Source organism: Siniperca chuatsi, linkage group LG18, assembly GCF_020085105.1.
Source record: "Siniperca chuatsi isolate FFG_IHB_CAS linkage group LG18, ASM2008510v1, whole genome shotgun sequence".
Lineage (NCBI taxonomy): Eukaryota > Metazoa > Chordata > Actinopteri > Centrarchiformes > Sinipercidae > Siniperca > Siniperca chuatsi.
The window spans coordinates 24,222,678-24,276,541 of record NC_058059.1 but is presented as its reverse complement, the minus strand read 5'-3'; the positions used below and the strand labels follow the sequence as shown (position 1 = coordinate 24,276,541).

At 38.0% G+C, this 53,864-nt stretch overlaps 1 protein-coding gene across 4 annotated transcripts; it reads right to left on the bottom strand.

Moving 5' to 3' along the window:
- Nucleotides 1-5,389: 5,389 nt before the first annotated feature.
- Nucleotides 5,390-49,562, bottom strand: syk (spleen tyrosine kinase). 4 transcript variants are annotated; one of them, XM_044173358.1, is made up of 15 exons: nucleotides 46,392-49,562; nucleotides 39,962-40,083; nucleotides 33,091-33,562; nucleotides 30,112-30,272; nucleotides 22,915-23,053; nucleotides 20,922-21,003; nucleotides 20,779-20,834; nucleotides 17,242-17,304; nucleotides 13,360-13,441; nucleotides 11,634-11,793; nucleotides 9,028-9,237; nucleotides 7,686-7,875; nucleotides 6,533-6,673; nucleotides 6,145-6,257; nucleotides 5,390-6,015 (listed from the first exon to the last, which is right to left on the bottom strand). In XM_044173358.1, exons 3-15 carry the CDS (start codon nucleotides 33,490-33,492, stop codon nucleotides 5,943-5,945), a joined length of 1,872 nt encoding a protein of 623 aa, XP_044029293.1. In that variant the 5' UTR covers nucleotides 33,493-33,562; nucleotides 39,962-40,083; nucleotides 46,392-49,562; the 3' UTR covers nucleotides 5,390-5,942. The 4 variants fall into 4 exon arrangements, with proteins under 4 accessions (XP_044029293.1, XP_044029290.1, XP_044029292.1 ...); XM_044173355.1 differs by lacking the exon at nucleotides 46,392-49,562 and adding an exon at nucleotides 40,636-40,744; XM_044173357.1 differs by lacking the exon at nucleotides 46,392-49,562 and adding an exon at nucleotides 40,138-40,288 and having other exon boundaries at nucleotides 39,962-40,041.
- Between the last annotated feature and the right edge of the window lie 4,302 nt (nucleotides 49,563-53,864).

Genomic DNA, 53,864 nt, shown 5'->3' with positions numbered 1-53,864 from the left:
ATCTCCGCAGTTGACAGGAAATCACTTGACCTCAGCAGCGGAAGTTGGTCTCCTTTAATTAATTTACTGTTTATCAGACCACAAATGAGACAAGAATTAGCTTGGAAAAACCATATACGCCAGAGCAGAGTGTTTCTGGGGGACGGGCCTCACACATTATTGTACAAAAACACCGGCTGGTCTGCCTCAATTCTCAGTGATTTACAGAGTTTCCTGATGGACAGATACCATCACCATACAGCAAACATGGCCGTCCTATTAGCTGACTCTGCCCGGACTGGGAATGAGGTGCACTGTGGTAGTGAGGAGGTTTTCTCATTTGCTGTCTGATAAACAGTAAAATCATCAAATTAAGTATCCCATGTCACTATTTTAACCAAAACCAGTGAATAAAGTTATAAAGTTATGTTACTTATTTTGTCTTACTGAAACCTGGCTGGGTTATGAATAATATGTTAACCTAAATGAATCCACTCCGCCCAGTCATATTAATACTCACATTCCTCGAGGCACCGGCCAAGGAGGTGGAGTTGCAGCCATCTTTGACTTAAGCCTATTAATCAACCCTAAACCTAAACTAAATTATAACTATACTATAAATTCTATGTGTCACAGTGTAACACGCTCCTGGTCCTTATTCTGAATTTTTAACTGAATTCTCCATTTTTATCAAGTTTAGTCTTTAAAACAGATAAAGTAATTATTGCAGGTGATTTCAATATTCATGTGGACATTGAAAATGATACTGTACTGCATTTATCTCATTAGAGTCGATTGGCTTCTGTCAGAGTGTACATAAACCCACTCACTGTTTTAACCACACTCTCGACCTTGTTCTGGTGTATGGCATTGAAATTGAACATTTAATAGTCTTTCCACTGAATCCTTCATTATCGGACCATTATTTAATAACTTTTGAACTCCTATTACTGGACTACACGCCATTAGGCAAAAACTTCCACACCAGAGGTCTATCTGATAGTGCTGTAGCTAAATTTAAGGAAGCGATCCCATCTGCATTTAATTCAATGCCTTGTCTCAATATAATAGAGGACTCCTATGCTAATTTCAGCCCTTCCCAAATTGACCATCTTGTTCATAGTACTGCAGGCTCACTGCGAACAACACTCGATTCTATCGCCCCTCTAAAAAAGAAGATAATAAAACAAAGAAGGTTAGTTCCACGGTATAACACCCAAACCCGCAAATTAAAGCAAACATCACAAAAACTTGAAAGAAAATGGCGTTCCAACAACCTGGAAGAATCTCGTTTTGTCTGGCAAGATTATTTTAAAACATGAAGGAAACCCTTCTGTAATGCCAGAGCAGCCTACTACTCATCATTAATAGAGGAAAATAAAAACAACCCCAGGTTTCTTTTCAGCACTGTAGCCAGGCTGACAGAGAGTCAGTTCTATGGAGCCATGTATTCCTATAGCCCTCAGTAGTAACGACTTCATGAGCTTCTTTAATAATAAAATTGTAACTATTTGAGAAAAAATTCATCATGTCCTGCCCTCAACCAGTACCAATTAATCTTCAAACACAGGAACCTTAGAAACAGCTGTAAAATCTGATATACTGTATATTTAGACTGCTTTTCTCCTATCGACCTTCTTCAACTAACTTCAACAATCTCTTCATCTAAGCCATCAACCTGGCTCTTAGACCCCATTCCAACTAGGCTGCTTAAAGAAGTTTTACCCTTAGCACTTCTTAGTGGATATGATCAATATGTCTTTATTAACAGGTTATGTCCCACAATCTTTTAAAGTAGCTGTAATTAAAACTGTTCTTAAAAAGCCCACTCTTTATCCAGGGGTTTACTATAGACCTATATCTAACCTTCCCTTTCTCTCTAAGATCCTTGAGAAAGCAGTCGCCAATCAGTTGTGTGACTTTATAAATAACAATAGTTTGAGGATTTTCAGTCAGGATTTAGAGTGCATCATAGCACAGAGACAGCACTAGTGAAAATTACAAATAACCTTTTAATTGCATCGGACAATGGACTTGTCTCTGTACTTGTCTTGTTAGATCTTAGTGCTGCATTCGACACCATTGACCACCACACCCTTTTACAGAGACTAGAACATGTAATTGGCATTAAAGGAACCGCGCTAAGCTGGTTTAAATCCTATCTATCAGGTTGATCTCAGTTTTTACATGTTAACAGTGAACCCTCCGTGCATGCCAAAGTTAGTTACGGAGTTCCACAAGGTTCTGTGCTTGAACTGATTCTATTCACCTTATATATGCTTCCTCTAGGCAATATTATTAGGAAACACTCCATAAACTTTCATTGTTATGTGGATGATACCCAATTATGTCTATCGATCAAGCCGGATGAAACTAATCAGTTAGCTAAACTTCAAGCATGCCTTAAGGACATAAAGAACACTAGAACACTGTGCTCCCAGAATGCAGGGTTACTTGTGGTTCCTAGAGTCTCCAAAAGTAGAATGGGAGCCAGAGCCTTCAGTTATCAAGCTCCACTCCTGTGGAATCAGGTCCCAGTTTGGGTTTGGGAGGCAGACACCATCTCCACATTTATGAGTAGGTTTAAGTCTTTCCTCTTTGATAAAGCTTATAGTTAGGACTGACTTGGGTGAGTCCCAAACCATCCTTTTTATGTGGATGATTAGAACTAGAATATAATATCTCATAATAAACTTTCCCTTAATTTTGGGAAATCTGTGGCCATTCTTTTTGATATATCGCATCAAGCTGAGAAAATATCCAGAACTGAGGCCATTGCACTGAAAGCACTCAGAAAAAATGTAAAACGACTAAACTCTTGGCTTGGAAAGCAACCCAGCTGTTAGTGCATCAATAAAAATTATTTCTGTGGCTTCAGTGTAACATCACTTTGACTCTGCTGCCACCTGCTGGTATAGCAGTTTTCCACAATTCATCAAAAACAAACTTCTGACTGCTCAAAATAAGCTTAATAGGGTTGTATGTAAATTACTTCCTCGTACACATCTGGACTCAGTACATTTTTAATAAAACATTTTTTTTTTTTACAGTTGAATGAAGAATTATTGCAATAAATGCAGTTCTTAGCCCAGTGATTCCCAAACAGGGGTACTTCTGCAGTAACCAGGGGGTACAAGGAAAAATTGCAGAACGACTAGTTATAAAAAAGTCAACAAACAGCTAAAAGTGCTGCTCTGGAGGCTGAAATACCTGCTGAAAGTGACAGAAGGAGAGAGGTGAGAAATGAGAAAGCACAAACTACGGGAGAGGGAAGATGTCGAGTTAGTAACATGCAGTATTGGGATAAAAATGCATACAGATGGGGAGGGAGAGAAGGAGAGAGGAAAGAGGTGCATCATGGGAAGTCTCCCAGCAGTCTAGGTCTATAGCAGCATAACTAAGGGATGGTTCAGGACTCACCCAAGCCAGCCCTAACTATAAGCTTTATCAAACAGGAACGTCTTAAGCCTACTCTTAAATGTGGAGATGGTGTCTGCCTCCTGAACGCAAATTGGGATCTGATTCCACAGGAGAGGAGCTTGATAACTGAAGGCTCTGGCTCCCATTCTACTTTTGGAGACTCTAGGAACCACAAGTAACCCTGCATTCTGGGAGCGCAGTGTTCTAGTCGGGTAACATGGCATTATGAGATCTTTAAGAGCTTTGTAGGTGAGGAGAAGGATTTTAAATTCTATTCTGGATTTTACAGGGAGCCAGTGCAGAGAAGCTAATATTGGAGAAATATGATCTCTTTTTCTAATTCTTGTCGGTACATGTGCCGCAGCATTCTGGATCATTTGGAGAGTCTTACAGAACTTTCGGGCAACGTGATAATAAGGAACTGTAATAGTCCAACCTAGAAGTAACAAATGCATGGACTAGTTTCTCGGCATTTTGAGACAGGATGTGCCTGATTTTTGCAATGTTGCGTAGTTGAAAGAAGGCAGTCCTTGAAGTCTGTTTCATGTGGGAGTTAAAGGATAAATCCTGATCAAAGATAACTCCGAGGTTTCTTACGGTGCTACTGGAGGCCAGGGCAATGCCATCTAGATTAACTATATCTTTAGATAATGTGTCTCAGAGGTGAATGGGGCCAAGTACAATAACTTTAGTTCTGTCTGAGTTTAACATCAGAAAGTTGCAGGTCATCCAGGTCTTTTTGTCCTTAAGGCATGCTTGAAGTTTAGCTAACTGGTTAGTTTCATCTGGCTTGATCGATATATATAATTGGGTATCATCTGTATAACAATGAAAGTTTATGGAGTGTTTCCTAATAATATTGCCTAGAGGAAGCATATATAAGGTGAATAGAATCAGTTCAAGCACAGAACCTTGTGGAACTCTGTGACTAACTTTGGCATGCACGGAGGACTCACCGTTAACATGTACAAACTGAGATTGATCTGATAGATAGGATTTAAACCAGTTTAGCACGGTTCCTGTAATGCCAATTACATGTTCCAGTCTCTGTAATAGGATATGATAGTCAATGGTGTCAAAAGCAGCACTAAGATCTAACAAGACAAGTACAGAGACAAGTCCATTGTCTGATCCAATTAAAAGGTCAAAGATACTGTAAATGGTTGAAACAACCAGTTTCTGTCACTCCAAATGACAGTAGTACAAATGCAAACTTGGCCAAAACTACTCTAAAATACCATTGAATGATACCACAAGCCATCCCATCTATTAAAGGGGTATGAAGGGGTACTTAGGCCCCTCTGATAGGGCTGTGGGGGTATGCTGGACAAAAAGGTGGGGAACCACTGACGCCAACTATTTCTGTTTTTTCAGCAGTATGATTTTGCAATACAAAAGGTGGGGAACCACTAATACCAACTATTTCAGTTTTTTCAACAATATGATTTTGCAATAAGAGGCAGGTCAACTAGGACTTCCACTTCAACTAGGTAAAAAGACATTCTTATATCCTGCTGCAGTTCTCTAGAACAGTGTTTGGGATCTTCAAAACAACAAAAGACTGAGGGGGTTTAACTTTTGGTAAATAAATGGTTGTTAAAGGGGTACTCCACTGATTTAATATCAAACAACAGTAAGAGAAATGCATTTCTCTAATAGAAATGTTTGTGTTTTCACTTTTGTATATATTTTACAATTTGTTGCATTTTTTAATATATCCTTAATATTTGTGCTTTTGCGTTTGTATGTGTTTTGTCCTTAGAGGCCACAGTAAAGTGATGTACAACAGAACTTTTGAAGATTATTTTTGAATAAGAATCTTATACTTATTTTAATACTTGACATCTTGAGATTGATGATGATATTTTTCTTAATTTATTACAGAGATAAATGTAAATATGTAATATAATAAATGTTTTAAATATCAGTGGATCTCCTGGACACCACCTTTGTCCATATATTGAATAATACTGACAGGTTTTAGCATTAATTATGAGTCACAGTGATGGAATTTATTCATATGCAAGTACAGAAACACCCACTATTGATAAGCAGTCCTTACTCTCTAAAACACTGAAACAATCAGACCGTCATTCAAGGATTCAAGGATTTTTGGTTTAACTATAATGACATTGCAATTATGCAGCTATAATACATTGCATACACTGCACTTATAGTACTTAATTATACTTAATACACTGCACTTACAGTATGAAACACATCTACCAAATGAATCAGTGTAGTTTGTTAGCTGTAACATGAATGTTTGTTCATAGAATAAGCTGGACTTATATCTGTTTATTAAAACGTTCATATTGTTTACATTAAGGAAGGAACAAGAAAAGTAATAAAATAAATGTAATTTGCATAATTATGCTCTATGTTCAAAAGCTATAATGAGCCCTCCAGCTGAAGTCAATATTTTCCAACAGCATTTATAATTTATAATTCATAACCATCTCAAGTCATTCATACATGATTAAATGCAGTTTTTCTCATCCACCAATAGTTTGCATAGTCGCCTAACATCCATCCATGAAGAATCACTGTGCAATGTCATAATAATACTCTCGTAGTCTTGGCTCAACAACAGAAAATCCAGGCCTTTCATCCACCCTGTAAGACATGAAAACAGCAAGTAGTTATCAAAAATGAGGTCTCCTAACATACACCTTATTATTCCTATCTGGTGTAAGACAGTCTGTTGTTAATCCAACCATTACCTTATGATTACTTGTCACTTACTTGTATGTCCAACAGGTCCTCATGAGGTCATACATCTCTGGTGGACAGTTCGCTGGGGCATCCATACGCTGTCCACTTTCAATCATCTGCATGACATCATTTCCTTTCATTCCCTGTGAACAGTGATACATTCAGATTAGGTCAAAATTTCTCAGTACCTCTGAAAGAAATGCAAAATGGTTGAGTTGATAAAAAAATGTTGCTCTTGAATTTTTCATAGTAGTGAATCATCTTTCAATATAACTTTGAGAAAGTTAATCATGCTGCTCATTGTATAATCTTAAACTTACGCCCTAAGAGGATTGTGATACATACAATCAAGAGGTCAATACAATTTGTAGACCACAGTACAGACAGAAGTAGTAGGTTGGTTAGAAATTGTTCATACCTTGTATGGTTTCTGGCCACAGGAGTAGGCCTCCCACATGAGCACCCCAAAGCTCCACACATCACTTTTGGATGAGAATTTGAAGTAGTTTATACACTCAGGAGCGTACCATTTCACTGGCCATTTCCCATGAGCCTTGGCCTGGAGGAGGAGGCACACACAAAACATCAGTGGATGTGATTTCATGTTATGATGGTCATATTGCAGCCTCAGATTGCAGTCTATCTCATTGCACTGAAGGGATTCTGTCAGTTGTTCTGATGCTCATGATTTTTTATTTTTTTTTTGGTTTACAAGTAAGTACAATTCTCTTTCTCTCTTTTATTTCTGACTATGATCGACTGCTGGGTGATAATGGGGCTGTGCAATAATGTTTACAATATGCTCATGGCAATTCGAGATACAAAATTAAGCAGATAGGCTCTTGTTAATATTGCAGTAGTTTTAATGCTTTCGATGCATTTAATACTTTTATGCATAGATGAAAGGGATTCATTGCAGTGGACCACCAAAACTTTTAGTGTATGAAGGAGTCTGACCTGTCCCAAGATTACAATAAACTAGAGACATACTGAAAAATCAACCATGTGAGGCACACTATTTATTGTTCCACCCTTGTCAACAGTTGTCGTTTACAGGCATGCCAGTAGCCATAATTAATGTCAATGTGTTTTAGGATTGAGAGAACATGAGGGCACATTGGAAAACACCAAGGTTATAGATGAGCTCCATGTTCTGATTATGAACAGCTTTGACTATTTCAGTTTTGGTCACAAAGAGCAGTGCTACACCGACATTCAGCCAGAACTTGGTTATTGTAATACATTTTTATTTTTATTCTATTTTTTTCCAAAACATTATCAAAACAGCTTCATAATGTTGAATGAAAAAATGTTTATACTGTTCTGTGCAACTCTAAAACACTAAAAACTGGTTCATTTAAATTAAATCTAAAAAATAATTTTATAAAACCATTTCATAGAAGCTTATAAAAATTGGTATATTCTTTAGTCATATTGCCCCACTCTACCATTCCGCTGTAATGAGCTGGAAGTAAGCCAGTATGCACCGGTGCACCATGGGCCTGGATGGGCTGATCTATCCATGCTCGATCTACAAAAAATAAGCTGTATCCATCCCTGTCAGCAGTTACCTTGTAGTAGTTTTGCTCCTCAGCGACAGCTTTGGAGAGGCCGAAGTCACTGATCTTGGCGTAGTGCTGCGTGACCAGCAGCACGTTCCTGGCAGCGAGGTCCCTGTGGACGAAATTATGCTCCTCCAGGTACTTCATCCCCATAGACACCTGGTGGACCAGCTCTGTGATGTTCTTTATGGTTGTTTGCCTGTAGATGATCAATTGTAATTTTGACTATAAGAGTAACTGTTATTGTGATTATTTTAACTGTAATGACAGGTTGATCATAAACAATCTTTTGAGATGCCTTTCACAAGGATCAGCTTTTAAACTGGAAAAAAAACCTGGTTTATCAATAAAGTGTGAATAACTTTTAATTATAGTTTAAATGTTTGTGCCTCCACCATCTTAAACTGAACTAAAACTTTGAAACTTTCCATTTTTAAAAAATCTATTTCTGTGATTTTCCGCTGTTCTCTCCCAATTTGGAATGCTTACTGCATTTCTTCTCACTGCTAACTCTACTGTTGACCTTGCGGAGGATTCTAATGGACACGGACAGGTTGTCAGTCTACAGTCACGGGTCTAATACACGTAGAAAGACTCCCACATTCACCAAGTGAACCACTGTACCTCCAGCAGCATTGCTACATAACAAACATTGGAGGAACCATGCAGAAATAAAAAAGGACAGAACAGAAATCTTATCTATCTCAGAACTGCTGCCATTTTTTTAAATGTCAAACCACTAGAGCCATCATTAGAAACTAACAAAGTTTCAGTTCAGTTTAATATGTTGGAGGAACACATTCTATATGGGTTGGGGCCAAGGCTCAGCCAAGCATAAATCTATGGGTAGGACAGTTTTTGAGGACACAATGAAGTCAACAAATTATGATGAAATTGGTTGTTGTGCTTTTCATAACAATGGTAGTATAACAAAACAATAAAAAAATTGGAAATGCTATGTAAATCTTTGCATTAACTCACTAACCCTACTTAAAATAATGTTTAGTTTCCTTGATAGAGACCTGGTACTATATGATAGGTGATGAATTTGAATTTGAAACTTTATTACAAAGAACACTGTCCTTTACTACCTTATCTTTGATTGATGTTCAATTCAGGGGTCAAAAATGAAATTTTGAAAAGTGAGGGGGGCATGTCCAACCCATCCGCAGAGGCAATTGTGTCCTTTGCCACTGGGAACAAAAATACACTGCCACAGGCAGTGATCTTTAAATCAATTTTCAAACCAAACAGGTGTATATCATTATGTTCCTAGTATTAATGTGAAATAAGCAATGTCGGCAGAATGCTTCGTTCCAGAGAATGATCAGGATCCAGTTGGAGTACAAACTTGTTTTTCTGCAGGAACTTGTTGAGCGGTCCCAGCTCGGCCAGCTCCATGACCAGCATGAGGTTTTCTGCCTCACAGATACCGATCATCCGGACAATATAAGGATTGTCCAGCTGCTGCATGACATTGGCTTCTCGCAGCATTTCCTCACGCACTGATGGGTTGTTATCATCATTCTTCAGGATTTTGACTGCAACTGGCTTCTCTGTCCTAATACATAGCGATGGTTAGTGTTAGGATGACTGTGCCACCTGGTTTGTATTGACACTCATCACAAATACCAGACATTTTGGCTCAAGCACAGTAAGCCACATTTTTAGACAAACAAGGATCAGCAACAGATAATCAGTATTACAACACAGGGTTTAGGATAGAATAAGTATAGACTAGTACACAAACAATATATACAGTCTATACATCAATACTATAAATACAGAGTGTACAAGTAAGATAAATGTTGTTTAAGCAGATCGAGCAGATAGATTGTGCATTCTTGTGATTAGCGGGCTATGGATGGTAGCCTTTTCCCATTTAAGTGTTCTGTATCTGCTGTATCTCTTGTTGGAGACAGACAGCATGGTGAGAAAACAGGGGGAGCAGTAGAGTAGTATGGATTGAATTAGCCAATGAGTAACATATACTGTATTTTTGTTCTGTCTTTCCTGTTTAATAGTACAGTCTTCTTTACAATGGTTAGAGCTACAAGCAGAAAAAGTGCACGAGTTGTCTAGGAAAGAGTAGGCTGCAGAGATCTTGTAAAATTTGGCCAATTGAGGAGATTAGAATTATTTTCCATCTTTCCAGCCATGTCATCATTGGCTGTCTAATGTACGATAAAGTTTGAGTTTGTAAAGTTAGTTCAGATTAGCTGAGATATGGATGTATGGGGTACTTTAAGGATAGGTTCACAATTTTTCAAGTCCATCTTAAAAACATAGTCAGGTGCCCATATATATATAACATTGAAACAGGTTTTGCTTCAGTTTTTGTAATCCTTCCTCCTGCTCAAACTGGCCATTAAAATATCCCTTCCTAATGCACTTCCCAATGTAAGGGAAGGGGGACAAAATCCCCAGTCCCCTTTCAGTGCATAAATACATTCCAAGGTTTAGTTGATGCTGATGTGAGGCTTCAGCAGTTGAGTTAAACAAATCGAGTATCCTCCAAAGATACAGTCTTTTAGTACAAAATTCCCTCTTTGTGTTAGTATCCCTCTACTGCAGCTCAGCACAGAAACACTGGGGAAACACAAAGAGGGCATTTCGTGTTAAAAATACTCTGAAAGATCTCCACTTGATTTCATTAACTCAGACTGCTGAAGCCTCATATTAGCTTCAGATAAACCTTTGAATGTATTTTTGCACAAAACAAGGACTGTGGATTTTGTCCCCCATCACTTACTTTGAAAGCATGTTAGGGAGGGATCTCTTAAAGGCCAGTATTAATAGGAGGAATGATTACAACAAGCAAAAACTGCTTCAGTGTACATTTGAGCAAGTGAGTATTGTTTTTAGACTGATTTGAAAAAATGTGAATCTATTCTTCAATGGTTATAATTGCTTTCTTGAGGGGTAGACTTCAGTATCCCAACAGATTTTTGTTAGAGGCAGGATATTGGACAAGGCGTAGCCTGGTGTCTGACTATTCCATCAACTGGTCAAATTGCTTGGAGTGATACTTATGGCTTGGTTATGTACAGTAGTATACCATCAGCATTTTGTGATAATGTGATTGTGTTGTAATAACAGATACATTTGGGTTTTGCCTGATGGAATCTGCAAGAGGTTCAGTGAATTAAAAGGGTTATAATGGACATCCTAGTCTAGTTCCTTGTTTAAAATCCAGCAAAGAGTAATGGCCCTCGCATCCTGTCAGACACCTTTCTGCCTCTATTGAGGCTATGATGCATGGCATTTTGAGATGCTATTGAGTGGTGTCTTTGGATAGCAGTATTAGGTCGTATAGCATTCACATGTTTTCTGAGGAATTTCTGCTTTAACAAATCCGGTTTGATCTATGTGCATCAGTGAAGAGATGACTGATTATGTTTATGTCAGAGAACATAAGTAGGTTGGCAGCTCGAAAACTGTTGGTTCTTTGTTTGGTTCTGATAAAGTATGATATGGATATGAGCTGTGTGTTTAGAAATTTGATAATTGAATAGAATTTGTCTTTAGGGAAAATGGAGAAAGAAGAAACCAAAAGTGTTGTGGGTTTTAAGGTCTATGCTTTCTTAGTTCCTCATGATGTTAATGGCATTTCTAAGCAATATGATTGGTTATCAGTCTAGGAAGGGGTACATTTCTCAGAAAAAAACTGAGATCTCTGGAACAAGGATCTTTTATTTTAGTCCAAGGTTTTTTATCTTGGGAGAGTGTGCCTGTTACATCTGAGTACATTAGTTTGCTAGTATTTGGCCAATTTTATCCTCAAGCTCAAAATACTATGAGTATGAGTTATGATTAGGAGAATAATATCAAGGGGGTAGTAAAGTCTGCAGATGTCTGACAATCCATAATCATGGCATCATGACATACTGGGCGATTGAAATGGAGGAGTGGTGTTGTTTGTATGCAGGTGTAATGTGATGTGAGCACATAGCATACTTTCTCATCTTGTAGATGCCCTTCGTGACTGTACCAAAGTTCCCAGAGCCCAGTTCTCCATCCTCCAGGAAGAGCTGGTTGCGATCCACTGTGGAACTCCTGAGTTCATCTGGGTCTGCGTATGGACTCTCATATACTTCTGTGTCCATTGGCATGGCCTCTGATGGAGAAATTACCATGTCACATTAGAGGAATAGTGATGGAGTGATTAACACATCAGTCTGTCTTGTACAGTATGTGAACTTGTATGTGAAGTTGAGACACAGATATCAGTCAATGTTTTCTTTTTAAAGTTCTTGAATAAGTATTTAAACAAAATGGAACACAATGTTTATAAGGAGGACATGGAGAGAGGGGACATTGCAAAAAAGATTTTAAAAAGAAAATAAATAAATATCAATGATTAAAGTAAATAAGTTAATTTAATTTAATTTAAAAAAGGGGAACATGTAGTTTGTTACAATCTGTCTTTGTTACAGTATGTCTGTATCTAATGTAAATATACAAGCAAACAACACAAATAATAAATTGTTACATAAACTGGTGTGTATATCTGTACAGATGTAAAGATGCACAAAAATGAATTAATTAAATAATCAAAATGAAATAAATGTGATGAAAATCTAACATTAACGTCTACATGTTCTCCTTTTCTAATCCTCCTCTTAAGGATTGCCCTAACTCTAAAGCAAAACAGAGAACATCAAACTCCTATATTCTACCCTGTTATGGGAAAAAAGACATTTCTGAAGCATATATCTATTTGGAAGTTTTGTCCAGATATTAAATCAGTGGCTGCTATATACATTCAAACATTTCAATTTGATCATTCTGTAGCTATCTTACTCTCTATGCTTCTATTGGACTGAGCCAATTTGCAAGCCACATCTTATCAAGTTTATCTAAAGTTAATATGAAGCTTCAGCAGTCTGAGTTAGACAAATAAAGTAGGTATCTTCCAGAGATTTCACTACAAAATTCCCTGTTTTTGCTACTATCCTTCCACTGCAACTCAGCAAGGAAACATTGAGGAAGCAAAATGTAAATTCCACCTAGAATACCATCAACCAGCAGTGATGGGGAGAATAGGAGCAATATTGACAACTGTTATAATTTTTGTTCTTGTGTTAAACTTGCTAGGTTCAAACTCACAAGGACACACAAAGTTTGAACTTTGAACTAATGTTTATTGTTATGTAATATTATCATACCTCATAGAACTGATGGCCAAAGGTACGAAAATAAAACCCAAGTTTTAATAAACTCGATTTTTACTTTAAGTTTAGTCAACTAGAACTACTTGGTTATGGTTAGGGAACAGTCGTGGTTATTGTTAAAAGAAACCAACATTAACCGCATTTGAAGTGTTTGAACAAATGACAAATTTTCCCTTAGTAGTTTCTAGCCATGCACCAGTTTCTTTTTATTTGCTGAGGTATTGAACTGCCTCTGAGACTTCTGTCACCACCACAATACAGTGGATGTAAAAAGAATTTCATTTGTGGTACTCAAAGTAAAAAGTAAAGAAATGAAACTGAAACTATCTGCAAAGCTGGATACTACAAGGAGTAAGAAAAACTATGTGTTCTTTAGAGAACTGTATGACACTCAAAAGAGTGTGCAGGGGAGCTAGTACTAATGTACTAGCAAGTTAGCAACAGCAACTGAACAACAGTATACTCAACTTTCTCTTGAATACAATATTATTCTATTTTAAATAACTTACCTTTGCTGGCTTCTTGATTATTGGGCACCCTCATTTCATAAGGATTGAGATTATCTGTGGTGTTGTGTCGAGGTCCTCTGCTCTGTTATCAGTTTATCAGAAAATACAATGTTGAGAGAGCATATAGAGTAAAAACACATAAAGCATATTTTCACAGGGTGCACTGCTGAAATGTAATCTGCAATAAGTGAATTAATTCAATACTCAGGCAACGATAAAATGTTTCTCTTATGTAGCAGGGTGCCACGCTTTATATGGAACCTGTATTACAGTGATAGACAAGCCCTCTGAATGTTTAGGTTCAATAAAAAGGGATTCTTCCAAACATTAGAATTTGATGTGAAGTTTTTCACATATTCAGAACTCATTCACCCATGACTTAAGTGGAGAAAAAGCACTAAAATGAAAGTAATTTCTGAATCAAAGAATGTGAAAAAATGCTAAGTCTACCCATTGGCAAAAGGTTAGTACATTTGGGTTTCTGGAGTATGTTTTCATTCATCAGCAGTCCTTCAGCCACCAGTCAGTATCACTGTAATACATGGTGTCCATTAAAGGGTTTAGAGGAAGGGAATAAATGCAAAGGGTTAACATCTTTATTCACATGCATTCAAAGAAGGGGTATGGAACAAGTTCAGTAACTGATTTACTATCCAAATGTTCCTCAGAACACATCGTAACAGAGTGATATAAATGAACTGTTAACTTTGAAACATAGCCATTATGTTCCACACCCATAATTCTATTGTACATTTCAGAAATTGCATAAAGTTGTAAATGCTGAACTCAAAAAACAAAGACAGGAACGAGGTGCAAAAGTATGGTGACCCTGAGAGCTCAATGCACTGCAACTTAACAAAACACATAAACAAAACACAAGCTAATTAAGAAAACATGTTCATCAATTTGACAACACACGTGTAGTATTTAGAAAACATGCTGCAAATACATATATATAAATAAGTCTATACCTGGGATATTTTTGGTCTAATAATGCCTATATGATTATTATGCAGGCTACAGGCTGTCCGTCAACACTGATGAACCGGATAGTAAAGGTAATATCTGTCATAAACGCTAAATCTCCTCAGAATTCATTAAAAAGACTTCCTCTCTGCAAGTTCCTGCTAGGTGCGTGTGGCGGTCACTTTCAGCGCATGCGCATGGTGTAGAGAAGCCAGAAATCCATACATAAACATAAACGGATGATACACGGACCGACTTCAATAACTTGAAGTAAGTTGTCACAAACATGGATGTATAATAAGACCTGGATACGGCACCACCGCCCAGCTTTGCTTCCAATTCTGCCAAGTGGCCACTTGCAGTATTGCAGCAAAAAAATTCCCCTGCGGCCCAAAAGGCATTTTCCTTTCCTTTCCTTTCCATTAACCACTATTATAAAAGAGACATCTGTAACACTGTTGACAGGACACCTCGAACTGCATACAAGGTCTCTGTCTATTATGAATTTTTGATCCATGGAGGTTTTATATTATTATTTTCGATGTAGTATGTCCCAATTGCATGCATAGGCCTACTGCTTGAAAACTGTACGTAGTCTACTTTGTAAGGGCAGCTGCAGTACGTACTAAAAGTAAAAAGAAAAAGTATGAGATTTGGAATGCAGCACAGGTCTTATTATATACATCCATGGTCACAAACCATGGCAACAACAAACGTGTCTGTGTTTCTGTATTTGGTTGTGTTTTCTGTATTTGCAGCGCGTTTCTGTATTTACAGCGTGTTTTCTATATGCTGCGCATGTGTTTTTTCAAATTTATGAAGATGTTTTCTTAATCTGCTTGTGTTTTGTCTATTTGCATGTGTTTTATTACGTTGCAGTGCGTTGAGCTCTCAGGGCCACAGTAAAAAAGCTCCAAAGTTAGTAAAACAAGGTAACAAAGTCCCCTAGCCTCACATGGGCCAACTCCGCATTCCATTTCAGGGCCCCCTCCTTTCAATTCCAAATACATTATAACAGGCTGACAAGGCTGTTCAAAACCAAAGGCTTCTCCAAGAAATATCCCCTTCTTTTGCCCTAAAGGACACAACCAATGTATCTTTTGAGACCCTCAATATCCCACAGTCCATTGTTAGCCTTAAGACTCCTGAACATTATACCTTTGTAGTTGTTTGAGGCATTCCCTCAAACTGGGCAAAGCATCAAATGTTAACATTTTATTTTATTGGTCCCAGTGTTTCCTAATAATTTCCTAGAAAGGATCTGATAAATGACAAATGTTCTTAGGAAAGATTCTAGAAATTACTATATGATTCTGTATTAATTAAGGACAGAGACAATGGGCCGCATGCAAGAACTGCTCCTGCAAACACATTTGTGGCACATACAAGGGACTTAATAGAACTTGTGGAATTGACCAATTTTCTCGTATTTAGAATTTTCTGTTTGGTATGAATGAAATTCACGACTCCAGACTTGTAGTATGAGTCACGCACAGATAGCTAATGCCTAGTTGGCTTAAGAATCATAATGCCTCAATCTGAATGAAGTTGCAGTTTAAATATGTTTAAACATGAAAGCTGTCAATCGAACTCTGGTGGGGACATAACAACCGGAGAGAGACCCCCCTTCTCACTAGTTCGTTTGTAGTGTGACAGCAGAACAGACCAACCACAGGACTGTGTGACAGCAGATACATAACTTTAGCATACATTTAAAAGCTAAACTACTATTAAATCTTGTAGTTGAAAAGCTACTTTACTGGATAAGTGAGGAAACGTCAGGGGATCACCAAAGTCATTAGGATTCATCCTCTGTGCACCATGGATATATGTACCAAATTCCATAGCAATCCATCCAATAATTGTTGAGATATGTCAGTCTGGACCAAAGTGGTGGACCGACAGACTGACCGCAGACAGAACAACATTACGATCCTTAAACTGACATCCCTAGCGTGGCTAAAAACTCAACAAATGTTATGCAGATAATACCCAATTATATCTAGCAATCAAGCCAGATGAAACCAATCAGTTAAACTTCAAGCATGCCTTAATGCTGCAGCACGTGTACTGACAAGAACTAGGAAAAAATATCAAATTTTTCCAATATTACTGTCTTTGCACTGGCTCCCTGTAAAATCCAGAATAGAATTGAAAATCCTTCTCCTCACCTACAAAGCTCTTAATGGTCAGGCACCATTGTATCTTAAAGAGCTCATAATACCTTATTAATTAAATGAGTACGGTCTAGACCTGCCCTATAGGAAAAGTGCAATGAGATAACTTCTGTTATGAATTGGCACACTATAAATAAAATTTAATTGAATTGAACAAATAAATGGGTACTTTCTGGGTATACTGGGCATGCATACTGCATACTGTCTCAAAATTCTGTCTCCATTTTCCATATAATTAGTATCAAATTAGATAGTTCATTCCAAAAAATTTCCTAGTGAATCATTAAGAAATATGATGGGATACAGGATGCACCAGTTGTGTCTTCCAAATTTGGTCAAAAGAACATGTTGAGGAGCCTTTGAAAAAGGACAGACATGTTGATCCATTATTAAATCTTGAAATGCACACATAGAAGGAGGGAGCTACTGAATGGGACACAACATACGACTGCTGGCTGTGGTTCAGAATGTAATTGTAGTGAGTATCCTCTGGATGGTGTTAGATTGCAATTACAAGAAGGCCAACTATTATGATGTCACACAAACCATAAATTGACTAAGTTTGTGTGTGCAGTCAGCTCCAGTTCTGAATCTATCTGCTTTTATCTGGGATTTGAAGTGTGTTAGTAAGTAGCTATCCACATTGAAGCAAAATCACATACAAGGAAGAGTTATGGGGGGGGGGGTTGCACACTACTGTGACTAGATTTATGAGGAGGCAGGAGGAATGTTAGTGCACCTTTTTTCTGCCAGGTATGGGAACAGTTCTGAGTCTGGAGAGAATTCCACCTGCTGCATTTTGCTAGAAACCAAAATGTCAGAGAGGTTATCAGAAGGTGACCTGATAATGTTATGGTCATGCATGTGATCATTACAGTAGAAACAGATTCAAGGGAAAGGTTAGCTCCAAAGAAGGATGTGTCAAGTTTATCTCTAAGAGCATACACTGAGACATCTTACTGACTCATTCAACTGCAAACTACAGGAAGTAGAAAGACATTTTGTTATACAGTATACAACATTTCCATGTTCATTTTACTGTACAGTATGCATGTCAGGAGGAAGAGAAAAATAAAAGGGTTGGTTCATCCAAATTATGAAAAAACATATTTTTTGACCTCCCTTTAGTGGTATCTATCCATGTAGACAGATTATTTGCCCAGGTTTTGAGATATCCATCTTTGAGATTTCTGCCTCCATCCTAATTCAGTGGAGGTGAATGATCCTGTGGTAAAAATATATTTAACAAAAATTCAACCGCAACATCTCTTTCCAGGAACAGTGTCTCAGTTAATCCACAGAACACACTGTCCACAGTTTTCATAGGGACTTCTACTTCTTTGATAGAAATTAGTTCCACTGAAAACTGTTGAAAGCTCATTCTGTGTAGATGATCCAGAGTATCAGGGTCTGGAAAAAGATGTTGCTGCTGAACTTTTTATATTAATTTACAGTATATTCTATAGTCATTTTAAAGTCCTTTGAGCACCACAAAAAATTCCATTCACCTCCATTGTAATGTATGAAGCCCGGCAGGTGTCTTGTAAAAAAACAAAACTTTTAGCCAATGATTTATTAATTCATGCACACAAATATCTAATTTGTTCTCTCAAATAATAATAATAGCATTTATTATTTGGGAATAATCACAAGCAATAAATGCTCTTAAATATTAATAAAATAATTAAAGCTGCAAGCAGCGTTGAACGGACCCTCGCCTCAGCAGGAGCAACAGCCGCGGTCTTGTCACCGGAGGCCGGCTGACTCCACTCTGTGTCTAATCATACATGATGTTGCTGTATATCAAGTGAAGATCACACAATACAACTCCTAATTAGCCTTTAAATGTCCTCAGGCTGGGACTCTTATCAAACATGTGAAATTTGGAAAAGATCGGATGATGTGGAGCTCAGGTAGCACTGTTACTACTTTTGGAACAAGGTAGCACAATTACTAATTTTGGAACATGGAATTGGCTGAATGTTTAATTTAGATTCCACTGCCCAAATTTGAAGTCGATCTGATTAATTCTTTAAGAGGAGTTCGTTAAAGTACAGAGCCTGTAAATGGTGAAAAATGGCACGTTCAATTCTAAATGACTGACTTCCTGTTGAGTTTAGGGTATGGCTCCAAGAACCTAACTGTGGCATATGTTTGGGGGCACTATAGAGCCCCCTGTTCATGCCTGAGCCCAATCACTGCAGTAATTCGGCGCCAGTTGTGACATGTGTGCAAAATTTCAAGAGTTTTCGAGCATCCTAAGCTCCTCAAAAATGCATTTTAAGATCAGAATAATAATACTTTCAGCACTTTCAGTGCCAGGAATTGTTCAGCCCTATCACTTTCTTGCTTGGGCCCTAATAATATTCCTTACAAAAATAATAGTTTCCTTGCACTATAACAGGTGCCAGGAGCCGTTACCCCCCAACCCTTACTGAAATGTCAAAAATGTTCCCGTTTGTTTCTCAAACCCTGTGTTCATAGTGCTCCCGAGTGTCAAACCCTGTGTCAAAAATGTTCCTGTTTGTCAGTGCGACACCTGGAAATATGGTTCGGCCATTCAAAAGTATGTCAAATGTCAGAATTTGTCCATTCCAGATATTTTTACATTTGGCACACACTTGAATGGAGTGGTTGGGATCCCCAGATGTCAGCTAATACCTGTATTTTAATAGGCTGCTACTGGTTCTGCATACATTTGAAATGCTGGAACCAGTTCAGGGTCCAAGAGGAGCCTCTGTTATTGACACATATGTCAGTGTACAAGGACCAACAAGTGAAAGCATGTGATTGCCTCAGCCTCTGCTCAGCCTGGGGTTAGAGAGAGGACACCAGACATGATGGCACCACTTTTTAAGAGGTCAGGCAGGCCCGTCACACTGGGAAACAGCTCAGACATTGGTCCAGTGAACCATATATATCAATGTCATGAAAAACATAAAATGACTAATTGACATTGACTTTGACATTTGGTAACCCAGAGCACTCCATTCTGAGGTATGCCAAATGTCAATATGTAAGGAATTTACCCTTATCCTGAAGTTCTCCCCAGGACTGACAGCTGTCTTGAGCCCCAGGCCTGGATACTGGAGGGCTCCTGGAATTACCAGGACCACAAAATCCCATTCAGACAAATAGGAACCTTTTTGACACGGTGCGCTGTCTAAACATTGACTGCTCCATTCTGAGGTATGTCTAATGTCAAAATGTAAGGAATATACCCTTATATTTTGACATTTGCCATACCTTTGAATAGGGGGGTTCAGGGTTTCCAAATGTCCCTCCAAATGTCCCTCATTTTTGACACGGCATGCTGTCCAAATGGGAACACTGACTGCACCATTCTGAGGTAGATGAGGCAAATGTCAAAATTTAAGTGTCAAACAAATGGCCCAGTTGACTTCAAAGTTGCACCAATCACCTTGACTCAGGACATACTTTTAGCAAATTGAGCGCTGACTCTGTGAGCCCTTTGTTCAAATGTACTACTGTGTGTCCAAATGCAGTGCATCTATCAGCCCATGGACAGTATATGAGCCGCTTGGATTAAATGCAGTTTTGTTTTGATTTTGGACATAGATTAGATGTACTTCATATTTAGGCTGTTTGGCTATAGAACAAAGTTGTGTTATCTTAAACATATCTTAAAATCAACTATTGTTTAATGTTATGTTCTGTTAATTTGTCTGCACATAGTCAAATAAAGTAATTCGAGACCACAAATGAGTAATTTGTCTGTACAGTTTATGAATTTGTGCACAATTCTTTTTTTTATGACACCCGCCAAGACTGTCTGCATGATCTAGATACCACTAGAAGGAAGTGAGTAGTTTGATTTAAATATTTAAATGATTTTAATATTTAAATATCCACATGCAAGATGGTGAACAGACATGTTTCAATCTAACTATGAAATTCTTATTCATAATTTATCTATAATTATGTCAATATTGTGACAATACATAAAATAACAACTAAATTTATCATTTAAAACTATTTCAGACACAAAGTTGTGATTAAGAAAATATCTAAAAATAAAGATTAATACATTAATCAGCAGCCTCATTTCCTTTTACTAATCGTATGAGACATGTCAGTGAGTGGATGACCTTACTTCCTGTTTTTTTGGACATAGGCACAGGACCATGAGAATATGCAAATGCATTAATGACACCAACACACACACACACACACACACACACACACACACACACACACACACACACACACACACACACACACACTGTATGCACTGACACACACACACAGAACTTACAAGGGCAGAACTTAATCCAGGATGGTCCCGTGGGAGCAGTGGCCGTCCTATCAGACCTATGAACACAACATATGACAAATGTGGATCAGATTTGAATATATTCCTACACTTTCAGTTGTTAGATAATAATTAGTATGCAATACCAATTTCTCCTTCAGGTCTTGGACAGGGCACTGTTAGCACTCGCAGCAGGCCGTCTGGTTTGTATGAGTAGTGCTCCACCAGCTGTGATAAAAAGAGATAAGTTCACATATCAGACACTCATTACAATGGTCAGGATTATATACATGCATTAATAACTACACAAGACTAAAAGTGTAAAGTCTTTCAAACATTCTTCAGAAGCCGAAATTTTGGTAATGCTTTAGATTACAGCAATGAACAATGTAGTTTGCCTGTTTGTTTGTAATAAGGTCATTTTTAAATAAAATCACACCAGATTTATTAAGAAGTCATCACTCCATCTTCCCTGAAACGTACAGATTTTTGCTCAGTTTTATGGTCATACTGTATTCTATAATAGTAATAGAATAGGTACCCAGTAGTTAAATAATAACTACAGTATAAATTCCCTCTAAGTTTATCCCATATGTCCAGATTATTGCTCAGTAGGTCATACATACCCTGTAATAATGGAATAGGTACTCAGTAGTTAAAAAATAACTACAGTTCTTTGTAAGATCCCGAATTGTTACCCCCTTATTCCATAACTTTACATCTCGTTCCCCAGTACCTACATATATGTATTAGTATGTACTGTACTGGTACACTGTTAGTACAAATGATTACACCTCAACTCAGGAGTAATTACACTGTACGTTGCAGGCTGTAATCTAAAGCATTACCAAAATGTTCATTATACCCCAGAAGACAAGAGATGACATTTGTTATTCTTAGAGATATCCTAGTAGTAGGGTTAAACATGAAAACGTTTGCCCTGAGGGTGACGCTAAAGGAAAGGTACTCTGATCCTCTGGTGAGCATGCTGGGCTGCAGCTACAATTGAGGACACCAAGTTCATGTCGTCTCTATTGTTTCTAGCAATGTGGGAAATAGTTCAACATTTTGGGAAATACACTTATTCTCTTTCTTTCTGAGAGTGAAATGTTCAGATGGATATTGATCTCATGTCTTTGTGTTAAGTACAGATCTGGAGTCAGGACATGGTTAGCCTAGCCTAGTATAAAGACTGCAGGGGGAAACAGCTGGCCTAGCTCTGTCCGAAGTTCAAAAATACACAGACTAACACCTCTAAAGTTCACTAATTGACATGTATCTCGTTTGTTGAGAATGTACACAAACAGAAATGTTACAGAAATAGACAGTTTGTGGTTTTAGGAGGAATTGCGTGCTGTAACTAGTTCTTGACAAACAACAGCTGGGTGCAGTGACCGTGTGCAGCCTCCTGAAGCCGTGTTATCACACTGAGGTTACCAAGTTTGGTACCAACGTTCCTGTACAGAGACCAAAACCAAAACCTGTGCTCACCGAGCATATCTGGCAACCTGTCCTATCGCCAGAGATGTGCTAAGTATTACACTCTTGGTCAAGAAATGATGAACTATTCTTTTAATGACCTAAGGAGGGGTTTACACTCTACAATAGCACACAAATTACATGTGCTGTTTTTCAAAGCTGACTGGTCATTCTAGAGTCAGCATCTATTTTATATATATATATATATATATATATATATATATATATATATATATATATATATATATATATACTGTATATGTTCACTATTTCTAGACAAAAATAATTGATAATTAAATGAAATAAAGTGTGTTGGTATTTCTCCACCAGATATACTGTATATTCCTGGCAATGTGGAGATAGCTTTGAAACAGCATTTAGACCACAATTTAGGGGGATAACATTTACCAAAAAAGAAAACAATTGAATAGTTACATGAATAAATAAAATGTGAAAAATATCAAAAATAAAATAGGGATATCTATGTAACTATAGCATCCATAAAGTACATCATAATATTATTTCTGACAGAATAAAATGGCGGGACAGTCACTGAGCAACACTTCAGACACCTGCTGGGAAACCCTAAACCTAATCCTGAGAGGCATAGGTAAAGACTAACATGAAAATAACCAGAAATATAAAAATAATTGTGTTAACCTGCCACAGGGTGTCAAACTTCTTGCCATCTGGGATAGACAGCTTGTCAGTCCTGTCCCTGTCAATGCGATAATGCATGACTTGTCCTTCATGTAGTAAACACAGAGCATAGGATCCATTCAGATCCCTCTGTCGGATCCTGCACAGACATGAAGAAGAAAATGAAGAGAAGAAATGGGACAAAAAGTCACAAAGTCGAAGAAGGATGATGAGGATATCAGTAGAAGAGGAGACAACGCCTGTAGTTTGCAATTAAAGCCTTTTTGGTTGTTGTTTTGTTTGTATGTTATCGTGAAATCCCTTCTCTGGAGTGAATATAGTACAAGTATCATTTATACTCTTTCTTCATAGATGTGAATGATGTCTTGTGAGGTGGCAAACATAGATTTGTGAAATACAAACCCAGTTCATATGACTATATTCAGAAGTAGTGGAATGTGGTGTCAGCCTGTTATTGAGATATCTGTCGCCCGAGATTTTTGCCTCCACCCCAATAAATTGGTGGTGAGTGGAATTTAGTTTGTGGCGCTCAGAGTACTGAAAAGTTCAGCTCAGTGTTGCGGCTACTCTGGATAATCCACAGATCACATTGTCAACAGTTGTCACAAGGACAACTTTCTACCAACCCTTAAACCAGACACTTGTTTGTTTGTGTAGTGTGTATGTGGTAAAGCTATTAAAGATCATGTCAAGAGTGATGCTCGACACAAATTTTTACTGAGCCATTGCAACAGTTTCAGCCCAAAGTTTCAACACTACTACCACATCCACAGCTACAGTGTGTGGTATGTGAGATGGTGTTAAACACTGTTTAATCTGTCCATGGCAAAAAATGACTCAAAAATATATCGTGAACAATATATTGTAAAGAGAACACAGTCATTCATCACAACAATTGTATCAGTACAAAGATCAAGAATAAACCATACAGGAAATACATCGAGGTTACAAGAAAAACTTGACCTGTAGAGTTTGTAGGGTAGAGATGTAGTAAGTGTATTATTTATGTCTCCTCTTCTTCACGACTTCACTACCTCTGCACTGCTTATCAATGTTCGTGGTTTATGGTTTTAAACTTTTGTGGATGGATGCACCTTTCTAAAACTTTTTTGATATTTTAACCTTTGAAGTGACAGCTTTCAATAACAGCTTTTTCCTCATATTGTGAGAAAAAAATGAATTACTTTTATTTGCTTATAAAACGCAGACAGGATTAGCCACAATCAATTTTAAACTTTTAAACTCGACAACTGTTACTACAGTTGTTGTTATTGGCTCTGTTACTAATACTGACATTATTTTTCTTATAGCTGTCATTCCTATTATTATTAATTTATTAAGATTAACACTACAATTACATTTCTATTTTAAAAATTCTAGGTGGTATTTGCATTGTGCCTCCCTCTCTGTTAACTATAAAACAAGTAACTTGTTGAACTTGTCTAATTATAGCACTCAGCAGTAGATTATTCAAAACGTTTGTTTGGTCTATCTCTACTCTGCAAAGAGTCTTGGCTATAAATGTTGAACCTCAAACTTTGATGTTACATGTGACAGAAAGCTATCATTTGACTCGGGGTATTTCAAAAGCCAGATCTGTTCTACTCTGTCTTGTGTTAATTTTGTGTTGTCATACATGTGTCACATTTAGATCATGTAAAACCTTGTACACAGACTCAAGTCATAAAACAACCTCTCTTCTTCAGCTTGTAGAAAATGCAGTTGTCAGGCAGACGTATAGAGAGCAGATTATATCACTCCTGTTCAGTAAAGTTGATTTTACAGATTGATTACAGTTACAGCCTTTCATAGGCTGGCTCCTAGCTACAGTATATTGCTGAGTTGCTAGTTCCATATGAAACAGTACTGCCTATGTCCCATTGTCATAGCTTGCAGGATTTAAGGTATGTAGATTCAGGGACATTTTTTAAATAACCTTTTAAAGCTTATAAGAGCTTTAATTTAACTGATGCATCTTTGTCTTATTTTATTTTATCCTACTGTACTTTTCAATTACCTGGTTTTATTTTTGTCTCATTTGTTTTACTAATGCATCATGTCTTATCTTATCCTATTTATTACTGTTGTTTCTTTTATCTCTATTGTTTTAGTCTTTAAATGTAAACATTTTCATATGCCTTCATATGCATTCCTTGAAGCCTTGTTTTGAAACAAGTATCATTTTATTCTATTTGACTTTTTGGTATTTGCCACCAGGGAAAGTTTGAATAGGACACCCGTTACCATACAATATTTCAGCTGTACCTTGTTGGTTGATAAATGAGTGCAGCTCTTTTCAAACATTAGGATCTGTGTAAGAACCCTGACATTACAGTGATAAAGACAAGCTCAGTTACAGGAACTAAACAGGAACTTAAACAAATGGCGTGTGTGTCATTATTTATAACTGCGCTTTTGAGATCTAAATTATGTTCTAATAACATAAAAAGTATATATATATATATATATATATATATATAAATGAAAATATATAGAAATATAGCATAACCAATTGTAATAGTGTTTTTGTTCAGTGTTGTTGACCACTCTTAGAAGCCAGAGCCTAAACCTTGCATGTGACTCCAGAATAATCTAGCAATGGGTACAGAGTGTCTGAAATACTCTCATAAAAAAAAGCTATAATCATAACATGAGGCTATTGTCAGTGGAAACACAAAGTTTCGTCCTACACGTTTCGTGAGAAAAGGGACAGAACAGTCACATCTCACACTGCTATCATTCTTCCTCTTGTTTGGCTACTTCAGGAAGTCCCTTGCAAACTGCCAGAGTGGAAACCACAGAGTGTGTGTGTTCCTCTGTGTTTCTTCAGCCGAGACCACTGCTTCTCAACTGAAGCTTCAGCTGCTATAAATACTCTACACTCCCTTCATTCAAACGTAACAAAGCAAAAGACATTTTTTAAACATTTAATATATTGAAATAAATATAATGTAAAGCAATATTGTACTGCTGTAGTTGTTGATTTAGGATGACAGCTTTTGCAGCATTTCCATTCATTCACATCTCACACTGTAACAAAGCAGATCTACATGTCAGCCCTGAGGGAACATAACAATGTACTGGTAAAGTTGTGACTCTAAGCGTACTGTCTCCATTGTCTGAACTTCAATGAGTCACTATAGTAAATCATTGTAGCTTTAATAATAAGATATATATTGTTGTGGCCCCAGACAGAATATCACTGCCCTTAGCAAAAACAAAGCAGTGCAGAAAATTTTAATTGAATTTTAAAAAGATATTTCTTATTGACAGATAGATTTTTTTGTCACAGTTCTCTGATGCATTTGTGAAAAATGGCAGAGCTAAAGCTGAAACAGTCAAGCTGGACAATAAAGTCTGTCAATAAAAAATAGCTCACAAAAAGCTAAACGTGTCGCAGGGGCTGCTCTGTAGGAGGTGCTAGCGATCCATTTTGCCACACCACACCCATGCGCAAGACCCATATCAAATGTAAATTTTCACCACTTCTGAATTTTGTGCAAAGTTTGGTAAGTTTTCAAGCACCTTAAGCCCCTCAAAAATGTGTAGTAGTCCTGTCGCCAGAAGGTGGCGCTATGACTGAGTGAATTTTAGCATGTAGATGTCTTCAAGGCGGGACTGTTATCAAACATGTGAAGTTTGGGGCAGACACGACCATGCATACTCAAGTTATAACAACTTCCTGTTCATGGCGAAATATCAAAATTCGATGCCACACCACGGACACGCCCTTTGACGAAAACTCAAGCTTTGAGCAACTTTTCATTGTGAAGGTCTTTAGATTGCTCTGCAAAAATTTGCAGGGGCTACTCTGTAGGAGGCGCTAGCAATCCATTTTGCCACATTCATGCGCAAGACCCATATATAATGTAAATTTTCACCACTTCTGAATTTGAAGTTTCGTGAGTCTTCAAGCACCTTTAGCCCCTCAAAAAATGCCATTATTTTGGAGGAATAATAATAATAATTGCTTGCATTTCAATAGGGTCCTCGCAGTGGTCGCTGCTTGGGCCTATTAATTCCTTGCATGCCAATCGGGTCTTCGCAGTGTTTGCTGCCTGTCAGCGCTCAGGCCCTAATAACAATTCCTTGCAAATACAATAGGGTGCTCACAGTGGTCACTGCTCGGGCCCTAATAATCTCTACAAAAACAATAGGTTCCTTGCACTGGCACAAAATGAGTGATTATGACAGCAACAGCGAAATGCCATTCACTGTGGAGACAAGGGGATACCTTTACAAACTAGAGAGAGAGAGACAGGAAACTTCTGTGGAAATTGGAGGCTAAAGAGTATGGTGTTTAAATAGTCTCAAAACCCACGCACATAAAATCCAAGCGTGTGCACATGATATGAATGCACAGAAGAGTAAGACCATCCTCACATTTCTGCTCTGTGAGCGCACAGAACTGCGAGCGCACAGAACAGTTTTTCGCGAGTGGAAAAGCATCCTTGCAAGGGAGGATTTCTGCTCCGTGTGCACAAATGCGGTTCCACGAACACAGGGCTGTGACAAGCGCTCGCTCAACCCTCCCTATACGCTCGCAACTACTCAACACTAGCTCGCTCAGCAAGTTGACTTTTGAGACTTTGGAGGCGTGGACTCAACTTTCGTCTAATATATAGTAATTTCCCCGTATTACCCAGGACGAAAAAGCTAAATACGCTGGCCAATGTAGCTAACGTTAGCCTTGGTATGCAGTGTGTCCATGCTTCATAACTTTTGCAGATGCAGCCGCTGCAGAGATTAAAAACAAAACAAAATAAAAAACAAAGTCAGACTGTAAAAATTAGACTATCACTGTAAAGCTGATTAGCTGAGAAGCCCCCTCCCCAGCCCAGGTAAGTGCATACTATGAGTCAGGAGGAACTGGTGCTATACATGGCTAAACGTTTCTGTGTAGATGCTCCAGTAGCTTAGTGACGTAGTGATGATCTGAGCTGTTTAGTTAAAATCCCTCTTTTCCCTCATATGTCTCCTGTAGTGATGCTGGGGTCATCCTGCTCCCTGGCTATGTGTATTGTAGTTTCAAATAGCCGCAAAGTTGACCCATCCTTTGTCCTTTAAAGTGTCAGGCAGACACAGCCTTTGATTTTGTACAGGTTTTTGTCCTATAAAAAAATAACTTGAATGATGCCTCCAGTCTCATGGCTTTTCTTTTCATCCTGTTCCTGAGCTTACTTCAAAAGCAGCTTTTTTTTAAACCATACTGTAACAAGTTAAATTAGAAAAACTTAATAGCATTTAGTTTAGCCCAAGCTCAAGGCTGAGCACTGAAAGTGCAAGGAAGCTATTGTTTTTGTAGGGCCTGAGCATGAAAGTGCCAGGGCCAAACAGTCCATGGACCTATTGTTTTTGTTTTTGATTATTATTATTATTATTATTATTATTATTAGGGGCAGAGCACATATTGTTTTTGTCTACATTATTATTATTATTTTTCTGCTCTTCAAACACATTTTTGAGGATCATAGGATGCCCGAAAACTGGCAAAAATCGCAAAGTTCTGCAATGATGGGCCCAGGCGTGGCTATAGCGCCCCCAAACACACGCCACTGTTGGGATAAAGTTGCTTTGATCTTCATGAGATTTGGGGGATCATTGCTCTCATCATAAAGAGCATATTTCAGTTTCTTTTGAGAGAGTTTTTCCAAAAGGAAGTCAGCCATTTTGGAATTCCTGCGTCAATTAAAATTCTTTAAACAAGTTTGATGGCTTTAGGATGCTCAGAGAGTCACAAAAGTTTACGGCCTGGCTTGAACTGGTAAATACTTCAATTTGATGTTACTTTTGGGTTTCGGGGTGGCACATTGACTCTATAGCGCCCCCTAATGACTAAAAGTAAAAAAAAAAAATACAAAGGGCCGGGCGCTTAAACACCCTTAAAAGGAACCCTTCAATTAAATATTGTTAGTGACATGCAATGGCCTATCAATTATCGAGTACATATAGTCCAGTGTTTCTGCTGGTAACGTTTTGCTGGCAGGCCACCACAGCAAAAGAAAAATCACAAAAGAAAACAACATTCCGCAATCAATCATCTGATTCACTTCCTACTTACTCAATACATACGCAGTTGTTGTTACTATGCAAAGCGTGTTACTCTACCCTCAAAGCCCGATTCCCACCCTCCTCCCACACGCATGCATTACAAAATCCGGTCAGTTCATTTTACAAGTTAACAGCACAAGTTTTAAGAAAATTAGCGTACTCAGATATTTTCCAAGGGAAAGAAAAGCAGACGAGGTAGGTAAACAGAACAAACCGGGCTAGAGAATGACGTGCACAGTCAGCTAACGCAAGATGGTTCATTGATCAACAGACCCATCACTCTTTTTTTGAAAACCAAAAAGTTGTACCTTTTAAGAAAATAGAATCATGTTTAGCTGAGGTTACAGACTTTCCATGTGAAACACTGTAGTAGTAATTAGGGTCTCCTTCATATGCATTTAATATATTATTAACTGTTAGAACAGTACTTTTTGCGGCACCTTTGGTGTCCCCTTCAGGAATAGCTCTTAAGAAATGTTTGTTTATTTTCTCCATCAACAGTGAAATTATTTATTTTGGAAGCTAACAGTTACTAAGAGCAGTTAATGAGCATTTTTAATGACACTTAAATAAGTAGGTCCATTTAAGACTTATGAATTTCTGTTATGTAACAACCTCTGTACAGCTGCGTTGATCTCATTCACACTTTGAACAACAGGTTTCCCAATACAGATAGGTCTTGTCTATAAATGGCCAGTGACTAATTTTATCCAGAAACATTTCGAGGATGAACCACAATCTGCAAAGAATAACTATAATGCATCCAAGAAGAAGTCATGTAATTTTTTCATCTTCGTAAAACTGATTCTTAACAAGGCTGTCTATGCTGTGATGTTTTCTTCCAAGCCAGAATTTTGGATGTTCTTCAATGACTTTTAGTCCCTTTAGATAGTGTCCAGATCATGTAGTAATAATCATATAGATCAGATATAGATCATATAGTAAGATTTGAAATGGTTTGCTGAGATTTGAATTGGGGGAACTAGTTGGGGATCTCGGGAGGAAAATCTGCCTGAGATGATTGCAAGATTCTCACACATAGTGAAATAATTGGTCAGATTTGGATGCATTTGTTAGAATTAATTTTACACCATTTTCCATAAACACAGCCAAAAGCTATACAAAGACACTTGTAAAAATACTTACAGGAATTTTCCATTTGCACGGGAGCCATTTTGAAGCCTGGGCTCAGAGTCTTCTCGTGTTATTGCTCCATGGAACCAGGGCATTTTTTCGTGTGCAGTGGTGGCAATGAGCTTCTCCAGCTGAGGCCTCTGGCTGATGATTGCCTGCTCCAGAGCTGCTCCCTGCACACACACATGAGCTATGAGCCCACACTTATAATAAGAAGAATATGCATGCCAAGCCAGATCTGTGGCTAGTTAGTAGGCCACTTGATTTTAACAATGGTTTCATGTATGCATGATGGCTACGTTGTGTATCCTGCCTTTCTTTGGAGCACTGGTTGTGTGCGTGCAAGGTGGGATATATATACAGTGTTTGCCCCCTCCCTGATTTCTCATTTTTTTTGCATGTTTGTCAGACTTAAATGTTTCAGATCATCAAACAAATTTAAATATTAGTCAAAGATAACACAAGTAAACACAAAATGCAGTTTTGAAATGAAGGTTGTTATTATTAAGGGAAAACAAAATCCAAACCTACATGGCCCTGTGTGAAAAAGTGATTGCCCCCTAAACATCTGCGATAACATGCAGACTTTTACAGCGTTGTGGAGAAATTTTGGCCCACTCATCTTTGCAGAATTGTTGTAATTCTGCCACATTGGAGGGTTTTTTAAGGTCATGCCACAGCATCTCAATAGGATTCAGGTCAGGACTTTGACTAGGCCATTCCAAAGTCTGTCAGCCTCACTAGAATGCTGTATCAAATTCACATCTGAATCCATATAAGGTTCGGCTATTATGCAACTGAAGTTATCGCAAATGCTTGATTGCAGTTGTTGCTGTTAAGGGTGGCCCAACCAGTTATTAGGTTTAGGGGGCAATCACTTTTTCTCACAGGGCCATGTAGGTTTGGATTTTGTTTTCCCTTAATAATAACAACCTTCATTTAAAAACTGCATTTTGTGTTGTGTGAACTGCCTTTTTAAGGTCATGCCACAGCATCTCAATAGGATTCAGGTCAGGACTTTGACTAGGCCACTCCAAAGTCTTCATTTTGTTCTTCTTCAGCCATTCAGAGGTGGACTTGCTGGTGTGTTTTGGATCATTGTCCTGCTGCAGAACCCAAGTTCGCTTCAGCTTGAGGTCAGAAACAGATGGCCAGACATTCTCCTTCAGGAGTTTTTGGTAGACAGAAGAATTCATGGTTCCATTTATCACAGCCAAGTCTTCCAGGTCCTGAAGCAGCAAAACAGCCCCAGACCATCACACTACCGCCACCATATTTTACCATTGGTATGATGTTCTTTTTCTGAAATGTGGTGTTACTTTTATGCCAGATGTAATGGGACACACACCTTCCAAAAATTTCAACTTTTGTCTCGTCAGTCCACAGAGTATTTTCCCAAAAGTCTTGGGGATCATCAAGATGTGTTCTGGCAAAAATGAGACGAGCCTTAATGTTCTTTTTGCTCAGCAGTGGTTTTCGTCTTGGAACTCTGCCATGCAGGCCATTTTTGCCCAGTCTCTTTCTTATGATGGAGTCATGAACACTGACCTTAACTGAGGCAAGTGAGGCCTGCAATTCTTTGGATGTTGTTGTGGGGTCTTTTGTGACCTCTTGGATGAGTCGTCGCTGTGCTCATGGGGTAATTTTGGTTGGCCAGCCACTCCTGGGAAGGTTCACCACTGTTCCATGTTTTTGCCATTTGTGGATAATGGCTCTCACCGTGGTTCGCTTAAGTCCCAAAGCTTTAGAAATGGATTTATAACCTTTCCCAGAGTGATAGAGCTCAATTACTGTCTTTCTCATTTATTCCTGAATTTCTTTGGATCTCGGCATGATGTCTAGCTTTTGAAGATCTTTTGGTCTACTTCACTTTGTCAGGCAGGTCCTATTTAAGTGATTTCTTGATTGAGAACATGTGTGGCAGTAATCAGGCCTGGGTGTAGCTAGAGAAATTGAACTCAGGTGTGATAAACCACAGTTATGTTTTAACAGGTTGGGCAATCACTTTTTCACACAGGGCCATGTAGATTTGGATTTTGTTTTCCCTTAATAATAACAACCTTCATTTAAAACTGCATTTTGTGTTTACTTGTGTGTTATCTTTGACTAATATTTAAATTTGTTTGATGATCTGAAACATTTAAGTGTGACGAACATGCAAAAGAATAAGAAATCAGGAAGGGGGCAAACACTTTTTCACACCACTGTGTATATTATATATATATATATATATATATATATATATATATATATATATATATATATATATATATATATATATATATATATATATATATACACATTATTATGAAATAGCAGTTTGACAAAAAATTTTGTGTGATACAAGACAGTAAATCATTCACCAGCTATTTAAAAATTTTGTGAAATCTTGTTAGCAAAATTACAGTTCATTACAACTTTGGTTTTATTTTTTTCATAGCTTTGGCCATTGATCTATTGTAATGATAACAATGTATTCACCAAAGTAAGATCTGTGAACATGGTGGCATCACTAAAAATAAGTCAGATGAGCCAAGAAACACAACAGTAAAATTAAAACCAATTTGTACGTCAGATGGAAGACTGATTTCCTGCTTCAGCTTTGACCTGCTATACTTACTGTAGTTGTAAACTTCTTTCCTGTGCCATGAGGGATTATCAGTGACATTTCAGGTGTGATCACATAAAATTTTTCCTCCAAGTAAAGTGATTTAGATAATCGGACTAAATTTTGTCAGCTTGTTTTGCAACCTTTCTGATTGTCTGACTGCTCATGCTTCTTGCCCCGTTTGACCAATTTTTAGCAGTTCAAAATCTCAGTAAATACTTTGGTGAGTACAATGTTATCATAACTGATAAACAAAGAAATCCCAAGTTGTAATAAACCATTGTTTTTTTAATAAGTACTTGACTGTATTGCTAGTTCTACTGACTTCACATTCTAGATATTCGAAATGTTCTTTCTACTTACAGGAGAGAGTTGAAACTAACCTGCAGGTTCCAGGTCTGCTTTACATACTCCCGGATCAGTTTTTCCTTCAGGTCCTCAAATGGCCCCACCTTTGGCTGCATGTTCTTGGGCCTGTTGCAGGGCTTCTTTAGCAGACACACAAGGCCATCCATCTCCTGGGAGTGGTAGTCAATCACATCCACAGGGGTCCTGTGGCTCTTACCACCAACTATAGCATATGTTTCATTGGGTTCTCTTTCAATGGTGTAGTGGTAGCAGCGGCCTGAATATGACACCGACAGTGCAAAGCCTCCGAGATAGTTTCGGCTTTGCCGTAGCAGGTATAAGCCGTTGCTCATACCTGCCTGCCGCAGATAGTCCTCCGCCTCCTCCCTGGTGATATTGCCATAAAAGAAGGGCAATGTATTCACTCTGTCAGCCATGTTGGCTTCTGGATGGTGGCTCCCTTAAGGAAGTCCTCTCACAAAGTTCAGCCACCAGGATGCAATTATCCTAAAATACAAAAGTAGAATCAAATAAGAATCAAGATGAATTGACTTTTTTACAGAAATCAGGAAAATGTAGCATCATCCAACACTTCACTCCATTACACCAGTGGCAGGGAACATGTACACATGGTGTACAATACACTTACACAGTGAGCAGAGTACAGGACTGTATCAGTGAGATTTAACCTGTATGCTACTCAGTGTACAATAAAAATGGAGCTTAGGTTCAGACAGACCAACTGATCATCACTAATCATCCTGAGATGAGCCACACACATTCACATTACAGAGCAGACTAACACCCGGGCCACACCTACCTGAGCAGCAGGTGTGTGCCGCGGAACCTTTTCATTTCAGCGCCCATGTTAACAGGTTAGAGTAGCCACACAACCCGGTAGATTCGGTATGTTCGCCTATTTTTTCACGTGACGCACGTGGTTTTTCAGCAAAAATAGATGGTAAAATAATCTATTGATAGTCATATTCACATCATACCAGCAACATTACACCTTTCACTACAGTTTCAATGTCTATATCTGTAGAATGTCACATTCTATAATTGATGGACATTATCAAAGGCAAACTCAATATAGAAAGATAGGGCTGGCAGTAGCAGCACCACAGAATTACTGTCTGTGTGGACACCACACACGTGCGAGCCGCAGCAGTTCAGCGAGGTAGTCTTCACGCACAGGTAGAGGTAGGCGGTGCGGCCCAGGCATGACACCATAAAACTGTTTGCTGCTGCTGTCAAAATGTTGTGTGGTTCTATTTCCCAAGTTTGGCTTTGGTGTATGTTGGCGTGATTTGTGTTTTATGGTGTTATGCTCTGATAATGACCAGTTGTGTTAGTTGTTAGTAGGCTTCATCTTCTGGGGACCATGGATGTATGTGCAAAACTTTATGCCTGGAGCAAAGTGGTGGACTGACAGACTGACATTGCCATCAATAGAGCCACATGGCTAAAAAGTTCAAGAGGTCACCAAAACATTAGGATTCATTCTCTGACCAATGTCAGTACCACATTTCAAGGCAGTGTGGCCAGTAGTTGGTGAGATATCCTGGTGTGGACCCAACTGTTGGACGGACCAACCAATCAACAGACTAACCAACATCTGATCACTGTTATCACTAGCAGGGCAAAACTGAGTGCACAAAACCCGCAACACAAAAGGCCTTGAGCAGTAAAAAAGATGTCCACACCTTTTTACTGACATTAGTAGTAAGATGCTTGTTGCAGTAACCAGAGTAACCACAACACAGCTATAACAAGACACCTGTGCAAACTGCTCTGCAGTCATGCATGTCTGCAGTCTTTCAGATGCCAGTGTTTCAGGCTTGACCACTGTGGCAAATTAGTTTAACACAAAATAATTTCACTTGACTACACATTATTATAGTTAGAATTATAATTCAAGATATGTGCAGTCACTGTCTTAATGAAAAAAACTATCTTCAAATATACTCACCAAAATCTTTTGAATCACACCTATTTTCATTGAGTTTGTCACACATATTAAGATATTTATGATTCTGCTTTGAATAGTCAGAATGATAAGGATGGTGTGTAAATCAATTGTGATCAGTTTCATTTTATTCAAGGCAGGTAGTGTACAGTGGGTTTATCAGAGCTTTTTCACTGAAAACTGCAGAGTTGGCAAGTGGACAGGTGCAGACAGGCAGGCAGCAATTCTGGCCCTTTTGTGGTGTCCAGGTCTTTGCTGTCCACCTGCACCAATAAGGGGACTATTCTGGGGATCTTCATCAGACAGGAGGTCCTTCGTCTCTTCCAGAACATCGTTCATGTTAAGGCAAATATTGTGTAGGAATGCATAGCAAGCAATGATGTCTGGTGCAAAAGTTGGATTGACCTCCAGGGCCTTTGATAGTGTGGCTCGCCAGTGTGTTTCCATCATTCCAAAAGCTTGTTCAACAGGCCTGGTAGAAGATGGGACTGTTGCGCAGAACATTGGCATCATGTACCGAGCATGGATAGCCCTCAAACACATAGAGAAATCTGCCTCTTGCAACACAGATGGCCTGCATTTGTATAGATGGAAAAAGCTTGTTCAAGAGTCATTTGTCTGATACTAGTGGACTGATCTGTCACTGCAACTATAGTTTCTATTTAATATATTGACCAGCTTGTAAACCCTGCTCATTCTGCTGTATCTGCCTCCCCCCAATTAGACTATGAACAGTTTTTGTCTTCCTTTGTTGACAAAATAAATAACATCCAATCCAATTTTGTCCACTGTCTACTGTCCTACGCTCTTGTCTGAGTTCTCCCCTATCTCTCTACATAATCTTTTTGACACAGTATCCCATATGCGCCTGTCCTTTCGCCCTTTAGATGTAACCCTCCCCAAATTCCTTAAAGATGTCCTGCCTACCCTGGGCCTACTCTCCATACTACTCTCCTACTCTACTCTCTCTCACCTCTGGTTGTGTCCCTGATGGCTTTAAGATGGCGAACGTCCATCCTATTTTAAAAAAAACCTGCCCTTGATCCAACCCAACCAAATAACTACAGACCTATTTCAAAACCACCATTCATTTCTAAAATTCTTGAAAAAATCATTGCACAGCAGCTCCTTGAGGTCATTGAAGAACACAATATTTTCAATTAAATTCCAATCACCACCAACATAGTACAGAAACAGCACTTCTAAGAGTAACAGCTTTCGATACTACTGATCACTCCATCCTGGTTGAATGTCTAAATAAGTGGGTTGGTATCTCAGGCTCTGCTTTAAACTGGCTCTCATCCTATTTGATAAACAGGAAGTTTCAGGTCGTCAAAGACAACTTTGTGTCCTCAACTGCTCCTATACTCTGTGGAGTCCCACAGGGTTCAATCCTTGGTGCCATCCTTTTCTCACTCTACATGCTACCTTTAGATGCTCATCTCCCACTACTGCTATGCTGACAACATGCAGCTGTATTTTTCAGTTAAGCCACACGATCTAGATAACATGATCCCCTCTATGAATGCCTGGCTGCTATCAAGGAACTGATGTCAATCAACTGACTTCAGCCAAATCTATACAAAACCGAAGTTCTCCTTACAAGTTTGTCTCTGATATGAAACCCTGTATTGTCCCTCTGGCCATCAATGTCAAACCATCCTCAAGAAGCCTGGGTGTAATCTTTGACCAAAACCTGAACTTCGACTCTCACATAAACAAGCTTGTGCAAACCCGTTTCTTTCAACTCCGGAACATTGCAAAAATCAAATCAATACTATCAACCAGAGATCTAGAATTACTAATCCATACCCACATCATCATCCATGGGTGATTGTGCTTTTGCCGATAGGGCCCCATCTCCCAACTGCTTTAAAAACCCATTTTTACCAACTTGCCTTCCCTGCAACAGGGCTGTAATATGATACATTTTCTGTTTATTGCTATATACTGTATGTATGTTATTTTTCTGTATCTATATCCTGTGCAGCACTTTGTAACTTTGTTTCAAAAAGTGCAATATAAATAAAATCTTACCTTACTTACTTACTTACTAATACTGTTGACCTGACAACCCTTGAAACTGAGGCCTCTATTTGGTTTGGGCCACAGCACAACTGGTAGTAGTGTCAATTTCTGTCAGTGCTAAGCCTTTGTCTTGCTGATTTCTGGGTGGACCTTTTTAGCCCTCCCCGGCCGCCTCCTCTCTGGCTGCACTGAACTCTTGCAAAGCCCAGGTTGCCATTACTATTATTAGTATTATTATATTTTACACATATGTGGGTGTCCACTCACAACCCACTCACACTATCTCTACTTGCCACAACCTACGCTCTCTTCTCCCTACTGACCTCTCCTCTGATCTCTCATCTCTTCCCTCCCCTGAGACCTTCTCTCTTTTGGCTGGACCGCAGCAAAGCGGGGCCAGCCCTATAAACTTAAGTCTTTCCCTAACTTGCAGAGTGAGTGATGAAGTTACACCATTGGTCGGTCGAGTGTTGGAGTTTCCCCATTGGCTGTAACTCTTTCAAAATGAATAGGCCCGAACAGTATTCAATTATGTCCTCAGAAGGCTTTTAAGCTTTGTTTATGCCTCCGCACATGGCACGTGAGCCACGAGCACGCACAGAGTTGCAGTGCATAGTTATGCTCAACGCGCTATCTGTTGCAGTATTGTCCGAAACGCAACAAAACCGAAACCTGGAGCTGAACACGTTCAAAACTGTGGAGATGATAGTGGACTTCAGGAGGAGCCCCTCAACACTGCCCCCCATCACCATACTCAACAGCACTTAGGGGCAGCTGTGGCTTAGAGGGTCGCCCACTAATTGGATGATCGGCGGTTAATTCAATTCAATTCAATTTTATTTATATAGCGCCAATTCACAACAGAAGTTATCTCATTGCACTTTTCTTATTGAACAGGTCTAGACCGTACTCTTTATAATATTATTTACAGAGACCCAACAAATCCCGCCATGAGCAAGCATTTGGCGACAATGGCAAGGAAAAACTTCCTTTAAGAGGCAGAAACCTTGGGCAGAACCAGACTCAATGGTGGGCGGCCATCCGCTGGTTAAATCCCCGGCCCACATGTTGAAATGTCTTTGGGCAAGATACTGAACCCGAAACTGCATGGTAGCCTCTACCATCAGCGTATAAATGTGTATGAATGGTGTAAATGTGTAGTGTAAAGTGCTTTGAGTGGTCGGAACACTAGAAAGACCATATATTGTACGGTACGTCTCTATGTACGTCACGAGAACAGGATTACAGCTGCAGAGAGATGACCTGCTTCCAGAGATAAACTGTATTTCAGTATTGTTTAGCATTGTCAGTATTGAACATAAAGATTTCTGAATTGGTGTCAGTTTTGCTAAAATTTTAATACATTTTTGTTCATTTTATTTTAAAGTAAAGCAATCACAGATTCAACTCAGATATCTTAAATGTCATGAGCAACACAATATGTTTTATCTTTACACTCTGCCACCTAATTTAACATTACACTCAGAGTTTTGATACACCCGTACTCAGATTTTTAATGTTTTATTTGATATTCTGAAGGTTTTTCTACCCTGGTCCTGATAGAAACAAAATATCTTTCAGCTGTATTTTTCATGGTTGAAATAACAAATAAACTTAAATTTATGTTCTTTAAAATCTAGGCAGCAATGATGGTAAAAGTTCATTTTTCTGAGCAGCAATGCAGAGCATACAGACCACTAATATTATTGTTAAACAATAATATCTCTTTTGCCATAAATAAAAACACAATGACATTCATAGGCTAGAACACTTTGATGTTTCTACCAATAAAGTGCAAAGCGTAGAAGAATTCTAATTTGAACATCCATAATTTAATGACAACTTGAGAGCTGCAGAGGAAGACTATATGACATGATCGAAAACTTTAGTTCAGCTGCTAAATTGACCTTGTGATGAGATTGTTATATCAACATATCTGAATCCAGGTTTTGTGCTTTCTTTAAGAAAATAGGACACACACACACACACACACACACACACACACACACACACACACACACACACACACACACAAACATCAATATGCAATATTTCTTTTTTGTGAAATAATGCATACTTTTATCCCTTTCCATCTCAAACTGTCATTGAAATGAAACCATCTGATAAGTTTAGAGGGGAAATGTCTCTTTGGTGGAACTGCTTACAACTCACAGACATCTCAAATTTGACAAGGGTAGAGCAGACACTGCTTTTTTGTAAGGGGTTACAACCCTGGTTCAATCTTTAACAATGCATTGTATTTTATAAGCTTTATGTATTTTTTAATGTTAAATTTGAATGTGCAAAGTAACTACAGCTCTCAAAAAATGTAGTGGAGTAAAATGTACAATATTTCCCTTTGCAATGCAATGAAGTAGACGTATTAAGTAGCAGAAAATGGAAATACTAAAATAAAGTTCCTAAAATTGGACTTAAGTACAGTTCTTTGATAAATGTACTCCATTACTTTCCACCAGTAATAAAGACCTGGACAAACTCTATTTGTACTCATGAAAATAAAAGTGCCTCCTGGTCATCTGAGCCTGCGCCCAACATGTAACAAGTCCTTTCCTGAGTCCTAAAATATACATTTCTAAGAAAACTCTATCAGTGGGTTAATAACACATGGAATGATTTTATGTTGTTTTCTGTTTTATTCATTTGAAGATAATAATTCATTTCCTGAAACAAGGGCAACTGCACTGATCTCACCCACTTTGGCGGATTTGTTTCTTGTTTTATCAAAAATAAGTTAGCAAAGTGAGGGATGAAATAATATAAAACCCAGTAAGAAAAGGAACTGTATTTCTTGGATTGCACAAAAAAGTTTGGAAAAAGGAGTTGTGGTAGTGAAGTCCAAAAAGTCTATCTTAACCAGGCAAAAAAGAAAACACTAATACTGCACTTACTGTATACAGTGTGATGAAGTAGTTCCTGAGAGTTAATCCTCCTCTAGTTTGGTTCCTTCAGTCCTTCATCTGCCAGCAGTCTGAACGACATGTTAACAGGTCATCTTAAATTCAGCCAGTTCCTGACAAACAAAAAATTTGCTGTCAAAACCACATGAAAACAGCTAATCACTCACAGTTGATCCAGTGTGTTTTCCAGCTGGAGCAAATTAATAGTCGGTCTATGTACTGACACACACAGTGAGATGGTGGAGCACTGAAACTTCCTCATTTGAATGACTTCCTTAACAATTTAATTCTTTTACTTCCTTTTTTTTATCTGAACACTGACCAACACGTCTGCTACACGCAGGAAATGATGACAATGACACAAGTGATATCGCTAATTACTGCAGAGTGGCCCTGTTCAGAATATTATATTATATACATTGTTTAAATTATATTACTGATTATTATTATTACTGATGCATAAATAAGCAGCATTTATATGTTGCAGCTGGACAAGGTGTCAGCTACTTTATATACTGTTGGGTAGTTTAATCTGCACACATCATTTGCAATGCATCATATGAGCTTTTCATACATTTTGAATAAAAATGTGCATCTGAAAAGCAACTAGCAACTATACAGTAGCTGTCAGATAAATGTAGCAGAGTGAAAAATACAATATTTACCTCTGAAATGAAGTGGAGTAGAAGTATTAAGTAACATAAGAATGGAAATACTGTAAGGTAAATTCAAGTAACCTCAAATTTGTACTTGAATGCAGTACCTGAGTTCGTATTTCCACCACTAGTTTCCTGACAGAGACACAGATTCGACTGCTTGAGCAGAGACAGTGAAATGATGCAATGAATAATGAAATGATGAAATTGTGTGTTTTTGGCTGCTGCAGTTTTCTTTATTTTTTTTTCCTCATGTGATCAAGTTTTTTTTTCCTCAACCAGGCTATAAAAAAACAAAAAATCGTGACTTGTTTTGACTTTGTCTTATTTTGTCTTTAAATGATGGATATAGTAATTAATTCAATTCATTTCTAACATATTGTTGCATTTTGTTTTTAATAATGTGTCTCACAATTCATTTGTCTTCTGCTTAAGCAATTACAGGTTCTGTGTATCCACACTATAACCTAAAGACAGCTCTACTTAGGACACGTAGGTGTGTGTGTGTGTGTGTGTGTCTGTATGTGTTGGAGTGTTAGCACTGAGCAGCATAAGCAGGGACAGTTAGTCAGTCATGTGTCATAAGCAGAACATTGAGTTTACCACTCAGGAAGTGCCAGTTGGCTTTGGTGTGTTTCACACTAACAATATACTGTCAGTGAAATGCACAGACCGGCCTAGATGCTGCAGCCTTTTGCTGATTGGTAGTAATGGTAATAAGTTTTCATTCAATTAAATTGAGAAATTTCAAAAGGTTTTTTTCATGTAAATGTAAAATGTATTCCCTACAACTACAACAGGAGAGATGACTTGTGTTAAGGCTTGGGGTTAGGCATGTAGTTTTAATGGATAAAGTTAGGGCGTCCTCACAAATACAGAAATAAAAATGTGAGTGTCCACGCTCTACCAGTGTTTAAGTGTTTGTGTGGCCTCCACTTTCATTTAAACCTGCTCGTACTGGACACAGTGCGATCACACTCATCTTGTCTTGCTTCTTATTCTAGTGTGCATTTATGCTACATTTACCTTTCATATATAAATGTATGCGTAACTTTGTGCAGTCTCCTGCAATTTAATTTTTTATATGCATATATTTGCACAGTTAATGAGCTATTCCCGAAAAAAGTTTTTAAGGCCACACACCTCGTAGTTTAAATGCTACCAAGACAATTGATATGTCAGATTATGCCAGTTGTCAATTCTTTGTAGATGTCTGCTATGACTTTTCTTTTTGATAACTGTTATGCTTTTATTTAGTAAAGTTAAAAAAAATCCCACATATAATGGCTGAGATATTGTATTTATATCTCATCTATTGTATACAGTACAAACTCCATTCCCAATGCAAAATCTCCTATATCACACACTCCCATTGCATCTATAACTAAGCCAATACATTAAGGAGTTTTCTGATGATTATAAAGTCTTGAAAATTGACACTAATCTGCATCAATGTGCACAGCAATCACACACATTTTTTGCAAATGCTTCTCTTGTTTTCAAATTCTTTTTCTGACAGCAAAACACATTATGAGCGTGTGAAAAACCTCCATCTTCTAGTCTCTTATTAATCTCTAAAATTATATTTTCTTTAAACGAGCAAATAAAAAAAAACAAGACAATCGTGTTAAAAAAGAATTGAGTCAAATATCATTTTCTTGACCCTGCTGCAACGATGTGCATCACAGTGTCAGAGTAAAAGTGAAAAAGAGAACAGAAAAGCTATCTACAGCACACTATGAAAGAGATTGTGCAACACTGTGACATTTCAAGCTAAATAGGCTACACGCAGAATTTAGTTCATCTTCAAGGTGAGATGGGTCAGGTTTGTTTGGAGTTGATGCACTGAGGGATGGAAAACCTCACCATATGATGTCTACTTTCACTTTGTGGTCTTTGTATTGTCACCTTATTGTAACTATGTCAAAATGCTCACGTCTCTTCCCACTGAAGGAAGTGAACTGTCTTCACTTCCTCAGCTTTTCTTTCCTCATTTGAAATGTTGCCTTAAAGGGCTATGTAGTTCTCAATTCAAAAAAATCATATTACATATTTACTTATTTGGAAGATGTATTTATCAACTACAGCTAATACCTGTATGTGAAATTTGATGACTTTGGTGACCCCTGGAGTCCCACCACATGTAGAGCTCTTACTAAATTCATCTTGACTAGTTTTACTTTTAGCAAAAATTTAAGCAATTGTTTTGATATTCCAAAACTTCCCAGTAAGTTTTCAGAATTTCATTAACAAATACTACACTGCTGGAAGATTACATTTACCCATAACTTTACTCTATATGGCAAACACCACTACCCCTGGGAAGTTTTCCAGTTTAACGGCACAAACAGTAGTATCATATAGACACAAAGTTAGCAGAGAAGCTCAGTATCATGTTTCTGTCTTCTAGAAGACCAAAAAATACAACTGCACAGTACATACATACTGTAGACTGAACTAGGCCTACATTAAAATCAAAGCAATTTTAAATATATCTGACAGGAGAATAGCTTTGTTTTAAGAAAATCTTGTATAGTGTCCCACATACTGTATATTATTTTGAATAATATTTGTAGAAAGGAGTGTCACAGTGGATCTGCTGTGGCAGGAAGCTTTAGAGAGAATTTAGACATCCCCTCTTCATCTCTACTGAGAACAAAATGCTTAAGTTCAAGTGCAGTTTCCAACCAACAGCACAGTTCCCACTGACATCTCTGCAGCCCCTGGTGGCCTCTCTGCATTCTGAGTGTTTCTACCTTTACTGACACACCTAAATGATCCACAGCCATCATTAATGTTATTAGTTCCACCTCTTTTCTTTCTGCTATGGCGAGTCAAAATGTCTGCTGTGGAAAATATAAATGGATCTACCCCTAACCAGCAACTGTAAGCATGCTTGACAGAGCTTGTTTAGAGCAGAATCCAGTGGTGTGCAAAAGTGTTTGCCCCCTTCCTCATTTCTTATTTTTTTGCATGTTTGTCAGACTTAAATGTTTCAGATCATCAAACAAATTTAAATATTAGTCAAAGATAACGAGTAAACACAAAATGCAGTTTTGAAATGAAGGTTGTTATTATTAAGGGAAAACAAAATCCAAACCTACATGGCCCTGTGTGAAAAAGTGATTACCCCCTAAACCTAATAACTGGTTGGGGCACCCTTAGCAGCAACAACTGCAATCAAGCGTTTGCAATAACTTGCAATGAGTTTTTTTACAGCGCTGTGGAGGAATCTTGGCCCACTCATCTTTACAGAATTGTTGTAATTCAGCCACAATGGAGGGTTTTCGAGCATGAACTGTCTTTTTAAGGTCATGCCACAGCATCTCAATAGGATTCAGGTCAGGACTTTGACTAGGCCACTCCAAAGTCTTCATTTTGTTCTTCTTCATCTGTCAGCCTCACTAGAATGCTGTATCAAATTCACATCTGAATCCATTTAAGGTTCGGCTATTATGCAACAGATGTTGAATAAACATTCGCAATAAGAAATCGGGAAGGGGGCAAACACTTTTGTACACTACTGTAGCTCTGCACAGGGAATAAATGTGTGTTGAGTTTTTCAGATTATGTGTATGTTCAAACAGTATATCTGTCTTTGTGAGTTGCAGAAGTGTTCTCTTTTGCTTCTGTGAAGTTTGTTTTCTATTTTTAAAACTTGTCATCAAAATGTGTTGATACACGCCAAGACATTTCCTTGCCTTTTCTGGATAGATTTGTATGCTGCATACTTACGTTGTTGTTATGCAGCGTTTAATTTTGTTTCTCATAGTCCTTTTACTTTGAAGAGCAGAAACCAATGCTGTGTCTAAATAACAGTGGGAAGAATTTTATTCTTAACCCATTTTAACACTTTAACTCTCAAACAAAATTAATTTCTTTGTAAACATAAGAAATATCAAAACACAGAACATACAAGTGGTAAAAGTGACAAAAAGACACTAAATTCCATAAGCCTGTAAGAGCTTATAAAACATATCATGAAAAAAGACAAAAACAAAGAGGCTATCAGTATGACAAAATCAAAAATGACAAATGACAAGATCAGTTTCACTGTTCATATTTTATTGCACTCAAACTTCCACTTTACAGACAGTTCTAGATAATTACTACACTGATATATCTCATCAGGCATGTGCAAAAGGATCAATATATACAGTAAATGTTAACAGCATTGCTGATATGCTAATTTATTACCATATATTGCACTGAATGGTAAAACAAAAACTGCTAAATATGTTTTTATGATTAAAGGCACCATTAATGTTCCCACTTCTTGTAGTCGGTTTCTACCTCTTAAATGTTGAAACAACGAGGTCAATTCATATTCTGTGTGAATTATGTGGAAAAGCAAAATGGCAAAAAAGAGAAAAAATACAAGTGAGTATAAGAAATAAAAGTGTAAAATGGTAAAATCAAATTAATCAGTAAATTAAATTGTAGGTGTTTCCAGTGTTAAGCGGTAAAACAAAAAAAATGACACATGCACATGTGAGTGTACACACACAAAAGTAAAGATGTCAAATATAGTTTGCTTGAGATAAGCCAGTTTTGTACAGTTTTCATCTTTAATCAACAATAATATAAAACAGGAGCTTGTTCAGTATGTGGCATACTGCACAGTGACATTGACAGTTCCATTGCTGTCAGTACTGTATAACTGATTATACTGACTGTATATATGCTTGTCCAAAACATTTTTTGTTCTCTGTTACTTTTTTAACAATAATACTCAGTGATCTCCACTAATATTATTGCCAGAAATGCATCTCTTAAACCAAATACATTCTTGACTTTTCTAGAAAGCCTAAACAATAATAATAATAATAATAATAATAATAATAACTTTATTTAAATAGCACCTTTCAAAACAAAGTTACAAAGTGCTTTACAGTAAAAAAAACATAAAAACAAACCCCATTATAAACCAAATAAAATCCAAAACATAAAAACTAAATTCCATTCACCTCAGGTAGAAGACAGATATCTCAAAACCTGGAATAATAAAATCAAAACTATCTGCATGAAGAGATACCACTGGAGGGAAGAGAGAAAAAATATTTGGGGGGGGTTCGGTAATTTAGGTGAATTGACCCTTTAAGGACTGCTGATGGGATGGGCGGTAGGGGTTGGGTAGGTTGGTAGGGATGTGGGAATTGAATACACATTATAATTTATTATATTAATATTAGCCTTTGGTCAGTATAGCAGTCACATATGGACTTTGGTTCTGAGTATTGGCCCAGTGCAACAAAAACGTTCAAGGTTGAATTACCAATCAGGCAAAGCAGAGCTCTGTGCCTGATACTTATGGGCAACAGAGTTCATACACAATGCAAGAGCCCACATCTAATTTTTGCTCCTGGGGGCCCTAACACGTTAATAAGACCCTGGCTTCTGCTCTATCTTTGAATTTGCATTATGAATCATATTCAAACTCATATTCATTGCGCCTTTAAATCATCCCAAATATATAGATAGAAGGATGTGCATGACTTATTTTTGTTCTGCGGATCATCTCTCTCTCTTCCAATGATGATCACGCGGATCTCCAGTTTGTCTCATCACTTCCTCCGCATTACCTACGTCGTTTAATTTGTCTGCTGGGGCATCAACCCTTACCGCTTACCTTAACTCCTCTCTTTAACACCCTCCATCTCTGCTGTTTCCTATTTACTACTAAATAAATCATATCTGGATGCACTCCTTATGAAACTGTCAGAATGCTGTGGTTAAATTAGTCGATATTGGAGTCATATACTCACCCTTGGAAGTGCAGTCCATTTCTTCCAGGCAGTCGCTCTCTGTCACCCCATTGTTATTATTATTTACGGTCGCCTAGAACTTTAACTTCATTTAGGCTATGCGAGATGAGTCTGATTCTGTGTTGTAAACAAGACTGAGGATTTTCTCACGGCTCGGCAGTAGGATTCTATCATGGCTGCTTTGAAATGTTTATAGATGCAGAATATATGCTTCCGTTCCGGAGCTGCTGGATTCCTGGGTCGCTTCCTATTGGTCCATAACAATAAACAACGAGCTCGCCTGCCAATGATGCTCGCTGAAACAAATCACCATGTTGTCAAATATAAATTATGCCTACATATTGTACATTTTCATCATTGTATATATTTGTGTGGTTATCTATCCATTATAAATTAACTGTGACCAAAACTGGTAAATATCTAAGTTATTAGAAAATATCAGATTTAAAATTAATACAGCCTAATAGTTTTACGTGCCTTAAACATATATCACCAGCAGATGGTGCTGCTGTATACGCGGTTGATTTGAACAAACAGAGATAACCGCTGTGCACTTTGAAGTCGTTGATTTCTGTTCAGTTCACTTCATTCCAGATGGCACAAATAGCCTACATAGTACCGCACATCACATCAACAACACACCTACATACTGTACACATGAAAAAAAAAAATGGAATAAAATGACTTTTCCCCCTTTTCACTTCATAGTCACGTTTCAAGTTTAATTTAACTGTCCATTCAACCATAAATGGCAGCTGAGATGAAACATTGTTTCTTCAGGATAAGGGCACAAAAAAAAACAGCAAAATGTCCAGATAAAAAACATGTAAACATCAAAAGTCCATGGGTGCATCAAAAAACTGATTGCAATAGAAGCTTTAAATTCAAATAAAGTGCACATGGCCCTGAAGAAAAAGGTGAAAATAACATCTTAGTTGCTACTTAAAATAATGCTAGGTTTGGGGACTTTATATGTGTATGTTTGTGTTGAATGAGGTACGTATGAGCGCTGGTATACATATCATTAGTTATTGCATTTGGTTTTGCAAAACAAGATTAATACTGTTGCTTTTTTCTGTATGTAGAAAATATTTCAGGCTATACAAAAAAAAAAAGGGCATCGTCCGCAGGCTATAAATCTAGAGGCCTACAGTACTATTCATGGTCACTACCCAAACCCACTGCAAAGATTAGCCTGGACTAGTGAACATCACAGACCAGGCAGGAGCAGCGCCGGATTTTTAGAAAACTGAGGTCATGGGTCAATGAATAAAACTTCTGTATGCAATTTTATAGTGATAGTGAAATCTGATCGCCTAGTGTTTTGTTTATAATTGAGAAGAAGATGGAAATAGGCCTATCTGTTTTCGTCTAAATCAGAGAATCATCCTAATCCTTAAAACAAAGCAGGGTTTCACATTTTACAGCCCTGTTGTTGTTCTTCTTTTGATGGCAAATTATTATCGCCGCCAACTGTAGTGTTACAGAATTCTTATATCCTTATTATCAGTCCCGTGTGATGTAGACAGGAGAAGACATGCTCCAAAACTGAATTTCCAGAACTGTTTACAAAGATTCCTTTACGTTCCAGTTCATTCTTTAATAACTGTCTGCCATTTGCATATTTAGGACAAACAAAGATGACATGATCCACAGTCTCCATTTGATTGCATTCATCGCAGTTTCCACTTGGATGCATTCTGATGAGGTGTAGACATGAATTTAGTTTAGTTTATGTCCCAGTCTAATCCTACCAATCAGACGCTCTTCTTTCCTACTTTTCCCAGTGACCTTCCCGCTCCTTACTTCTTGCTGGATCTGACACAAATTCCTTCCTTTAACATCTCCATCCCATGACCTGTGCCACTGTGTCTAAATTTAGTTCCAAATGAGAGAGTTGGTTTCTGCCTTACTTACTTGTATTGCTAACTGCATTTGGTTTGATTTTAATCCATTTTTGACATCCTAATCTACTGTTTCATTCCCTTGAACCTACATGACCTACAACAGTATGTTTGAGACTAACCAGGGCAGCACTTGAATCTGAGCATATTGGAATTCACAGGGGTTTGATTTCCTCTATCCACTGTAGAGCAAATTAAATTGCCATCATTTCAACTGAATATACTGCTATATGGTCAGTTGCTCACTTTGTCAGCTTAGCTTTCAACTCTGAATATAAAATGCACAACCTGTTTTACCATTATCAGGGTTTTTAGACCCATCAGTAAATATATGCACATTATTTCTGTAGCTCTCATGTAGAATAGTGTTCATATAAGCCTGCAAATTGAATGCATCTCTCCTTAAATGTACTTGATCCAATATGGAAAAATCTATTATTGGTTGAGGTAGTAACCATGGTGGCATTACAGTTTGACTAATGTTCCAATTGTTTATTCCTAATTCCTTAGTAATATCTGAAATAACAACACAAAAACTCTCCTTTTTGATTTTGTTACTTTCCCAACACACGTTTAGAACCTTTTTGTAGGGTGTAAATATTTATGGCCCTGCAGATTTGCCCAATAATTGACCATTAATTGTTTCCTTCTACGATGAAGACACATTTCCCAACTTCCACCTGAAGTGCTGATGGCGGCGTTGACTTGACTTTGACTTGACTTTTTTTCTGTGTATGCTAATGTTTCTGTAACCATCCTTTACATTGTCTTATATGTCATGTCAAAGCTATAGGCCTATAATTATCTGGACTGGTAAGGTCTTTCACAGGCTTTTTGATAGGAACAATAACAGCTTCTTTCCACACTAATGGGAACTTGTCTTCCTCCCAGATCTTATTATACAGCTCCAGTAACCTTGCCAATGAAAACTTACTTAAATTGGATAACATTATATAACATACATAATCTTTTCCAAGAACATTCCTTTTACACTTAAGGGCCCTTCTCAACTCATGAAGGTAAAAGGCACATCTGTACTCTGAGTCACATTTGTTTCCCTTATACATTGGGATGTCTAACATTTGCTGCAGTGCCTTCTAAGCTTCCCTTCCTCTGTTAAATTATCTGAACTGTGGACTTCAACAAAGTTCTTGGTTAACATTTCTGCCTTCTCCATATTCTCAAAAGCAATTTCTCCCCCTTTTTGTAACACTGGAAGATAATTTCCTGTCTAATTCCCCTCATCTTTTTAATTCAGTTCAATTCAGTTTTATTTATATAGCACCAATTCATAACAGAAGTTATCTCATTGCACTTTTCCTATAGAGCAGGTCTAGACCGTACTCTTTATAATATTATTTACCAAGACCCAACAAATCCCACCATGAGCAAGCATTTGGCGACAGTGGCAAGGAAAAACTTCCTTTAAGAGGCAGAAACCTTGGCCAGAACCAGACTCAATGGTGGGCGGCCGTCCGCCGCTGCCGTGTTAGGTTTAATCATTAATGATTCCCCATACTATATCCAATGATGTTGTTCTCCCGATACTTGAACAGAATCCTCTCCAACATTTTTTGATTATTTTCCTTACTAATGCCTTTTTACAATCTAATAAATTCTGTAACGACTGTCTTCTTTTTAACTCTTTAAAAATTCTGTTTCTGTTTTTATTCGCTTCAGAGAACTTCATTCCACCACGATACCATCTTAACTCTCCTTTTAGTGCTTTTCCCAACCGTTTGAGATGCCCCCATTATTATAGCTGCAATGTTTTCATTTATTTCATCTATATGTCCTGACATATCTATCCTACCAAACCTTGAATCACAATAATTAGTTAATTTTTCCCAATCTGCCTTACCAAAATTCCCTCTTATGATCCCATCAAGTTGTCCGCCATGCAGACACCCGGCCTGCCCGCTATGCCTAGCCCAGAGACACTACGGCAGCAAAGAGCAGCTCCGGCGGAGAAGTGACCGCGAGAGGAGCAGCAGCAGGCCGGGCAGGAGGGACTCTGACAGCCGAAGAGGTCGGTGTGTTTAATAGGGAAACTACAGCTTACAATCTGCTGTATCAGCACCACCGCTGGCTGTTTGTTTTACAAACCAACCGAAATAAAAATCCCACAGACACAACCAGAGCGACAGCCTAATACAGCCTCTGTGCTTGACTCAAGTTATTATCTCATAGTCCCACAGAATGAACGTTTCCCATTACGGCTCCGGAGGACCCCAAGAGGAACAACAGCAGGCCAGGCGGGACTGCGACAGCCGAAGAGGTCAGTGTGTTTACTGGGGAAACTACAGCTCACAATCTGCTGTATTAGTTTGTTTTACAAAGCAACCGCAAGAAAAACACAGACACAACCAGAGCTAAACATAATACTGCCTCTATGCTTGACACAGACTGTTAACTCATAGTTTCTTCAGAATTAATGTTTTCCATTACTCAGCACTCTGATAAACAAGGCTGGTCTGTTGTGCTGGCTCTCTGTATATACACTTAACTCGTGTGCACAAATTAATCAAAACATGGGAGCAAATTGTAATAGCATTTCGAGTGCTCGATGTAGTAAAACGTGGCCTCAATATATGTTTTTTCTCTCTATGGCCCCTCCGGGGCTCCGTACTATGCTCCTCAACATAATCACAACATTTCAACTAGCATCCGCTGCACAACCGCCGTGTTCTCCAGCACATTTAGCACACCTTGGTTTTGCTTTGCACTGATCTGCCACATACCCACATGCTTTAGCATTTAAAGCATGCTAACAGCACATAGCATTTAAAGCGTGGTAACATATTATCTGACTCCAGTTTACTGTGGTCACTTCTCCCCCTTTTGATTTCTTTCCTGACCCACTGAGCAATAGATGTTATTTCAAAATTGCCTCTATACTTTAGCTCTGAAATAGACCAGGATTTTTTGGGCTACATATAGCCCGGTTTTAGACCATATTTTAAAAACATCATTACATATTTTAGAAATGGATAAAAACCTGTAAATGTTTAACTATGCAATGTTACGCTGAATGCATGTTTAATATACATCTAATAGGGTTAAGTGTTTAAAATTTTTATACTTAAAATTTAAGGACATCGACATGTTTTGAAAATATGTATGTAACAATTAAAAAGTATGTTCAAATGAATTGAAAATTTGTGCTGACATCATTAGGCTCTATACCATACACGCAATGCTTCTGCATTTCACCTCAGGCCGCATGTCAACTTCCGGTGAACTCGACACACAAGCGAGAGAAGATGGAGACAGCATCCCACCACTCGCAGTTCACCTGGTGTTTGTTAGAACCATAGATATAAAACTAGATGCGCCGTTACGTCATAAGTCTCTTCATGGGATAACCGTCCACCATCTTACCTGGGTATTGTTGCTCCCTATGGGCAGCATCTATGGTTGTTGGCTGTGCAGCACCCAATTGCTTCACGAAAAAGAACCAAAGAGACCAGGGAGGCTGCCATCACTTTCCACACGCCAGTATAGAGATGAAAGATATATTTTTTAAATACGGGTCAACTAAAACTACAAAAAGTTAGTGAATTAGGTAACTTTACCATTAGCTACCAAGTATCGGAGCAGCTGAGTTCTAAGTCAAAGTTTTTGCTGATTGCTAGCTCTCAACAGCATTGATCTGTTAGCTAAACAGATCAGTTATAACCAGCAAACATTGTTTTAATGTTAGCTATGCTAACTTAGAGCTCAAAGGTAACATTCAGTGACGTTAACGTTATAACAAAGTTAGTAATATTACCCTAACATTTGACCGCTAAGCAGCTGATTCCATGCCAATCAAGTGTAATGTCAACATTCAACATGTTAACGACAAGGAGAAGTGCTCATCTTCACTGCTAAATCCCATGTCATAATATCTCAAGACAAATCCAGCAAGCCAATTACATATAAATGCACAATTATGCAATTATCTTCATGACTGAAAACATGATTTGTTTTCTTGAAGCTATAATAATCAAAATTCTACTAAAATCTTTTGGTTCATTCTAGACAGGCACAGTTGTCTTACACTCATTACTTTGAATAAAAAACAGTATTGGTATATTGGTAGTAAAATACAAGGATTATAAAGACAACGTAAGCCTCTTTAACCATAGGTTCCAATTACAGCGAGTTTAAAACTGGACCCAGGTATGATGGCTGCCATATTGTTCCATCCCAGAATGGCAAGTCATTATGACATGTGACATCTAGTGTTTTATATCTATGGTTAGAACGACCAAAATTAACTATCAACGATGTGCGGAGAAGGATGAGGCTGTGCACAAAGATGCCAAGCAGTAAACTCAAAAATGGTTTCAAATTTTATGTGTCGTTTTACTTGTGTAATTATGAAGGTACATATCCGCTGCTAACTTTAGCTTACTTAGCTAGCTGGACCAACCGACTGGTGTCGCTGTCAGTATTGTGTGATGCAGCCAAAATTTTTAATCAAATACATGTTAGCCAGTCACACTGATAGTAATGCTCTACTTGTAAATGTGCATGTATGTGTATTTTGTCTCATAAGTTTCAGGTAAAGACAGGGTCACAAATGAGGTGTCTGTTCGAGCTCATTGCTAGCGTTCGATGAAGAAAGCTGAGAAGCCGCACCAGTTGAGAGCAGGACTGTAGCATTAGTGTTCGTGTTCAATGTTTGGTTGAACTTGTTTTATACAACTCTACTCTGTTTCATTTCAGGTAAACACTTGTATTTTGACAAGTGTTGACAGAGGTAATCAACCTGGTTTTAAGAATAATCTGTAAGGCATTGGTAAACAAAAAAACAAACAAAACAGAATTAGCTAAGCAAAAACCCCAACTGAAACATCGGTGAACCAAAGGCAACCCTTGATAGCTGAGTGCTGAAGTCAAGAGTTGTTCATACATTGCCAAAACATTAGCTATCATTTTATGAACAGCTGAATTGGATATTAGGGATTTGTGTCAGGTGTATAAACACAGAAAAACCGATTCACTCACTCAGTTATCTTTACATTCCTGCTTATTCTCATTGTGTTTATCCTGTATCTTTTTTACTTTATTACTAAGTATTAGCCACCTAACCAAAGCAGGTGCTACCTCAGCAAGTGGAATTAGGTATGTAATATTACTATATAAACAGGCACACTCCACTATGCATCCTATCACCCTGTCACAGGTGATAGGATGCAATGCAATGCAGCAGTGTGAATCTTTATATTTTGATTCTACTAAAACTATAGTTCTGTTAATTGCAAGAATAAATTCTGATAGATTTACTAAATCCAGTAACAGGGGAGAGAGACGGGGACATTACAATGGTGTTAACGTCTTATTAGGAATCTCATTTGTTGGTAGTTAAGCAATGTAAATTATTCAACTCTAAAAAATACTTTAATATTGCTGTGGGGAGCGGCACTTCTCTTTCTTTCTCTTTCGCGAGGCTTTAATTCGAACTCCATTCAGAGCCTTCGTCTTCAGTATCTTGCCTTGTAGGAAGACATTAGCTGCATTTAACAACAACATTGCTTTGCTCAAAAAACTTGCATGTTTAATAGGCCCTTTTTTTTAATGT

Bases quoted from the DNA above. Each gene is read 5' to 3' on its own strand.
- syk (XM_044173358.1), bottom strand. From the start codon at position 33,492: ATGGCTGACAGAGTGAATACATTGCCCTTCTTTTATGGCAATATCACC. The intron at 20,835-20,921 runs GTATTGCATACT...TTGTGTTCATAG, and splicing joins AAGACCTGAAGGAGAAATTG to GTCTGATAGGACGGCCACTG. The intron at 11,794-13,359 runs GTAAGTTATTTA...TTTCTCCATCAG, and splicing joins TAATCAAGAAGCCAGCAAAG to AGGCCATGCCAATGGACACA.